General features: G+C 43.5%; 1 long non-coding RNA gene across 1 annotated transcript; it reads right to left on the bottom strand.

The window, feature by feature from the left end:
• Positions 1-49,973: 49,973 nt before the first annotated feature.
• LOC310765238 lies at positions 49,974-71,366 on the bottom strand. The gene is made up of 4 exons (XR_014549507.1): positions 71,252-71,366; positions 58,542-58,653; positions 54,677-54,812; positions 49,974-50,317 (listed from the first exon to the last, which is right to left on the bottom strand). It is a non-coding gene; the product is annotated as an uncharacterized lncRNA (long non-coding RNA).
• Positions 71,367-72,089: the final 723 nt, after the last annotated feature.

The raw sequence follows: 72,089 nt of genomic DNA, 5'->3' as shown, positions 1-72,089 counted from the left end.
TAGACTGCCCTAAATCAATTGTTCACAAAACAAATGTTGTTGTCACAGGTTTGCTTATGCCTCTATCGCTATCAGCATCCATTGCGAAAGGCAACAGGGCACCTAAAAGGGAGCAATTGTATGCATTGGTTAATTTCCAAATTTAGGATGGTATCCAACTAAATAGTTGCACAAGCAGAAGAACTTCAACTTGTGCAATGGGACTTTCCCCCACTTCTCTTGCCTGTGCATGTCCTGCACCCTCCCTGAATCTGCTTTCGATGAGGGGAAACCCCAGAACATTTAAGGGGCATGCAAGGGAATGAGAGGGGGAAAGTCTCATGGCTCAAGCAAAAATTGTTCTGCTCATGCAAGGATTTACTTGGTGCTACTTTGGAAACAACCTAGAGAGGTTACTGAGGACTTCTGTTGGATCCACCTTGCATTACCAAGTCATCCATTGATTATTCATGCACTTGGGGAAAATGCTCTAACTTCTATAGAACTATAGAAACAGGAAGCATAGAATGTGTACATTTTTTAAATAAACAAGATTTTTGTAGTGCAAGAGAATCCCATGCCAGTTCTATGGGCTGGACCCAGACTAGCAGCACAATCCTAAAATGCTGACTCGGAAAGTCCTGTTCCTAGGCAATATATTGTGTGTATGTGTGTGTATACGTCCACTCACATACTAGTGAACATAGCAATAGCTGGAAGATGTAAATTGGTATTGCTAAATGGAAAGACAAACTATATTACTCAGACTAATATCTGACTACATCGGTGTCCAGAAAAGGCTTAAAATAGTATTTATGGAGTTTAAGATACTGAAGCTGCAGATAATCTCATTATGGAACTAGCTAACTAATGGAAAGATGTATGACCCATAAACCAGTAAGTGAAAACTGCTTGGATTTTTGCTCACTAAAGTAAGCAGCAGCAAAATAGCTTAAATCCGGCTTGGAAAACTGTTTTAACAGAAATGGATTGCTTTTACAATGCAATCCTTTATGTGTCTAATACTCTGAGGTGCACGTGTATAGGACTGTAGCCACAAAGCATCTTTCAGCCTTGAAGTTCAAAGATCATTTGCATCAATCCCCACCAATTTGCTAGTCTCTAACATGAAATTCAATAATGGATCAGCACCGAACAATACCTGTAGCAACAGCTGGGGATAAGTTGTCTTCCTGTTGTTATTTCTAAGCTCCCACGCTGGAAACTGAAGCAGGTAAATTTGCCATTGTGATGCAGCTGGGAGGGAAAACGCTATTGCTTGGAAGGGTGGAAGGAAAAATTACGCGTCTCATAGTACACAAGTACACTGGAAAGAAGCAACCCACAATGGGATCTGCAAAAACAAGCCAACAAACATCTCTTCCCCTCTGAAATAATGGAAGACAATGGTGTAAACCAGAGATAGCCAAGCTTTTGACATTCAGCTTCTTATGCAAGATGTCTCGAGAGGAAACCAAGTCTGAGTTTTTCCAATGCAAATCCTCACTTTCCCATGCTACTGTTGTCAGCCTCTCAGAAGCCGCAGCAGTAGCACAGCAGATACCTGCCCACACTAATTAGTGAGGAGCTGGGCAGGCACAACAGGTGCACAGCCACTTCACCAGGCTCCTTACAGGGTTGCAAGATTGAAGGCTGCAAGTCCTGCCTGCTCCCTATCTATCCCTCCCACCCCATAGTTCTTCATTGCCTTTCCTGCTGCTTGCTGAAATGAGAAGCAGGTTTGCTGTTCACAAAACAAATGTTGTTGTCACAGGTTTGCTTATGCCTCTATCGCTATCAGCATCCATTGCGAAAGGCAACAGGGCACCTAAAAGGGAGCAATTCACTTTACCACAGGGAAGAAAAACAGGCGTCCCCCTACTTATGTGAGGGTTACATTCCAGGCCCCTGTGTGCCTAAGCAAAATGGCGTAAAGTGGGGAGCACCCTCTAAAAAGCTCCTAAATGTCCATTCTGCCCCCATCTCCAGCTCTCTTTCTGTACAACTGTCTCTGCAACTAGAGCTCTGGGGCTGGCAGAAGGTTGGCGGATGAGCAGAAAAGCGGCCGTTGCTGCTGCACTGCCCCACATGTCAGCTGCTAGGCAGGGAGGCAAAGCAGCTTAAACAAAGCTCTGCTGCACCTCAGGTTTCTTTGAGACTTCCTTCGCCCTCACTGACATCCTCTTCGGGCTCTGGGGATGTTCTCCTCACTAGCCACGAGGACTCTCCAGCTCTATCCTGACATTTCCTAGCATGATTCTATTTATTTATTTATTTATTTCCTGGTGCTACATGTATACGTGGTCACATGTGAGTAGAGGGCCGGGGATGCCTGTATGCTACCTTGAGCTCCTGAAATAAAGGTGGGATAAGATTGAAATGAACAATTAAAAGGAGCCATGCTTAGTTCAGCTTCTGCCAGGAAACAGAGGTTGCAATCTTCCAACTCTAGTTACTATACTGTCACCTACTTTTCCACAACCCACCTTCCAGTCCAACACCAGTGTCCTTTGAAATGACCTGCCTGCAGCATTTGAGGGGGAAATGCAACTTAAAAAAAAAAAAAACAAGTAGAGAGAAGACTTTTACAGTAGTTTCATTCTAAACGGATATGCAAGGTGCAATTTCCCAGTTATTGTCTTGTTCTTTGTTCTACAGCAGAAAAAGCACAGCAGAACCTCCTGCCCCTGGATATGAGGCCCGTGGAACCTTAATTACTTGGTTCTGGTAAGCAGAAAAACTGAGCTGAATGTTCTACTGACATGAAGCCCCATGGTAATAAAGTCCTCGTCTTGTTCTCTGTATGATCACATAGCAAATAGTACTGTTTAATTTGCAAGTAGCTGGTTTTGTGAGTTGCTGGTTTTGTTTTGTTTTTTTAAATCTGCAGCTCCTTTACCTAATTTCGCTATACAGTGGTTTCTTTTGCTAGAACAATGAATGACTAAAAGTAACTTTAGGCAGTTAACTTTACCAAGAGATTTTCATGTTCATTTTAACCTTAGCCAATTAGTTTCCATGGGCTGACAATCATTAATTAAAAACTGCCAAGGGATCATGTAATTGGCTCCTAATAAACACATGCTGCTAATTCAGCTACTTGATGCATTTATTTACAGCTTAATTGGGTATCAAAGTCTCCAATCCTCTGTCCCCTTACATGGAAGTAAATCAATTGACCTCAAAGGTACTTACTTTTGATCAGGCATGTAAAGGTTTTTAAAATAAGTAGGAATGGGTGAATCTATCAGTTCCAGTTTTCTCAGTTTCTTGTTTTTCCAATCTAAACAAGAAATTTCCCCACTTTTACATACTAAGTTTGCAACTTTATTCATGTTTGGTGGGAATGTCCCCATGTTAAAAACATGTGGAATAGAGCATTCTCCATTGTATCTACAATTACAAGCCAACCTCTTTCTCCAAATCTTGCCTTAGCCCTCCTATCTTTGGACATAGATTTGGGCTCACCCCTGCAGAACAGTAGCCTTCTTACTGACCACAGCATGATCAGCGATATCTCAGCAATGAAAGAACCAGACTGAAATACCCCTGAGCATATGAGAAATTAATATCTGGGATACAGCATTGTCTGTGCATCTCACCAGATGCAGATGAGCAATTGAAGGCATAATGAAAAGAAGTACCTGTCAAGAAATGGGGACCCCTTGCTTTAACTATGTTAATGATCAAATTCAAGACCTTTTTATACCAACCGCTCATCTTCTCAGTTTATGTCTGCTTTCTTTATATCCTCAGGTCAATGTCAGGCTTTCAGGATTACATTATTGTTTACAAGAGTGCCTAAGAGTCACCAACCAGAGCCAGGTCCTAAATAGTGTCTGATGAGGTAGAACCCATCCTTGCATTTAAGCACTAGCCTGGTAACTATAAGTGACATGCAGGTGAGGGAGCGAGCAGTTGTAGGAGATATGGAGGGCTCCATCCTCTATGCACCAAACATAGAAATTGGAGAAGTGCTAGAGGAACATTCTTTGCTGTTGTCCCCCCCCCCACTGCTCCCCAGCGTCCAGTGGTGATGATGATGATGTAAGCTAGTAACTTTTGTGAGGCTTAGTTACAATACTGATGGAATGAATTAATCACCATCACCCTGGGAGCCGAACAATGGAGGGGTCTAGATAAACAAGTACAAATTACAATCAGAGTTACTACAGTTGGGGGTCATAAAGCTTTGCCAATCCACTACAAATCTACTGAATCACTGATTTACTTTTTGCACAATCCCTGCATTGGAAACAGAGCATGATCTGTGTCAAAATTCAAAGCTGATTTGGTTTTATCTGGCTTGATGAGATATCTGGAGACATGATGAGTATGATAGTTCTGCTCTTCCTCCACATTACTGCAGTAATGCTTCTGAATGCCAGTTGCTGGAAACCACATGAGGAGAAAGTTCTCTTGTGCTCAGGCCCTCCTTGTGAGTTTCCTACTGGCATCTGGTTGGCCACTGTGAGAACAGGATGCTGGAATAGATGGGCCCTTGGCCTGATCCAGCAGGCTCACCATATGTTTTTATCTTGGATCACTCAGATAAAATATGGAATACAAACATTTCCCACCATGCGTTTCATTTTATTCATAAGCCCAGACAATATTGCATCCCATTCTATCAGCTGTTGCTTTATCCTCTTGCTCAAGTCACGTATTTCCCAAGTCGATTATTTCAAATGCTCAAAGTAAGCTCTAATAGGAGGTGGCAGCCAATTAGGAGCCTAAAAGAGATTTTCATCAGCTACTGGAAAATTAAATACCATAATTATTTAGCTTTAGCTGCCTACATACTCAAGGGGTTAATTATGTGCCTGTAAAGAAACAACATTTGATTTGCCCGGCTTGGGGAGTTAAAAGGGTCACACAATGGGAATATGGCCTGCAGTTGTGTTTGTTAGATTTTTAAAAAGTGAGGCAATGGAGCTTTAAGGCAAGACCAGAGTCTCGGCACTTCAAAATTTGCCTCTACGCCACTGCTGCTACACATTCATCAGAAGGGTTAACTCTTAACACAACATATGTACATACAATCCTGTGCCTATAGGCTCTATATGTAGAACTGTTGACGCACACATTTCTTGAAGGTATGAAAATGGCTAGAGCAGAAGTAAGTTCCACAGAAATTAATGGCATGTGCAAAATGCAGTGGAGATATGCACATTCCCCAAGGTCTGTTGGAGATTGTGTATATTGACCAGAGAATGTTCACAATCCCCTCTTCATTGACAGAGTATGTGCACTAACCTGGTGAAAGGCCAGTTGTTGAGCATATAGCAATGACTCAACTTACAGTACCCTAACACACACCCATATTTTATATATAATAGTATTATAGAAAATCACGCAGAATATTTTTTTTGTGTGTATATATATTATATACCAAGTGCAACAGTATGATATATATTCTTTCCTTTTGCCTGTCATTGCTATTAGTTCCCAGTGACCCAGCACCTATTCTTGCAACTTCTGTTGCAATAATTTTAGGGATAAGACACATGATGCAGAAATAAATTCTGAGGTAAAGAAAGGCATGTTTTCAATTTTATTTGGGGACCAGGTTGAGGAGTTAGCCTCTGAACCCCTACCTCATACAGTTGCTGTAAGGATGGGGGCGGGGGCGGGGAAGGACTGCACGCTCCTAAGAAAAACAAACATCATGGTTTTTCAGTGGATATAGATAATCCTGCTCATAAGACATTGTGTTCGTGTTAAGAATCAACAACTCCAGAGGATGATAAAGCAAACATGAGTGTGTGTAAGTCTGGTCTCATTCATATGAGTTCATTAATGCATGCTAAGAGTGACATATAATGCAATAAGATCCTTTTGCCGTTATATGGCAACAGCAGAGGAGCTTAACTGCTGCAGCTACTGGAGCCTATCCCTCTTTTTTATGCCTTTCACATCACAGGATATTCAAGGAAAAAACAGTGGAGTTGTTTTGCTGAACTGTTGCCACACAACTCACTGCTGGGGTTGATGAGAAAATGAACAAAGGATTACATTGGAGACCTTGCACGGTCTTGTGCAATTGTTCCAGATATAGTTTGGCAGCAGATTGGCTCAAGGGAAGATATTTTGCAAAACAATTTGAACAAAGTCATTATGATGGACGGAACAACACATACCGTAGCGGCTTTTGTCAGCATGTAAGGCTCGCAGGTATGAGAGGGGCTCAACAAGCCACAGAAGATACCACCCTTTGCTGCAGACTTCGCCTTTGCCAGGTTTGAACAGATACTAGACCTGAAACAAATGTAGAAAAACAAGATGGGATCTGAAATGGCAAATGTGATGTGAATTTTGTCACCTAACCCTAAAACCCAACTAACAGAAGAAAGTCATTTATCTGTTTGTTAGCTTCTAGTGGCTGTAAATAGTACTCTGGGCCCAGAGACATCTGAGGTGATGGGCAAGCTTTAAATCAATAAAACTATCAAATTAAATCCTAGCTTGTGGGGGCGGGACTTTGGATAGGGAGCCTTCCTTACTCGGGTGAGCAGGCCTCTGCACTGAGCACCTGGGGGCAGATGATGATGTTTTCTTGGCAAATCTCTAAGATGTGTGAAGAGCAAAGACTAGTTGTAGTTTGGGGATCTATTTTTCTTTTTTCCTTTTTAACCAGGCAGAGGGCTTTCTCGGCAGTGGTGCCCTCCCTGTAGAACACCCTCCCATCAGATCTCAGGAAGCTAAAGAATTACACTTTTAGAAAACATCTGAAGGCAAAGTTTTTAATCAGAGAAGTTTTTAATGTCTGACACCCCCCCCCCCCGGGGAAACCTAGCCAGATGGGTAGGGTATAAACAATATTATTATTATTATTATTATTATTATTATTATTATTATTATTACCTCCTTACTGGCAAAGTGGGGGCGCTTGTTTTGCATTAGTGATTGTGAACCACCAGGGCAAATCACAGTTGTACTGGAACCCACTTTTTGGAGTGCGTACCCTCCCAAGGTCAGATTTAAAAAAATCAATTAACATCATGAAAGTTCAAAATGAGAAAATATGATCTCTCAGATAAGCAGGTCCTCTGCTGTTTGGGGCTTCGTATATCAGCAGTAAAACCCAAAACTTGTCCCAGTAGTTAATTGGCAGCCAGTACACAACCCTTAACGATGGTGCTGGGAATAGGGCTGCTCCTAAGAGCAGCTTAGTTGTGGCACAATATATGTATAAACAATTTAAAGACGTTTAACATAGGAATATGCTTACACTGAGTTAGACCCATTGGTGCATCTAGCTCAGTATTACTGACTGGCAGACGCTGCCTAGCATTTTCAGATGGGGGTCTTTCTTGGTCCTACCTGGAAACGCCCAGGACTGAACCTGGGACCTTCTGTATGGAACCCTGATGCTCTGCTAATGAAATACAGCCCTTCTCCTGACCGATAGTGTAAACACAACCTGCATATCCTCACTTTGTCTTTTCCCGAAAATCTCACAGAAAAGAGGTACTGGCAGTAATGGTGATCATTGGAAAACAGATTGCCCTGCGTTCCTGAGTAGAAAGGGTCAAGCCTTCTTCAGAAGTCGGAGTGGTGGAAGCAAAGCAAATGTGCTCCCCTGTAAAAATTACCTGTGAACCATGAGGATCTCTCTGAAGGGAATACTATAACATAAGTCAGGCACACACTTGAAAATATCTCCCAAATCAGTGCTTGATTAATTGGGCATTTTATTAGCTGAACAAAGTTTTAGGCACTATTAAAACAAAAAGGGAATAGAAAAATAATTACAGGACCAAACACCAACAGAGAATACTAATGAAGGATTTAAAATGCAATTTAGGATTTAATCAATTCCTTTACAACCTGACAGATAATTAATTAAGCCTTAAAACAGATGTCCCAAAAGCATGAACCGAATCTCGGGCCCTATTTATCTGTCACATCCACTCAGTGGCGTGATAGTTTCTTGGCATTACCAGGTTCCAGTGACCTTCGAGCAGCTGAGATTTCTTAGTCAGTTGCTCCCTCCCTTGGCCTCAAAGGAAATTGCAGTCCCCGTTGGAACCTAATGTTGTTTCTCACTTGCAAGCAGCACAATTCCAGAAGGTGCATCAGATGAGACGTTGCTGTTATTTACAGAGAAGAATGTGGTGCAGCTACACTGTTCACAAAAGTGTGCAATAACTGATGCCACAGTGATGATAGTGTAGGCTTGGCAGCACACTAAAGATTCACAAGTACAGCCTGTGATTTCATGTGACTGCCAGCATCAGAAATAAAAATTCAGTTTCAGGGCAGTGTATAACAGTTGGGAGGTTAAAAAAAAGGGGGACCTCACTATTGGATTTTTGTGAGTGGTGCTGGTGGAGAGCATTTACTCCAATTTCCCCCGGTGGGCAACTGCCAAAAAAATAACACCGCCTCTACAATAATGATGCATAATGATGAGAGGAAATCTGTTTAAAAGACTGTTTTAAAACAATGCTGTTACAGCCAATGACACTGGTGCTAAACTTTGATTTAAAGGTAGTAACAATAGCATTGCTCCTGCAATTGCCTGGTTTACTAAATCATCATTTCACAAATGAAGACAGAGCCGTGCTGGTAAGTCTCGAATACCAATGCCAACTTCAGGACCTATGCTTCCTCACGCTCCTCAAGTATCCATTCCTATAGACTCTGCTTTAACTGGTGCATTTACAAATGGAAGCGGCCTTGTTTTGAGTCATTTGACTGATCCACCTAGGTCAGTATGGTTGACATTGACTGGCGATGACTCTCCAGGGTTTCAGACAGGAATCTTTTCCCAACTCAATACCCTGTGGGTGCTGGTGTGATGGCCTGGGAATCCGATTCAGAGGCTGAACCGGAGGAATCCCAGCCTGCACAGGAGTCCCCGCCTCCAGGGCCGGCTGAACTGGGGCAGGGCCTTGTTTCTGAAGTGCCTGCACCTGTGCCGGATCCTCAGGAGCAGGCACCAGGTGAATCCACTCTGGCTCTGGAGCTGGTTGAGGACACAGTGCCTACAGGTGCGCCTCTCCCAGCCCTGTCAGGGGAAGGTGAGTCTCCCCCTGGGTCCAGTAACCCTCCAGCCTCTCCTGAGCTGCAGAGGCTCAGGGCAGAGAGGCGGAGGGAACTGGTTTCTCCCAGGAGGAGTGCTCGCCTTAAGGCCAGGAGAGGCGGGTCTCCTGGGGGCCGGGACTGCCCCTGACCTCAGAGAAGATAAAGGCCAGTCAGCCCGGTCCCAGGTTGCGGGAGCAACGTCGTTGAAGAGCTGTTTCGGCCAGCATCCAGTCCTGTTTCCCAGAGTTCCTGTCCTTGCCCGGCTCCTCGCTGTGGACCCCGCTTCGCCCGTGGAGGACTGTCTGCCGACCCTCGACTCAGGTCCTGGACCTCGCCCCACGGTAGCCTCCCCCCTGGACCAGCACAGCTGGGTATTAAACATGGGAGCTTTTGCATGTGGTGCATGTGCTGTACCACTAATCTATTGCTCTTTTTTGTTTGTTTGTTTTAACTCTATAATGAATTGACCCACCGTGGTTTCAGATCCAAGAGAGTGTGCTCTTTGGGCTAAAGAGGATATACTTAGAAAAACATAATTGTACTGCAATATATTATATCGTATCAGTTCAAAATGAGGCTTCCCAACTTGTGAGATGGCAGTCTGTGCATTGCCACCCTAATGCCTTAGGGTGCATTAGGGACAAGATGCAACCAATGCTCCACTAGAAGATTTAACTTCTAAAGACCCTGGTTAAAGGGTCAGTCTCTAAAGAATGAGCAGAACCCCCCCCCCTTTCTGAATGCAGTAAGGCTGGATTACTGTTAAGTTGTGAGTGAACATATCAGATGACACAGCGATTCTTCAGACAGCTCTTGTTTATTCACAGGCCAGAACAGAACTGAGCTGTAGGGTTCAGCCAACCTGCTTATATAGAGCTCAACTACAAGGCAACAGTAACAACTTTCTGTAACTATCCTATCACTGAACGTCACTTTCAATTCCTTATTTGCATATGTGGACCTGAGTGAAAACTATCTACAGTATCCCGCTGCTGGCCCAGGGTGAGAACTTCAGTACATAACAATTACCACATTTTGAAGTAAGCTACAGTATGTAGCAGACATTACCATCTAGACCATCAACCTTTTTATGTCAATAAATGCCCACTAATGCATCTTTCTTTATGGTAAAATTTCCTTACCGCCCACCAGTGCTCGATGGAAGGAAGATTCAGCTTGTGCTGTAGAACCCCCTACCGCCCACCTAGAATCCTGAAATGCCCACTAGTGGGCAGTAGAGACTAGGTTGATGACCCCTGATCTAGAGAGTCCTCTGCCCAAAAGACCATTAAGCCTAGAGCCTAAAATTACCTGACTGCACTACTGCCTCCAGTCTGGTGTTTGGGGTATAATCAGTGGAAATTAGGATCTATTCTCTTGCCTCCCACTTATGGCTATTACTGCGGTTGCCAATAACTGTTATAGCTTTTGGGTAGCAAAACCATGCAGCAACTCTTTAAAAATGGAGGATCACACCACTGACCTTCAGCACTGGCAATTAAAAGAGATGGATCAACCCAATGGGGGCATTGCATTGAACTGCACAGAGTTCAGTACTCAGAGGTTGGCTGAGTATGGGTATCCGTTGTTCATGGCTCTTGTCCAATCAGTACACCCAACCAAACATGGGAGGGGTTTGCAATTTTGGGGGAATTGTTTCCTTCTCTCCATATATTTTCACTGTGTCCTTTAAGAATCATTCCTCTTAATAACTAAAGCATTGCTGCATTGCAGATACTCTTATTGTAACTGTCAATGCTCCTAGCACTCCTCTGCCCCCAATTCTGCGGTATTTGCTATTGACTTGAGTAGGATGTGAACTGAACCCCAAGTGCACAATTCGAACTGATGTAGGGGTTTTATTTTGTAGAAACCAAAAAGAAGAAGAAGCTAGAAATGGTTTCTTCCATTACGGTAGAATATAAATATTTAATGTGTTAAATATTAAATGTAATAAAGTAGAGGAATACCTAAAGGTGCCCCATTTCATCATTTACGTTAATGATGTTTTAATTTTAGTGATTTCTCATTGCAAAGAGAGGGTTATATTGTATAGAGAATCGTTTTCTTACTACATGTGGCTTGATTCAGGCTGCTTGCTGGCAGTTAGCATGTCTGCTTGGGTTCAATAAATATTTATCTATCTTTAAAAAGATCTTGTCATCCTGTATTTTAAAAGGCCTCCAAAAATAGAAAAAGTCTGAAAAAAACATTGAGAAGGCACCAGGCAAGCTTCAATGGAGTGAGCATTGCCTAAGGTGGGGCACCATGATTAAAAAAAAAAAGTATTTCTCTGTCTCTCTTGCGTAACCTTAAGAAGTAGAGGTAACAGGGAAGGGTTTCTGGAAATTTTCAAACGCAACGTCTTTTCTCATTAACTGCTGAGAATGGTAAAAAAAGCAACAACATACACAACTTTTAGTGTTTGATGTGTTTCCCCTCCCTCTGTATTTTGTTGGAAGCCACCAGAGTGACTGGGGTAACCCAGTCAGATGGGCGGGTTATAAGAAATTTATTATTGTTATAGGGCTGATTTTGGCGTACCACTCGTTTTAATGGCACCACCAATTTTTGTCTCAAATTCTACTTCAACACTTTAAAAAATAAGATAAAATAAACCTCCAGCACTGTTGTAATGTTATGGTCTTTCTTAAGCAAGCATTCTCCTCTTAAGAGATAACTGACATCATTATCAAAGGAGAATGAACATTTTGGGAAAGTTCTCATGGGTGGAGTATTTTTTTGGGGGGGGGAGCTTACCTTACTTTTGAGGTGGCTGGGGGGGCTGTTTTGAGTGCCTCTTCTTTCATTCTGCAAATCATCTCACCTGTCATCTGCACTCTGCAGCCTCCACAGGTGCTCATACTTCAACTGAGGACTAGGAGAAGATTGGTGCCATTGAGTCTTCCTCCCAAGTAAATGTGTTTAGAATTATTGTAACCTTTGTCATACTGAACACGGATACCATTTTTGAACCCACTGCTTTAAATCATGTATCTTGTATTTCTGGAGCTTTAATCTCCAGACATACTGTGAGCTTCAATCAATTTAACTAATCCATTAATCAACCACTAGATATAATAATACATTAACATTTGCACCTCAAAAAACCATATGACCATAAAAGTGCCTTTCTGGATGAGACTAGAGGTTAGTTTAATACAGCTTTCTGGCTATAATCCCAGCTAATTATTTTCACAGAGTAATCCTATATTCCCATTTTGGTAGGACTAGAGAGACATTGCTGCTACAATTGTGACTGTGAGTATACTTCTCCCTTGGCAGCTCTAATAAAACACTTTGTGTGTGTGCGTGCACACAGTGGCTGTCTGTTCATGCATCTGTGCTGCCATCCTGCAAGGCAAAAGTGCTTCTGAGTGTTTGGCCAGGCATGGAAATGGCTAGAGTAGGGGGCTTGGCCTTTAGCAGCAGAGAGCATGTCTCCATATGGCTTCCCTTGTGTGGAGGATGCTACTCTTTGCTATTGTGCCTTTATGTGTGAAAGTATGTGTGTTAGAGCAAGACAGTTCAACAAGATATAGTATTCACATATGGCAAAGAGGGAGACAGATGCAGCAGTTACATATTATAGTGTGTCTTCCGCCTTCCCTTGCTTACCTGTGTGGGATGCTCTGTCCTGGAAACCGCAGTTAGTGTACAGGAGCTAAATTCCTTGCTGGATGTCTGTGCCTGCAGTTTTGAGGAAGTGGTACCTGTTAGGATTCTAGGCCAAGGGATGTTAACAATTTGCACAAATTCCCCATGTGCATTGTGAAGCCAACCTGTTTGTGCAAAGTCTCCTTAATTCCCACCAGCTGAGCTCTCCTTTGTGTGCTTTACTTGACATGAAACTCAGACATAGCCACAAGTCATGCACCCTGCTTGAGTCAAACAGCAGCAGATGGTTTTGTGGGCCTGTGCCGTTGACCTGACCTCCATCTAGCTGAGTCCATTCTGCAACCCGGGATGGAGAGGTTGTGAGGTCAGCATGGTGTAAATAAACCAGCAGAGCCAATCTGATGCTACTGCTGGTGCATTTTCACCTCACCAACCTCACCATCACTGCACCCCTGCCTCTTCCGCATTCTGATATGCTTCAGTGACTGCCTTCAGGTTCAGTGCAGCCCCACCATGTTGTCTTCTTCTGGAGTTATGTTAACTGGATGGCCATAGCCTTACAGCAGCTGGGCAATCCTTCCACCGGGGTTTTGCCATCCATTTGGCAACCCATCAAGTTACCAATGTGAGAATAAATTGAATGGGTAGGACTATGCAGATAGGAGCTGGGTTAGTTGTTAATGGCTTCCATCAAATGATATGGGACAAACTGGTCTGGAACAAAGTTGCAATAATGTTCCCAAACCAGTTTATCCCTTGGGTCACCAGGACATGAGACAGACTTAGCATTAATCCAAGTAGTGTCCCTAAATCCAACCCACAATTTTCTCTCATCTAATTGAGTTACTACCCATTCATGTCTATAGGAACAATAAAGCATTGAATTTGGAGACAACTATAGAGTGGGGGAGGAGGACTTTCCAACATTATACCTGATCCTGGGTAGTTTGGTTCCCATCAACTAGGATAACCCCTTCAGGAAGTTGAGATACCTTGTACACCATCCCTTGTACATTTCTGCAATTGCAGTATATGGGTCATCCCTCCACAGATGTGCCATAATAATAATGAGCAGTTTTTCCGGGCTCAATATACACAAATATCTCTTGACTAACTGTAGAGGTGCAAATTGTTTAATATTAAAAAGTCACCTAAAAGCCTTATCACACTTAAGAGAACTGCCCAGGGGGCTCCCCCCTGTTTAAGATGGTATTTTGTAAACAACCTTGTGATTTAAATCCAGTTCATTGCAAATCCATAAACATAAGCAATCAATTAACAACAACACCTATTAATTTAATGCATTCTGCTTGGGTATTTACATTTTTTATTGCTCTGGGAAACAGCAATTTAACAGACGTAGGAGGACAATTCATACTTATTTTCCTTCACATTTATTCTAAGGGCAGTTATATGACAGGAGAAAAAAAAATGAAACAAAAAGAACACCCTGCTTAAAAACAAACAAACAACCCACTTCAGAAAATAGCAGTCGTGTACGTCTCATTTGATCATGTGTAGTACAACTGAACTCACAATACCCTTTTGTCATTATGCTGAACATTACTTGCTCCTGCCAGCCGCAGCCAGTGACACAAGACAGAGATAGGGAAACACTCACTGTAATGATATCACAACACAAGATAAGGTGTATTACATGCTCCCTGGGGAGAGATCACTACTGGCAGCACCCAGTGTTTCCCATAATGTGTAATTCTACCCTAGCTGAAGAAGTTTAGTTGGAGCTCAGATTCAAAAATGGCAGACGAGTGCTGTGTTTCCTTCCGAGCCAATTTTCAAATTTCCTATGTTTATTAGCACTTCCCTTGGGACTGACAATCAGTATATTCCACAACCATGGTGAATTATAGCATCTTTAATTTAATTTACTATTAGGAAAATAAAAACAAGAGTTAGGGCGGTTCACAGCAGTCTGTAAATCCATCTCCCAGCACCAGACTTTTCATTAGGAGGGCCTGAGTTATTGCAGGGTCTCCACATGGCAATGCCAAGTGCTATAACTTCTAAGCAGCCAAGATTTATACTGATTTATCCTTCTGAGAGCCAACCCCTTTCTCATAAAAGCCGCATATCAGCTTTGTGATGCTAGCCAGCAGACCACCTGCCTCCTCACCACCCGATTTATCATTCGAGTCATCTAATGCCACCGAATTCCACCCAGAACACAACTCATTCATTATTTAGGCACTAAAGGTCTAAACTCACTTTCAGGTGTTGGAATTCAAACATGTCACACTTCCTCCTCCTGACTTCAAGCTGTTGAGCCTTTTGCCAAGATGCAAGGTCCCCCCGAGAAAAGAAAAATGATTATCACATCTTCCTGTGATCTTTTTTCTTTCTTTCTTGATTAATATGCATGGAGGAATGAAACAATGGCAGATATGGGAAAGTCACTCATATAATCTTTAATGTGACTACCCCACATTCTTCCTGACAAAAACTCTGTGCTTTTAACATCTGACCATCGAAGAGAACTTCAACAGGGACAGTTTCCTTGGCCCTCCATCCCCATTCCATGAAAATTGTACTGGCTGAATTTCTCTCTGCTATGTAGCTATTTCATTCTAGCCAGAGGCATGAACTGATAACTTGCAGAGGTTGGTTTTTTGTTTTTGTTTTAAATAGTCCTAAGGCTGCATGCATCCATAAAGCACAGATGGCCCATGCCTGGTGAAGAGGGCATGTTTTCTTCCTCTACAACAAGCAAATGCAGCATATCTACAATGGTACCATGATGGTTAGCCACTGTCAAGTGAGTCAGGTTTGACATGGCAATTCTTGGGTTCTACCCTTTCAGCTCATTGAGTCTGTCCAGTGCTCTTTCATGTCATTTGAAACATTTTTAATCACACTTCATTGCCAAAGCAGTCCCAGAGCAGGGTATATTACATTCAAATATACACTACATTTCAAAGCAAGCTGGGGTACTATACAAGTTAAGACACCACCAGCATGTTGGCTATGCCCGAGTCTGGGCAATTAAGTAAGCCTTAAGGAGGCATCAAAAGTTGTTAAGACTTGTTGCCAGCCACATCTAGGTGCCGATGTCTGCCATGTTGCCACATACAGAATTTCAATTGACTGCAATACAGTTAAGAGCGGCTCCACTCGGTGGTGGGGTACACATATTTATTCTTATTTATTTATTATTCTTATTATTATTAATAATAATAAAGAGTGGCTCCACCATAGATCTTAATGCCTGGGCAGATCTATATGGAAGAAGAAACTTCATCAGGTATCTAGGTTCCCAGTTGCATACTACAGGTCAGTATAAACACCTTGGACTTGGTTTACAACATATAGGCTGGCAGTGGTACTCTTTCAAGACTTGTATAGACCAGAAGTAGCCTGCCTGATGCTCTCCAGATGGTGCTGGTCTACAATTCCCAGAATTTGTGACCATTGGCTATGCAGGCTGCAGTTGATGGAACTGTGAGTTCAACAACATCTGTAGAGCACCACATTGGCTACTACTGCGGTAGATGTTCTCACATAACAGCCCAGCTGTGACATTCTACACCAGCTGAAGCTTTTGAACTGATCAGCCCCTAGAGCTATGAAGCACATTGTTGTTGTTGTTTAGTTGTTTAGTTGTGTCTGACTCTTCGTAACCCCATGGACCAGAGCACGCCAGGCACTCCTGTCTTCCACTGCCTCCCGCAGTTTGGTCAAACTCATGTTAGTAGCTTTGAGAACACTATCCAACCATCTCATCTTCTTTCGTCCCCTTCTCCTTGGCCCTCCATCTTTCCCAACATCAGGGTCTTTTCCAGGGAGTCTTCTCTTCTCATGAGGTGGCCGAAGTATCAGAGCCTCAGCTTCAGGATCTGTCCTTCCAGTGAGCACTCAGGGCTGATTTCCTTAAGAATGGCTAGGTTTGATCTTCTTGCAGTCCATGGGACTCTCAAGAGTCTCCTCCAGCACCATCATTCAAAAGCATTCTTCGGTGATCAGCCTTCTTTATGGTCCAGCTCTCACTTCCATACATCACTACTGGGAAAACCATAGTTTTAACTATATGGACCTTTGTCGGCAAGGTGATGTCTTGTATAAATCAAACCCCTGCGTCCAGTCACACTTCCCTGCGTCGCTCTGCTGGAAGTTGATCTGGCAGGAGAGCAGAGTTGCAGCGGTCCCGTCCGTGTGAGATAAGGGATAAATCAAGTCCAAAGACAGCTCAGTTCTTATCTCTAGAAGCGTTTATTTACAAAGCAATAAAACCGTCCGAAACTTCAGACATTCTCTTCCGTGCTCCAGGAGCACACACGCAGCTTCTGCTGCTCACCGAGAAGTGAAACTGACTGAGGAAACAGAGGACTTTGTGCGTCACTTCTCTGCGACAAGCCCCTCCTTCTGCTCCCCCTCCTTTTCTTCTCAGACACAGGACACACCGGAGTACTGACCCTGTCAGTTCCAAACTCCACACCCCCTCTTGTCCTGCGTCTGGGGACAGTAGCCATCAAAGCTTTCCCCATACACAGACCCTCACAGAACTCCTCGTGCTTCTGGAAGGTCAATGGTTTTGTGAAACCATCAGCGAGGTTCTTTGTTGAGGGACAGTATTTCAGAGCAACTAGCCCCTCATGAACGCTCTGACACACATTTCGGAAGCGTATATCTAAATGTTTGGTCCTCGCTTTGAATTGCCCTGTTTCAGCTAATTTAAGGCACGGTTGATTGTCTTCATGCACCACAACAGGCTGACAATCCTCCTCACAGATTTCCTCGACCAAACACACATAGAACTCCAGTTCTCTGCAAACCTCTGATAGCGCACTGAACTCAGCTTCAGTAGATGAAAGCGCTATGAGACTTTGCTTCCGGGACCTCCACCCAATCACTGAGTCCCCAAACTTCACCACTAGGCCTGACACTGACTTGCGGTCCTCAAGGTTAGCCCAATCCGAATCCACCCAGGCGGTCAGCTTGACATCACCCTCAGCTGACATCTTGAGGCAAAAGTCTTTGGTATCTTGCAGGTAACGTAGCACCCGCTTAACACCATTCCAGGCCTGCACACTAGGACTTGAAGCCTCTCTACTGAGCAGATTGACAGCAAATGCTATGTCTGGTCTGCTCCACTGTGACAGATACAACAAACTACCCAGAGCTGACTGAAAGAGTTCAGTGTTTTCGAACACCACGCGTTCTACTTGCTGACACTCCTTCACGTACCCTGTCTCCATGGGTGATCTGGCACCTGCACAATCAGACATCCTGAACTTCTCAAGCAACTGCTCAATCTTACCTTTCTGGCGAAGCAAAAAGCTTCCATCACTTGCTCTTGCGAGCTCTACGCCTAGGTAGGACTTGACATCTCCAAGTTGCTTCAGCTTGAACCGCTTACCAAGCTCCTTAGCAAACTTCTCCACCTGTTCACTTGTTCTTGTCATCAGCAAGATGTCATCAACAAACACCTGTGCCACTTGCTGTTGCAAGCCTGAATCTCTAATGTAAAGACAACTGTCTGCAAGAGATCTCTTAAAACCTAGCTTTTCTAAAGCTTCATGTAGGCACATATTCCAATTCCTGGCAGATTGGCGTAACCCATAGATGGATTTGTGCAACCGCCACACAACGCCTGGTTCACTGACTTCGAACCCTGGAGGAGGACGCATGTACAACTCCTCCTGGAGATCTGAGTTCAGGTAGGCGACATCTACATCAAAATGGTTCACCTTCCAACCTCTCTGTGCTGCTATTGCCAAAAGCATTCTCAAAGTCTCCGCCCTAGAAGTTGGCGAATAGACCTCTGTGAAGTGGACCCCGCGTTTCTGCGTAAATCCACGCGCCACTAATCTCGCTTTGTACTGTGGCTCTCCTGCTTCTGTGGGTTTAAGACGGTAAACCCATCTGCAGCCTACAGCTTGCTGGTTAGCCGGCAGCTGTGTGAGTGAGAACACTCCTAGAGACTCCATTGAGTTCATCTCCTTCTGCATCGCCTCATGCCATTTGCTGGCTTCTTCCCGAGGCAACTTCTGAACATCCTCAAAGGATTCAGGTTCACATCTAGCCACACCAACCCAGACACTTGTGGCTTCATACCTTTCAGGTGGCTTCCCTTTGGTTGATCTTGCTGACCTCCTCAGCGTGAATTCTGGAACTGCGCCTGATTCACCTGGATCAACCCTCCTTTCTTCTATGTCAGCATCATCCCCCTCTGACCTGCTGCGCCGTTTAGGGCGAACAGCTGGTTCTGCTGGCGAGGATGGTTCCCTTCTTGGCTCAGACTTGACAGAGACCTGCGGAGGGGTCCTGGGACTCCCTTTTGGAGAGATACGGAGCCTCTCCCTTGGAGATCCCGGCTCTGGACTCTGTGGCTGTGGACTGTGCTCACCAGCAACAGGTTCAGCTTCACCCTCTTCCTCTTCCTCATCTGATTCTACCAGGATTTCCGGATTTCCGTGAAGCCGCTTCCACCCACTCTGCTCGCAAAACTCAGCACTGCCGCTAATAAGCAGCCTGGACTGGTTGCCAGTAGGGTATGCGAAGCGCCATGCCTTTGAACCCGGCTCATAGCCTACAAAGATCATCTTCCTGGATCTTGGCTCACCTTTTCTGCGCATGGCCTTTGGAATCAGAACCCAAGCTGTAGATCCAAAAGTGCGCAGAAAATGGACCTTCGGCTTTTTCCGATGAAGCAGAAAGTACGGTGTGTCCCCTACACTGGAATTGAACACTCTGTTCTGCAGGAAACAAGCCGTTCGGAAACTTTCGGCCCAAAAGCGCTGTGGCAGACCTGAGTCTGCCAGCATAGCATTCGCTGACTCCTGCAGCGTGCGAAACTTCCTCTCTGCAACCCCATTTTGTTGCGGAGAGTGGGGGGCCGTCAGTCGATGACTGATGCCCTTCTGCCTGAAGAACGATTGCAGCGCAGAACCTGTAAACTCCCCCCCCCGATCGGATTGAAAGGACACTACTTTGGTAGAGAACTGTAGTTCTACCGCTGTGATCCAATCCCTGATCAGTGCAGCTGCCTCTGACTTCTGTTTCAGTGCAAACAGCCAGGCATGTTTTGTAAAATCATCAACCAAAAGCAAAACCCACTTAGAACCAGCTAACGAAGGTGTCGGCATGGGTCCCGACAAATCTGAATGCACAAGTTCAAAGGGTTTACTGGTTTTCCTCTCAGACCTGGGATATGAGCATGTTACAACCTTTGATTGCTTACAGGCTTGACAATCTAGGTATTTGTCACATGCCTTGAACCTGCACCCAATGGTGTTGTCTGTGACCTTCCTCACATATGACCACCCTGCGTGTCCAAACCTGCGATGCCATAGGTGTAAGCAATCATGGTGTGGTGGGACATTGGCACACTGCCCTTGGGCATCTTCAATGGACTCTCCACTAGCCCCATTTTCCACCAGCCCCATTTTCCCACCAGCCCCATCTTCAATGGGCATCTCGATCAGAAAGAGCGTGCCTCTTCTCTGGACACTGTGGATCTTCTTCCCATTCCTGAAAAAGGAACACACATTGTTAGAAAACAAAACATCAAACCCAGCAGCCATAAGGGCTGGCACACTTAAAAGAGAGTGGGCAAGCTCTGGTACCACAAAAGCTTCTATCCAATGGTCTATGAAAGAGCAATAAAGAAGACCAGTTTCAGTCAATGGTCTTTGAGACCCATCAGCCAAAGTAACATAACGTCCAGTTTTAACTGTCTTGCAGTTCCTCAAATGCCCAGACGATGTCACTAAACAATGCGTGGCGCCTGAATCGATGACGAGAGATAAAGAGTGTCTCTGGTTGTTTTCCACAGATGCCAAGGCGTTGCTAGCACTCCCATCGGTTGCCATGGCGACAGCCTCTCCCGGGCTAAGGCTCTTGTCTTTTCTCAGAGACGCTAGCGCAGCTGTGAGGTGGTGATAAGACGCTTTGTCTTTGTTTTTCTCCCCGCCTGCAGCTTTCCCACGTCGTTGCTGGGAACCTGCCCTGGGAACCTGCTTTGTTGACATTCCACGCCGGCCAGTGTCCTTGGCAGCCTGGGCCTCTAGCGGATGCTTCCCAGCGCTGTTGGACGTTGCCTCAAAGCACAAACAACTTTCGAAGCCTTTCGCTTTCTCAGAGCTCTTGGAATGGCCTGCCTGGCCTGCCCCCCCACTGCCTTTTGGGGTGCAGCCTGCGCTCTCTTCCACAGCTCTCAGCCGCTCTCCAGCACACAGGGGTGTCGAAGCAGAGAAACAGCTTCCTGGAACAGCCCCCACTGGGCTTGGTGCTCTCTCTGGGCATCCTCTAGCCCCCTCTGATGTGGCTCCCACTCCGGCCTGGGGCTTGCTCCCTTGGCCCTCGGCTTCCTCCCGGCCCTTGGCTCCTGCTGAGCCTTCGCACAGGCTCCTCAGCACCTGCCACGCGGCCTCAGCCGATTTAAAGCCCTCCAGATGGGGCAACAGCAAAGCGTCCACACTTGCTTTCAGCAGGCAAAGCTCTCTCTGCTCTCTTTCACTCAGCAGAGCATCAGCATGCATGGGTGGGGCCGGCTCCTTCTGGGCTAAACTCCAGAGCCCTGTGGCCACAAACCACCCCCTTGCTCCTCTTGACCAGGCCTCCCAGTTGGCCCCATTCAGCCTCTCACCGGGGTAGCTCTCTTGGCTCTGCTGTTCCTGTGCAGCAGCCATTCTTCCTCCCTCCCGGGGCTTCAGCGTACTCACAAGTTTGCCAGCAAGCCGGACCTTTGAAGCAGCCGTCCCTCCTGGCTCTTGGCTCCTCTCTCCGGCATCTCCCACTGCTCTTTCCTGGCAGGATTACAGCAACACGTCGCTGGCAGCCTTCTCCCTTCTCACACTTATCAGGAAACGCGATACTTCCATAACCTCTTGTATAAATCAAACCCCTGCGTCCAGTCACACTTCCCTGCGTCGCTCTGCTGGAAGTTGATCTGGCAGGAGAGCAGAGTTGCAGCGGTCCCGTCCGTGTGAGATAAGGGATAAATCAAGTCCAAAGACAGCTCAGTTCTTATCTCTAGAAGCGTTTATTTACAAAGCAATAAAACCGTCCGAAACTTCAGACATTCTCTTCCGTGCTCCAGGAGCACACACGCAGCTTCTGCTGCTCACCGAGAAGTGAAACTGACTGAGGAAACAGAGGACTTTGTGCGTCACTTCTCTGCGACAAGCCCCTCCTTCTGCTCCCCCTCCTTTTCTTCTCAGACACAGGACACACCGGAGTACTGACCCTGTCAGTTCCAAACTCCACAGTCTCTGCTTTTTAAGATGCTGTCTAGGTTTGTCATTGCTCTTCTCCCAAGAAGCAGGTGTTTTTTAATTTCATGACTGCTGTCACCATCTGCAGTCATCATGGAGTCCAAGAAAGTAAAATCTCTCACTGCCTTCATTTCTTCCCCTTCTATTTGCCAGGAGGCAATCTAATTTTGAGGCTACCAGCACCTCAGATTAGATCACTGTGACATTCCTATGTAGGAATGGCTGGAGCTGGCATGCCAACTAAAGCTGGCAATAGGTGCTCCTCGCTGGGAAGGCCACTTCTGCCTCCAGTGGCAGTGTTGAATCTAGGCAGTGGCAAACCTTGGCATCTCAAATTTCAGAGGTGCCCTGTGCAACACCAAAATCTGATGCCCCCTGCCTCTATGGATGTCATAGTTGCAGTACCTGCTGTGGCACCCCAGAATCTCCCCTAGATCCATCTTTGATTTGGGAACCCTCAGATTACATACTTGTGCTACATATCGTCCAGGTAAGTGCTGGAAATTCTAGCTCCCAACGGAGTACTAAATAAAAATCCTCTATTATTAATTACATATTACTTTCCTAATCTTCCTAGGACTAGGATTGGACAAGGCATTATTCATGCTTAAGTTACAAATGTGGAGTAGATGTATCACTTATACAGAAGCATATTACCTCCTACCTATATATATGATTAAATGACTTTACTAGAAGTGTATATCAAGCCATAAAAAAATCTTATGGACATGAAAGATGACTTTTAATATGCTCTTGTTACTGTTGCGGCAATGACACCTGAAATGGCATCTCACTAATCAAAGTGTTCTAATGGGACGGAATCTGATCTGCCAGTGCTCTAGAGAGAGCTAAAGGAAATGGAGTGCCAGTTTGCTTTGTGGTTTTTATTGCAGCATTATAATACTTTGCCAAATGGGACAGCTCCTGTTGAGTTTCATATCGATGTGCTCTCATTTGACTTAAATAAACTGTATGACCCTATGCCAGGCTGTGCAAGAAGGGCCAGTGAGATCAGTACTGTGACAGGTGACCTTTTATCAATCAAATACATTTATTCATTTTTGTTTTCCTAGGTGATGGTATTTGTCCTTGCAGTGCATTGTTGTGAAGTGTTTGAAGTTCTTGTAGCCAGAATCATGTTCCCACCAACCCAACTCCCAGTCTTTCCAGGGGAATGAAGAAAGCACAATTTCCGAGAAGCTCAGAAAAAGAGAAGAGAGGAAATCACTTCTCATGCAAAAGGGAAGTAAGAGGTGACATAAATTTTCAGGCCCATTTCACTGAGGTTGTTGTCAGGAACTGGAACCACAAGCCCTAAAGGGATACAGTGGAACTTTGGTTTTCGAATGTAATCTGTTCCAGAAGATCGTTCAACTTCTGAAACATTCGACTTCCGAGGATCAATGGGCGGTCGGCAAAATCCATTGAAAAAAATGGAGAAACGTGCCTCAGAAGCCATTGGACTTCTGAGGCACATTCGAAAACTTCCGGGTTTTTGGTATTCGGGTTCCGAATCGTTCGGCTTCTGAGACGCTCGAAAACAGAGGTTCCACTGTATGACCAAGGATGCCCAGGAAGATGGAGCCATGCAGCGTTGCATCAGCCAGTGGTAATGTAAATTAACACTAATTTTTGAGAGGGAAAATGAAAAATAGGTTTTTTAAATTTTTTAAAGAAAAGCCTACATGAGATTGAAATCCAGATGCTGTGACCTCAGCTCAGTTCAGTGTTTTCTGTTCAGCTAGATTACAGACATTTTACACAGACACACTTGTGAGTATCTCAATGTTTCCAAATATAATATTTTCCAGGAAACTCACAGCGGTCTGAACAGATTCTTCCCACTGCTTGCAATTTATCAATACATAATTCAAACATCTGCTGTTTCTGTATGTTTGGCTGAAGCAAGCTCTCAAATGAGACTAGTAGAAGGTTTGCGTCCTCACATATTATCTGGGCAAGTAGTTTGGCTCTTAACTGCTTCTTCTGATAGAAAGCAGGAGCAGCAGGAGCTCCTGGTATGTCATACAAATGTGATTTAGACATGTCACCAGTGATGGCCCTTGATGAATTTCATCCGCAGATGCTGCCTACTAGCTTGACTTCCCTTGTATTCTCACCACATGTTTGTCTACATTTTGCATTCTGAAAATGGAACAGAGTTTATCAGCTGCAGTTCATTTGTAAATGTAACCTTTCAAGATTCAATATTTGTTCATTTCCTAACTGCTTTCTTTCCACTCTCCATTCCTTTTTCATTTGGGGTACCATGGTAAGGAAGTGAAAGCTAGAAAATCAAACCTTATTACTACACATACTGAGTTGGTCCTTTTAAGGTGTGCACAGTAGCTTCTTATAGTTATGAAGATTGAATTTCTTTCTAGGCAGTGGAGAGCACCAGTGACTTAGGTTTTTATTTATTTATTTATCAGAAAGTTATATTTGCTGCCTTTTGTTCTAGATGAACTGCAATGTAATGTTCTTTGTTCAGTCCTGTAAGTGTCAGTGTGCACACAACCCATGTCTCTCCTGACGATTGATTTTGCGGCAGGCAGGTATCCAATCTACCCTACAACTTCTTCCAGCAGAAATGAAATTGTCTCATTGTCCATTGTGGCAAAAGGGTATAAAATATTTAAGGAGAAATTTGCTCAAGGCTGAACATTTAGATCTTATACAAACAAAATACCACAGTGCCAAAACAGAGGTTTGCAGGCAGAAAAGTCACAGGTTCAATATGTAACATCTCATCCCCACCCCCCTCTTCAAGGAGCTTCAAGTAGCAGATGATGAGGAAACATACCATTGCCTATGACCCTGGAGAGCCACTGTCAGAAAAAGCAGACAGTGATATGGATTAAAAGAATCTGATCCAATAAAAGGCAGCTTCCCAGGTTCCTAATATTCCTGGTGAGAAATGTTCAGGTACATTTTATTTTTTATTTTTATTTTTTTAAATGTTAATTGGAATGTTGCTAGGCAAAACAATTGAAACCTCCCCCACACTGTGAAAAACATCAAAAGCAAAAATGCAGAAATAGATGTTTTTGATCTGTGTAATGCAGTGCCCAGAGACAATTGGCACTGCAAATCCTGGGACATATGGGTATTTCAAAGCCAATACTCACAACTGCGGCATTCACAGTGGCCCCTTTCCCCCACTGCGGCGGCTCCTTGCTTGTGGCAAACGACTTGTCTGGTTAATTTGCCTGAAGCAAAAACTGCCTGCTTTGCCTTCCATATGTGCTTAGCAAATTAATTAAACCAATGAATGAATCATAACAGAAGCTTGCAGGCTAAGATGCCAACGTTCGATCTACGATGCGTGGCCTTTTGAGGATTTCCCCCTTGTAAGTTCTGAACACTGCTGAAATAAAACTTTTAAAAACTGGATGAATTTATAATGCAATATTTTCTCTCTCCCCCGCCACCTGACCCGCCTTTGGCCTGTGACAATTCTTTCTCGGTTTTTGCTAACAATGCATTCCAGAGAGCATGAGACGTACAACAGGAACTCAGCTGTCGAAAGGCACAGAGCTGCCTTTCTAACAAGCCTCGGTTTTCTGCCTGCCCCTCTCCGATTATATTTTTGTGCTCTCATGATTAGCTCCCGGTAGGAGCCAAGCTATGAATCTCTCCCCAGCCCTGGCTTTTTATTAGTATGGCCCATGCAGGTTTGGTGAGATGGAACAGCTATAACTCTGAGATGCTGAATAGGAAACCTTCATTTGCATGAAAATGAGGACGCCCTGCTGGCCGCCGTGCACGGATCAACTAATAAATATTTGCAGCATTTTGTTCTCATTAAATATATGCAGACACGAGAAGCACAAACAATGTCTCCTTCTGGCACGCAGCCTCGGCGGAAGGCCTGGGGAAGGACACTGTGCAACCAAGGAGAGGCTCTTCAGGAATAATTAGAAGAAACAAAAATCCATTAGCTGGGCTGAGAGGAGTCAACCCACACAAATGTTTTTCAGCATGCAGTGGTGGCAGAAACAGCTTTGCCTAGTTTGGCTTTCAACCCCATCAGTCAGTGACAGCCCCACGTGCATTTGCTAGAACATGCCTACAAGATGTGGCTTTTGATATGCCATTGCAGACATGGCTCTCGGATAAATTTATGGTGTCTCGCTGAGTGCCAAAGTGGTTATGCAAACAGACTTTGCCTTCCTTGAAAATGCAGGGCAGTGACCTCAGATCTGAAAGGCTTCTGGCTCACACAGTAAGATCAGATGCTTGTAGCTGGATCTCTTTCTCCCTTTGTGCTCTGCTCTCTCGCTGTGGTCTCCTGTGGCTTGATCCTGTGAGCTGCTGCACTGAAGTTGATCTGACTCATGAGAGCTTGAGCTGTGATCCTGTTGTGGTTTGTGCTGTATTGTGGTCAAATAAAAATGCCAGGGTTCAGCCTTACTTGGATAGCACATTCATTTCCCCCTGCCACGATAATAGAAATGGAAGATTATGGAAAATAGATTATGGAAAAAGATATGTTATCCTGTTGGTTAAAATTAATACTAGCAAACACATTCTCTGAGTACCTATGCTTATGCAGGCAACATGGCCCCTTCCACATACAAGAGGGAGGTGTCATCAGGCATAGAGAACTCCCCAATATTTGTAGAAGCGCATATCATGTTTAGGGGGAAATAATGTGGGGAGTGGGCAGCCCGAAACAGCCCAATGCAGACTGAGTGTGCTCTGTGGCCGTGGAGTGCTGACTGACTGTTGGAAGGGGAATAGAAAACCGGGAGGTGGGGGATATAACAGAACATCCTGGAATTGGACATGGCTAGCTGGCTGAAACCCTGAGCAGGAGTACTCTATACTGCAGCACTCTGTTGCAGATCCCATTTATATTTCATAAACTACCAATAAAGTGCCATATTATGATGTCCACTAAAGACTCCAGGAAGTCTGAAAATGCTACAGAGACAGATCTGGTTGGTAGTACTTTTTCTACTCTGCGCTCCAGTAATTACTTGTCGGTTTTCAGATTTGAATAGACACTTGTCATATTCATTCTTCCTCCTTAGCGGCTTGGCTCTTCACAATGACTAATCATTGATGAGCAATCAAGGTTATGTAGAAATGCAGCTTACACCTACGTCCTAGGATGGATGTTGAGACAAGTATTCTGCCTGTGTGGATGTGTGGAATAAGAGGTGGGGGGGGAGTGAATTTTGAGTTTGGCAGCCAAGGGGCAAGAAATTTGAGATTTTGCAGCTGGCTAGGGAAAAAAGCAACCTGGGAAGGCTGCTGTTACTTACAAGGACAAATGCTGTTTCATTGTAAGTGCTTCCTTTCTGTGTGCCAGCCTGCTCCTTGGTTTCATTGCTAGATTAATCAATTAAAATTTTACTTGATCAATCCATGGAAGCCATTTTTAGTCAGTGAGGTCACATTTTAATCAATAAGGTCATTTCCTGCACTGGCTCAAAAAGTCACATCCAAATGTTTTATTAATATTCAATGTTTCCCTCAATTATGAAATAGTTAAATGACAAATTATTATGCAACTAATATTCTTTAATAAGTTGACAGTCCTACAAAAGTGGGAAATGGATTAAAACGTACTCATCCCTATGCAGAATCTGGGAATGCCATGATGAATGTCTATCTGTGGCTGCTTATCTTTACATGAGTGTCTCATAATGTTGCACATATCCCTTAAGAGGGCCCAAGTAAATGTTGCAGACAGGCAAAAGGTCAACAGGGGCGGAATATAGTGAACAGTATTCTTTACACTCAAGCCAATCTCAGTGTGGTAGCTGTCATCTAGGTTGATGCATCTATAAGCTATGAGTGCATGAGTGTTTAAAAATGGATGTGGAAAGTCTGGCTCTGTTGCTGGGCAGTAAGAGATTCATATGCATCCTCGCAAACACTTTGCATGGTGCAGCCCATTCTTCATGTGAGCTTTACCTAGAAGGCACTGCACTGTTCACATTTCTTTCGGTGACAGACTGTGCTTTGGGGATATGGACACACATAGCTTTTCAAGGCACATCCGTCAGCACACACACACATGCACACACACACACACTTTCTTTTCTTTAATAGCTTTTAATAATTAAGTCTAGCTGAGAAGCTTTGATTGCATTATACACTTAGTGGGTTAATTAGAAACCTCTAAATAAGTTGCAAACTGGTTCCTCCAGACTCGGCCCCTTGGTCATTCCCCCAGCTAAAATGCTTGATTCTCTGGAGGGCTCGGGTTTGAGAATTGAATGGAAGTAATTGCTCCCAATAAGTAAGACTACAAAGTTAAGTAATTTAATTTTGCCCCCTCCCTCTTCCCTAAACCCCCAGGAACCAGGAACAGCTGTGTAACACTATCAATAAAAATCCCTTTAAAAGGTTAAGTGGGTGTTCTATTGGAAATGCTTAGAATCAGGGGAAATCCAGTAAAGACGTTTAGCAGAGTGATAAGGTTCTCAGTGAATGAATGTTCTCCCTCCCCCATCAAAGTCTTCTTTGTGATTGCTTGCATGACTTCCATGTATACCCATGCAGCTAACTTTTCCTTCTTGGAGGGCTCTGCTTCCTCCCAAGAATGCTCCTCTCCCCTATTTGTATTATTGGCAGCACAAGAAGAGATATTTGCAAAGCAATGGGAGGTGGCTGGCTTTGGAGCCTTTCCTACTCATTGCTTATGATGATTAGCTAGTCAACTGAGATCTCACAAGGTTCTGCAGCATTTGTGAGATCTTGGCAGCTCAAATCTTGGGAGACCTGGGATTCTGGGTTTCCCTGGAGTCAGGGCATTCAAATGGGAGCAACAGCACCAGGTGGGAAGTTGTGTCATGGAAAGCCAGGACAAACCACCAAGCGGAGCAAGGAGCTAGGTAGCAATCACAACTCTCTCCTCCCCTGTTATTGCTCCCATTTTAACCGACATTATAGCAGTCAATTTGGGGGGGCGGGGGGCAGGGAATCAAAGTTGTGGTCATTTAGCTCCAGCACTCCTTAGCTGCCACATAGAAGATGCACATGAGAAAAAACTCCTCAACTCACTTCTCCACCTTGAAACCAGCAATGCTTTTGGCTTAATCTCCTTATCAATGAAGCATGCTCAAAGATTGGCTTTTATTAACTGACTCCTTGCTAGAGCTTTCTGCAAGTCCTGCTGAGCTGCAGGCAGTTTAAAGTTCCTTTAACTGTCAAGCTTATTGCGCCTACCTGTATGATCACAACTGCCTGCCAAGTTGCATCTTTTAAATTGGCCACCTGTAATGAAGCCTGGGAGTTTAGTTGCCTTTCGTGCTGGGGATGTTTTCTTTTAAAAGGTAATCAGTTGTTGTTTTTACATGTGTATCTTTTGCTTCCTTCATAGAGCTCAGAGTGGTGTTTTAGCTTCACAGCACCCCCTGAGATAGACAAGCTGAGAGATAGAGAGCTGCATAGCAAGAAGTCCTAGTAAGATTAATAACTTGACAGGGGTTGCATCTGGGTCTCCCAATCTATGCTCAACATCTTAGCAGAATTCAAGTCAGTCCACTATCCATCCAGGTAACTGAACCTTTTTTTTTTTTTTTGCCAATTGTGTCAGGGTATTTTGCAGTTGATGGGCATTGATGTCCTAGCCTCAGCTCCCCCAGTGAATTGTATTATTGATAATACCTCATGAAGCCAATGCAGAGTACAGAGCAGGAATCATCACTCTTGCTCTGGATGGTTTAACACGTTCACCTTTCTCCATGCTCCCCACACTTCTGTTGGCACCTTGTGAAAGCTTTCACAAAAAGCTTTTCACTTTTCCATTCTATATTGGCTCTCTCTTAAGTCCCAAACTACCTACCATTCCATAATCACTCTACAATGCATCCAACTGCTCTCTCTCTCTCTCTGCTATCAATAACATCTGCTCTTGCTTAATTGTATCAGAACACCTGACAAATAGTCCATTTCCCCAATCTCTCCTAATATTCCATTCCTAAGCCATGCTTGAACTCTCCTTATTACATAGTAGGGACTGTTCCTTCCAGGCACTGCAGGAGATAATAAAAAAAATGAAGCGCTTGTAGTACTTTCATGCTGTTAAGCCCAACATGTTATTTTAGGCCAGGGTTTCTTAAAATTGGACGGCAGGTCCCCAAACTGCAACAATGAAAACAACAGCAATTGTTGTCCTATATCTGCTGCATACAAAGATCCAGCAGATGGCAGCATGGAATGTTTTTGTGTGTTATATATTCCATTTTGTAAATAGATTTGATGCAGTGTTCGAAAGCATTTTCCTGAAATACAGCATTTTTTTCCAGAAGAAAGCTGAAAGTAAGCACAGATATCCTGTTATCTTATAAAGTAACTCAGTTAAACATAAGGTGATATAGTCCCACTGGAGTAAACTCCAATAGTTTTTGGCAAACACTGGGGTTTCCTTGCAATGGAAATTAGCTTTATGTCCTTATAATTATATATGGATTACTATCTATGGGTTGGGGATGAGATAGATGGGTGGATGTGCTGCAGTTGTTGGACATCTGGTCCATAGGTCTTTTAAAGGATATTGCCCCCTTTGTTGTTTGGATTCAATGTCTGTGATACCAAACCTATCCCTATGCCATGTGATTTCTTTTTGTAGAAGCTGTAATATCACTACTTTTCTGATAAGGTTAGGGATATGGCTGGTATTTTGCTGGGATCTAGACAAGGGGAAACTAGCATTTCCACGAGAAGGCAGTTGGGGTCCCTGTGCATCGGCCCTCATTGAAATCTTGCCACTTGCTATTCTTCATCACACAGAAAACACTAATAGTATTGCCGTGTCTCCACTTGCTCTTGCTTGTGAGATATTAATGTGAAAGATAATATATTGGCCAGAATCAATACTTTTCCTGACTTAGTAAAGATCACCATCCATCAGTCCCTGCTTTCATTTGATAAAATCCTCTTATGTCACTTTTACTTAGACTGATGAGATCACAGTGGCCCTTTTGTTTCATGATCAATGGAGCCAAGATGAAATATTGTCCTATAAATTAGCACCTCTGGATCAAGACTGTGAGATTCCCCCAATGGCTGCCAAGAGGACTCACCAAACATCATAATAAAGCACAGCACAGTCTAATGAGTTAATTAATTTAGAGCTGGAATTTGCTGCACTAACACATGCTGGGAAGCAGCAATATAATATCCAAACAGCGGAGTACCATGAACTCTATTTGGTGGTTCCTCAAGAATCTTGAGTCAAGATGTACAGACTTTAGTCCAAATTATTCCTACACACAGAGGTCAACTAAATATGATGATGATGAAACACAGGTTACCAAATCAGTTTGTTTTCTCTCTCTTATAATATGAAGGTGAAACCTGGAAGGCATTTGTGTGGATGGGCGGAGTCCCCCAGACCCTGGGTGGCCCCCATGTGGAATAACGACTCAAGGCAACCTGCTACAGGATTAAAATTGGCCACAACTTTATTATGTTTCAGATGTGGGTAGATCTTGGCTCAGGCATTGGACATTTATCCCTCCCAGTCCCCCGCTGGGGACCTGGGGAACATCCAGTTTGTGTGGGGGATGGGCTGGCTCTGGAGAACATATGTTCAAGCAGAGAGAGCCCGCCCCCGTGACACCATCGTCACAGGGGAGAGCAATGACAACCTCTAGGTGTACGGCCAAAGCCTCCCCTCAAACAACCCCTTTAACAGGGAACCCTGGTATCGCCGCCGCAAAGAGGAGGGGGCGTGGGTCACCGCTACATGCCCACCCCCATTTAGGGAAGATAGACTAAAAGATTCTGCCCAAGGCCTGATACCACCAAAGTTGTGACGTTTTGCTGTGGGAAAGGCAAACCTGCCAATGCAGGAGAATTCCTTTCCGGCCCTTCAACAGCGACCTTGATGTAGCAGCGCCTGCGTACCTGTGGAAAAAAGGTTAACTTGCAAAAGAAGTCTTAACTGAGGGTGGGTAGGGTGGGAGAAGCTCTGGAGCCAACTGACGATTCCCAGGTAAGATCCTCCCCCTATTGTGTGGGCAGGTAGTCCTTCCCCCTACCTGGCCTGATCACCTTGGCAATGCCTCCCCAGGCAGGATAGGGCAACTGGCTGAGGTAGGCGGAGACCTCCAGATATCCCACCTGGGGCAGGCGAAGCCAAGTCTGTGCTAATGGTGCCTCATAGGGTCCAGGGGGCTGTGCGTGACCATGCAAAGGGCGCCCCCCATTTAATGTGGGGGGTGGTCATTGTAGCAGATATCTGTGGGGGATATTTCCGTTCCACCTTAAAAGGGAGCAGGATGTTTGTGTCACAGCCTGCGTATTTCCTGTTCACAGGATGTTTATGTCTTCTGTTGCTGTGTGAATTCTGCTGTTAGAGTGTGCACTAAGCCAGAGGCTTAGTGTCGCTAAATTGCTGATACTGCGTGACTACGGGAGGTCGATGGATCGTCCGGCACCGAGCTTGGGGGCTCAGATGGACTCTATCTCCCTGGCAGTATCCCAACAACAGGTTTCGGGCCCAGATTCACGGCACTTACAGGAGAGTAAGACTGCGACAGACTGCTGAGGTATGTGTTGGAAAAGCGAAAGCAGAGGCTTTTCTGTTGCCGCGGCAGCCTCTTTGATGTCCGGCTGGCCTAATTGTTTTTTTTTTTTTTATTAAATATTTATTGGTATTTTCGAAAAACACACAACAAACAAAAACAAAAAATAAACAAAATAAAAACAACACAAAAAAGCATATTCGAAACTAAACAGAAAAATAGAGAAAACACATACAGTTTCTGATACTTATTTTCCTCAACCTTGTTTCTCAGACCTCCTCACACCTCCCCTTCTTGTATTCCAATTTAAATTGTCAATTCAGCAAGTCCTTAACTTATTTCTTCACCTTAACTTAAACATTTATTCTAACATACTGTTATTTTACTTTACTTCTTTTTTCCATTTCCTCCATTTATTTTTAACAGCCTTATTTTCACTTAATTTAAAAAAAAGAAAAAAAAACCAATTTCACCTTATTAAAATTACACATCAATACTTATACCTCATTAATTTATTCTTAAACCTTTTTCCTAAGGTCGACCAAAATTTCCCTTCCACGGTTTACCCAATTTCCTTACCACTAACAAAATATAAAACAAACAAAGCAATGCAAATTATCCTTATGTACCCTTTGGATTCCCAACCTCCACCCACCCTTCTCCCGGTTCCAGTCCCCAACCAATATCCATCAGTCTTTATATTATTTATTTAGCCTGGAGATCTCAGGTCCGAGGCCCTTATGTCTCTCTCAGTTCCTTTCTGCCGGTCTCTTTGATAGACCTTGATGTTAAGCCCCAGGTCTCGGAGGGGCTCCGGCCCAACAGAATCGGTGTTGCTTCTAGCCAGTCCTCCATACTTAAAAGCAAAAGCAAAGCCTATGGGGTATTCCAACTCTTGTTTCAAATTTCTTTCAAATCCAAATGTCCCCACAGCTCCAGCTTCCACCTTCAACAAATTTATAATCCTCAGGTCTTCAGATCTCCTCAAAAGAGGATCTCTCCATTTTCCAAACTCCCAATCAAACCAGGCTTTCCGCATCCAGTTTTTATTGTCCTTTTTTATCATCATGTCAGGCCTCATATTGTAGCTCTCCTTTAACTCCTGCAAACCTCCATCTCCTCCTTCATTTTCTTCAAAAAGAACATATTGCTCCATCGTGTCTACGCTTTCGGTTTCATTTATTTGTTCAGTTGAATAGGCTTCCTGTTTCAAATCCTTATCAGACTCCAAGCTGTTGTTTACTGTCCAGTGTAATAGCGATACCTCTGTAGACAAAGCATCGTACTCATCTTGTAAGTTTCCCAAGAGAACAAGTGCTCTGTCCAATTCTGCTTGGAATTTAGACACTCCAGCCATTTTTGTAATGTAGTATCCTTGTTACCCCTCTAGGGGGATTTAATTCCTTGATCTTCCTTTCAGCTCAAAAACCAAAAGTCCAGTTATTTTGTATCAACCTTATTTTCAACAAGTTATCCCGAATAAACCAGCAAAAACAGCAGAAACAATGTTCTCTTTTTCCAGCTGACAACTAGCTGACTAGCAGCTCACTTGACAGCTGTCAAAATCTTCCATGCAACAGGCTTTCTCATCGGACGTTCCCGGGTCTAGGGGGGGGTGTAGTTTCAGCTCCCAAAATTCTTTTTATCCTCCAGAATATCTTCTTATAATGTCCAGACCGTGAGGTCAGGATCTTTTGTTAAAAAAAGCAAGAAACAGATTCTCTCGACCTTAGCTGCCCAGTCCTTTGCTTTAAGTTGTTTACAAAGAGGGGGGGGTGGACTTCCTTTTTAGCCCCTTCCCGCTCGTTCCAAATCCAAGATAAGAAATTTTTTAAAGTTCCAATCTCCGTATTACTCACGGGTTGATGTTTTAGAATCCAATCAATCTTAGAAGAAGTTGGCGCTCTCTGTCAATGGCTTGCGGCTTCACTCCGTAGACGAGGGAGTACTCTCAGCACCACGCCTTACCCTGCCTCCGTTCCGAAGCCTTTAAAAAGGCTCCGTCGCGGATTGGGGGGGCGCAAATGGTGCCCGCCGAGTCTCTGTGTTCACAGGCATCCGCGCCTGTGATTTTAAGGGTCCCCGCTTCGCCGCAGCGGCCAGACCCAGACGCTACGGAGCCGATTCCCTCCGGAGCTCGGAGGGAATCCGCCATTAAACAATGGCACCAACCCGGAAGTCCTCCGGGCTGGCCTAATTGGCCTGGGAGCCGAGCCAAGCAGGCCTCAAGATTTATGAGGAGCCAAGATAAGGAGTCTCTGAAGTGAAGAAGACTCTCGGCTCAAGCAAATAGCTGAGATGGATCTTTTACAATCCTCTGAAGCTGCTCCGTGTCCACTAAAGCTAAATGGCCACAACTATCAGACCTGGGCAAGGTACTGTGAGGGCCAGATGAGAAGGCTTGGTGTGTGGAATACTATTTCTGAGGACCCCCCAGCCCCTGTGACAGATGAATGGAGGGCACAGGACTCGAGAGCCATGGGGATACTTTTGCTCTCAGTAGCTCCTGAAGAGTTAATCACCCTGGCTGGCAAGGCCAGTGCCCGTGCGATGTGGGACGGGCTTAGAGCCTGTCATCTCCGACAAGAGGCTGGGTCTGTGTTGCTTTATTTCAGAAAGCTGCACAGGAAGCATTTGGAGCCAGGGGAAGACCTTAGAGCCCACGTTTTACATTTGCAGCATCTCCGACAGGAATTGACTCAGAGAGGTTTCAATATGCCTGAGTCACTGTTTGCAATTCTCATCCTGGACTCCCTGGATGAAAGCTATCATGCCGTGTCAAGTCAGCTGGCGACCCTCCCTGCGCAAGACCTCACTGCTACAAAGGTCTTGGCGACTTTGCAAAACGAATACGACAGGAGAAATGCAGCTGAATCGGCTTGTGCGCTTCAGGGGGAGCAATGTGGGACAGCATTCCAGCCTCCAGGGGGAGCCAAAGCGTTGGCAGCTGTGAAGTGCTGGAACTGTGGGAACCAAGGTCATACTCAGAAGTTTTGTCGAAAGACTGGAAATAAACAAAGGAAAAAGCCTGCAGATGGCCCGAAGCAGAAGGGGAGTGGAAGGCCAGGGAAAAACAAGGCTATGTTTGCTGGCACAGCTCCACCAAAGGCTAAAGGCACGTCTGATGGCCAGGAGCAGGGGGGCAAGCAGCAAAAGCCCACGCCGGTGGAAAACAAGGTTTTGCTTGCTGCAAAGGCTGCTCCGAAGGCCAAGGCGAGGTTTATTGTGGATTCAGGATGCACACGCCATCTCACCAAAGACGCCATCTGTTCATCTCCTTCACACCTCAAGATGGAGAGATCCACCTGGCTGATGGAAGGACTTTGCAAGCTGCAGGAGTTGGGACTGTGAAACTTGCAAGTCTGCATACTACCATCAGAGATGTACTTTTTGTTCCAGGAGCTGCGGACAATTTGCTTAGTGTCCCACAGCTGAATGGGCGTGGTTTTGAGATTTCCTTCAAGAGGAATGTCTGTGTCATCAGAAAAGGCAAAGAGGACATTTTGCATGCAAAGTTGATGGATGGTTTGTTCTGTCTAACTTATGAGGACAATGCTGTTATATCTAATGCTGATTCTTGTTGTGTTGCACAAACTAACAAGGTTCTTCATGCAGGATGCATTCACGATGCACATAGAAGATTTTGTCACCTCTCTTGGCAAGCGCTAGCCAAGATGCCTGAGTTGGTTGAAGGTTTGGACATCAAACCTTGTAAATTTCACATGAAATGTGTATCTTGTGCAGAGAACAAGGTGAAGGTTGCTCCAAAAGGCAAGGAGTCTAGCAGGCAGGCTTCCAAACCCTACCAGCTAGTTCACGCAGACCTGGTTGGGCCTCTAGCGCCCTCTTTGGGAGGAGCAAGGTACTTCATGGTTCTAATTGATTCTTTTTCCAGGTACATTCATGTGTTTATGCTCGAGCAGAAATCGCAAGCATTTCCTAGGTTCAAGGCATTCTGTGCTTGGTTGGAGAATGCTCATGGTAAACGTATTGGCTGTCTGTTTACTGATCGGGGCGGGGAGTTCACTTCTCAGCAGTTTGAAGCTTTCCTGACTGAGAAGGGAATCCAGCATGACTTGTCAACGCCTAGATCGCCATGGATGAATGGGCTTGCGGAGAGAGCAAATCAAACGTTGCTGCAAGGAATAAAAACCTTGTTGCATGATGCCAACCTCCCTGAGAAGTTTTGGGGGGAGGCTCTCTCGAATTTTGTTTATACTTTTAATCGCAGGCTGTCATCACCTATCGGCTGCACTCCCTATGAGAAAATGTTTGGTAAGAAACCTAACACCAAGGACTTGAGAATCTTTGGTTCTGACATGTGGGTACACACCCCACAAAGTAACAAGCTTGGGAAGCGTGGGGCACATGGTTTGTTCATGGGGTACGATAAAGGTGCATACAGAGTATGGATGACTAACTCTAAATCCATAAAGTTCACAAGGAGTGTTGAGTACAATCCCAAGTGGGGGGAAAATGTGGGAATTTTCCAGAGTTACCCAGAGGAGGATGAAGGTGATGTGAAGAAAGCAGATCATGCTGAGAAAGCTGAGGAAACTGATGATGATGATGATGATGATGATGATGATGATGATCAGAGTTCGGATTCCAGTTCAGTGGGCGGCGCTGCTGCTGCTGTCAGTGACAGTGATGACACAGCAGACTACAAGAGCGCAAAGGCCTCAGTCAGACCATCTGATGCGTCTGACAATGAACTGGAAGAACCACTGTTCACCATTGGTCACTTTTCTCCTAAGAAGGAGGAGATGAGTCCAGAAGACTTGCGTTTAGTTCACAGGTCTGAAAGGGCGACCAAAGGCAGACCTCCAAAGAGATTTGCTGATGAGTGTGGGAACCTTCAAGCTTCAAAGAGGTCCAGGAGTTAACCTCTAAAGATGCTGAGCCTTGGCTTAATGCCATGAAGGCTGAAGTTGATTCCTTGAACAGGAACCAGACTTGGGAGCTGGTACCGGTAGTCCCAGGGATGAGACTGGTTGGCAGCAAATGGGTCTTCAAGGCCAAGACAGACCAGAATGGCAAGGTTGTCAGACACAAAGCCAGATTGGTTGTCAGAGGTTTTTCACAGGTACCAGGGCAGGATTACCACGAGACTTACTCACCCACGGTCAAATATGAGAGCATTCGGCTGATGCTCAAGATCGCTGCGGAGGAAAAACTGCATGTTTCCCATCATGACATAAATACAGCTTTTTTGTACGGGATTTTGGGGGAGGAGCTGTACATGCTTCCACCTGACGGGATGCAGATACAGAAGGGAATGGTCTGTAAACTGCGGAAATCCTTATATGGTCTCAAGCAGAGTGCCAGGTGTTGGAACACAAAACTCACTGAAACGTTGCTTTCTCTAGGTTTTCACCAGGGCAAAGCTGATCCGTGTGTGTTTGTCAAGGAGGAGGGGCAAAACAAACTGTATTGTTTATGTTTTGTTGATGATCTTCTGATGTTTTGGAAGAATCAGGCTTTCTACCAAAGCACCCTAGCTCAGCTGAAGGAGCACTTTGACATGAAGGATCTTGGTGAGGTATCCAACTATCTTTCTCTGCAGGTGGAGAGGGACCAAGCAGGTAATTTTCTGGTACACCAAACACAGAAAATTGCTGATGTATTAACCAGGTTGAATTTGGTTGATGCAAACCCAGCAGACACACCGATGGTGACAGGTTACCAGGTAGACAGTACTGCTGAAGCGTTTTCTGACACAACGCTGTACAGATGCATCCTAGGCAAGTTGAATTTCATTGCTAGATGTTCAAGACCTGACATTGCTGTAAGCACTAACCTGCTTAGCAGACATGCTAACAATCCTACTGTTCAGGATTGGAAAGCTCTGAAGTGCATAGCCCGGTATTTGAAAGGGACTATGCACTACAGGCTGAGGTTCACCAGTCAGAAGACTGGAGGTCTTGAAATCTTTGCAGATGCAAGTTTTGGAAGTGACACCACGGATGGTACGAGCACTTCTGGAGTATGCTACATGTACAACCACTGCCTGTTTGACTGGTTGTGCAAAAAGCAGACGACAGTTAGCCTAAGTTCCTGTGAAGCAGAACTCAATGCTCTGTCATTTTCACTCATGGATTGTGAATAGTTGATGCAACTGTTTAAGGACATTAGGGTTTCTGTGAAATGTCCTATACAAGTGTATCAAGACAATAGATCTTGTTTGGCTTTGCTGAACTCGGAGAGTTGCAAGCAAAGGACCAAGTACATCGTGCAAGAGAGTGTATTCAGAAAGGACTCATTCAGGTGTCCTACATGCCAGGAAATGAAATTCCTGCTGATCTGTTGTCTAAGGTTGTTAACAGAGAACAACTTAAGGTTTACGTACAAAGGTTGCAATTGGGTTGAACCACAGGTACTACAGGTTACACGGAAAGGGGGAGGATGTTAGGATATTTCCGTTCCACCTTAAAAGGGAGCAGGATGTTTGTGTCACAGCCTGCGTATTTCCTGTTCACAGGATGTTTATGTCTTCTGTTGCTTTCGTTTTCTGCTGTTTTTGCCTGAGCAGTCGGAGCAGATGGTCATGTTTTCTTTGTTCTGACCAACGCCAAATAAACTGTAAATATGCTCTCATGCTTGTGCAACTTTTGCTGTGTGAATTCTGCTGTTAGAGTGTGCACTAAGCCAGAGGCTTAGTGTCGCTAAATTGCTGATACTGCGTGACTACGGGAGGTCGATGGATCGTCCGGCACCGAGCTTGGGGGCTCAGATGGACTCTATCTCCCTGGCAGTATCCCAACAGAATAACACCCTTAATCCACTAATTATTTCTTGCAAAACTCACCCCAAATTTATTTGCACTGATTATCCCTCAGTCAGACTCTGAAACTAGAAGTGAGTTCAGTTAGGGGGGAAATTATATTGGAGAGCAGATGGGGAGAAAATAATTGCAAGAAATAATTGACAGATCTGGAGGAGTTGAGTCACTGCCATCCACTCAGGAGTGCTCTTGCCCAATCAACGTGCAGTTAAGACTACGGTTTTGTTGAGCAAATGTCTAATTTAAGTTTCAGTGCATTCCATAGCACATCCCACTAAAGGATATACTGGAAGCCAAAGAAGAGAAAGATGCTGCCTCACAGCAGTGAATCGGGTGGGGGGGTAGTGTTGCAGACACATGAAGTTTCCACATACCAGCCCCAGCACTGTCCCTTCCTGTCCCTCTTGCTCAGTCCCTTAAGAACCCACCCTCCTGCCCTGGGATGGCAGTAGAGGTAAGAGGGGGAGGTGAATAGGACTTTTTGTCTGTAGCCTTGTTGGCCATGGGAAACTTGGGGTCCCCTTCCCACACTCTGTTCTTTATATGGGGTAAGGCAGAGTAGTATGAGAGTGGTGAGCACCCTGAGACACCTTTAAGATGCTAGGATTTCTTAGACTGGTCCCTTTGAGCTGTGGGGTCCAGGGGGCAGGAAAGGGACCTCCTCTGAGGCTTGCACTAAAGCCATGGGACTTTGAGGGAATGTTAGGTTGAAGGACATCCTTCAAGACCTAAAGGTATGACCTGCTGGGCAGGAGACAAGTAATAAAGTGCTCCCAGTCTAGGGCAGGCTCAGGCTAACCCCCACAGCTTAGTTCTTGATGGGGAGGCTGCTAGCTGCCTCCCACCTCTGCCAGTACCTGCACAGTTAGAACTGGCTGCAGATCTAATTTAATAAAATGGTGGCCCTAGTTATTCATTATCCATCTCTCTCCTCTTTCTTCTGGATATGGGAACAGCAGGGATACTTCCAGAATCTGATTGGATATTTCCACCTGATATTACCTGCTCTTGATTCTCAGACTTGTGAAGGCTTCTCGCCAAAATTATGCTAAAGCAAATCTTTCCGGGTAAATATGATCTGAACAGTTTCTATAGCAGTGTGGCTGAATCCACATCCTTTGATGACTTCTCTAGAACAACTCTGGTTCATAGTGGGATTGTGTGTGTGTGTGTGTTATGGAAAACTGGAATTTGAACAAACTGCAGAATCAAAACCCAGGATTTAAATTTGGACTGCATTAGCACAACCAGCTGTAATCAAATGATTTTATATACAGTTACAACTGTAGTCACATATGTTTGGTCTGATTTTCAGAATCTTTTTCTGTGCAAAAATGCTAGCAATGAGCTAGTCTGGTATTTTCTAAAGTTTCCTAAAGTTCTGTACAAGTTTCATACTTTTAAAGTTACAGATAATTTCAGTGCAGCTAGCAGACACACACTTACACACCCACGTTGTGAGCTATTTGGTGAGAAGTAGTTATTGTGCATACAACAAATGCCAGAGGAAATTACAGAGCTCCTTCTTTTAAACATAGAAAATAACCTCAATCTCTTGAAGTGAGAAAGCAATAAATACAATGTGGCCCAAAAAGTTGTACACCATAGGGTAAAGTACATCCTGAGAATAGATACCAATGGATGGATGCTGCTGTTTTCTAGCTAATATGCCCCTGTTGCATCATTTGCTGTTCAGTGACATTGAAGTATCTTGAAACAACCAGCCTGGATTGAATGATGAATGATGCAGCGCAGCTCGAAGGTTCAGCTCTTTCTTTTTTTAGCCTGGCAATTTGGCAGGGATTTGTTCCAAACAAGTTTACCGCTGTTCCCAAAGTGCACCAGGCAGGGTTCAAGGTAAAGAAAACTTTGCTGTTGATTCTTTTTGTACATAAACCACAGGACTTCGCCTTCTTTCTGGCTACATAGCTGCCACTATGTTTCTGTGGTAGCGGAGGGCTAAGAGTTACAGAAACTTTGGTACCAAGAACTTTGATCATAAGAACATAAAGAGGAGTCTGCTGCGCCAGGCCAATGGCCCATCTAGTCCAGTGGAGGCTGGGGTGGCTCAGCACAGTCATTTTTTGGGGGGGCATCCTCCCAATATTTTGGGGGGACCAGAAGGGGTCTGGGCCCTTTGGAGTTGGTGCCTATGGTGGACATCACTGCCTTCTGTGCAAGCAAGTTCCAAAGCTATGTGCTTCCAACATTCAGCTACGTTGGATGTTCATAAATTCCAGTGTTACAAACAGAAGAAGACGCCTTACCCCGGTATGGCTCCCCTTTATCACATACACAGCCCAACAAGACAATGACAATAATCCACCAACAGCATACAAATCAATATGGCTAACCTGATCCAAAACACCCACCCACCCCACTCACACATGAAAACAAAGATCACCACAGCCAATCACAAACAAACAACCACACCCTAGGCCAACCCCAACCTCTCTCACTACCAAAGGAACACAAGTGAACAGCACAAGCAACGCTGACACCAAACCCTACATACATTAAGCATAATAGAAACATCGCCACCCGACCCCATCCCCACCTATCTCCCCCTCCCCCTTTTTTTCTCCCCTTAATGTCTCAACAAATGAAACGGATTTGTAAAAATGTTACATTGAAAAAATACAAGAGACATTACACATACTTCTGTAAAACAAGAAAATCTTTAATAAAAAGAAAAGAAAAAAGAAAAGATGAATTCCAGTGTTATGAGAGAGGGAGAAGAACTTGCCTCTATCCACTTTGTCGATACTATGCATGCTTTTATGAACTTCTATAATTTCACCTCTTACTTGCCTTTCCTCTAAACGAAAAAGTCCAAAGTGCTGCAACCTTTCTTCACAGGGGAGTCGCTCCCTCCCCTTAATCAAGGAATTTGCCTTTTTCACAGGTGTTGGGTTGACATCTTCATTGAGTTCTCCATTACAAGGTCTTGTTCAGTCACCACCAGTTCAGACCCCATGAGCATATATGAGTATATATGTGAAATTAAGTTTTGTGATCCAACATTATCATTGTTGTTCTTACTACTACTACTATAATTACTACTACTACTACTACTATCTTGCCCAGGCCGGGACTCAATGTGGCTCAATATAAATTAAAATAATGTAGCTAAAATACAAAAAACCCTTAAAAAGTATAAAAGATGATCCTGAAAAAGTGATTAAACTCATGTCCTGTGCATCATGGGGATAGGGATGGGTGGGGAACCAGGTACATTTCACTGCAAGAGGGTTGGGGGAAGGGGTCACCAGATTTCAGCCTTGTGCAGGGTGTCATAGTACCCAAGTCCACCATTGCTTCTTCCCCCAAGTGAAGAGAGGAAGAGGAGGAAGCCTGGAAGGGCATGAGATGCAAGAAGGTATCTTTTAGTTTTCTTTACAGAAATTTGAGCAAGGGTGCCCATGTAGCCAGGCATCCCAGCATGGAATGTTTACCCCATCCCTGTCACTGCCCACACTGTGCCCTCCCTATCTGAGCTGCTGCTGCCGCCACAGATTGTGTGCACAAATAAATCTAGGGACCCTATTCTTCAAGCATTACCAGAGCCCGTCACAGGGAAATATGCAACTGCTCCACTTCCATAATCAGGACTTGGTGTTCCTCGGCTGACAGCAAAGGAGGAGGTAAATAGCTGCTTATTGCTTTGCTTCTCATTCTTCTGAAAAAGAGATAGCAGTGAAGTGATGAGTTACACACCTGTCTTATTGAAGGTGAGAGCTTGTAGTGTGATTCTAACATTTTCTCCCTTTCTTATTCTGAAGGTTATTCTTGCAACTTTAATTGAGATGATATATTAATAGATGAAATATCTTTCACATTTTTCAGTGGATTTTCCAGAGCCTATCATTATTAACATGTCAACAGGTCTTCTCTTTCTCTTCAGCTCCAGATGGTGGCCTGAGGTATTTTTATTTTTTTTACTTTAAAATTAGGTTGTTCATAAAATAATAATTATTAATAATAATGTTGACTCTTCTGTTAACACCACTGCTTCAAATAAACTCAGCACCTTTCTTCCAGTGTTGTTAATAAGGTAGCAACGAAACAATAAGAATGGGGGGGGGGTCTGTGTTGGTCTGCCTTGGTCTGTGTTGTCAGAATAAAGAAGGGGGTATCATACCCCCCCAACTTTTTTATCCAAACTATTCTGGACTCATTTCCTCTTTACCCATACACAAATAAGTCAGGTTTAGATTAGGGATGTGTGATGGATTCCATTTCTGTGAATTCTGATGCAAAATACCATGATCCACGCCTACCAGACTGATGTGCAGATTATAATTTGGATTTTGAACGTCTCCAAATTTTGTGGTGCAATGCTTGGCTAAAGAATATATGTGCCAAAATGCATGCTTTAGGATGCAACCTGTTTTAAAAGGTTTACACTGAGATAATATGTACATTCCTTTAGTAGTGCATCTGGTGCCATTCTAGTACAGGCAACTCCCCATTTAAGTGGGGGTTACATTCCAGGCCTCCACACGCATAAATGAAACTCACATAAGTGGAGAGCTTGCTGCAGTACATATAGCTTCCTGCCCAACAGCTGTTAAGTGGGGTAGTACAGCAGTAGCAAGAGCTTCCACATGCCATTTTGGAGCATTTGTTGTTTTGGCTCACTGCTGTCCCCTTCGGGCTCTGGGGAGGGTCTCCTTGTGAGCCACAAGACTTTCCAGCTCTCTCCCAGCATTTCAGGTTAGAACTGAATTATTTATTTATTCCCCAGTGCCACACATATACATGGTCACCTGCGAGTCAATAGCACATAAATTGTGGGTGCCTTCTAGGAAATTATGAGTGTCTTTAAGGGATGGATGAATCTGTCAACTTTGGACAAATTAGAAGCAGGGAGAAATACCAATCTTAAATTCAGTTTATCACATTTCTACATCACCTTGTGATTTTTTTTTAAAAAAAATCATCAGCATTTTTAATTCATCAGCATTGTAGTGCATATTCTAACATACTCAATTTAAATGTAACTTTGCCTATTGTATACATTTTTGCAAGCAGCATTTTTATGTATTTTTAACGAATTGACACAGTTTTATGCACTGTTTCTCCCAACGTTCCCATTTTTGGAAAGCTGTTCTGCAAAATTTGGAGAAGTGTGAATTTTCAGCCAGGCCATAACACCAAGTGCCTTTCTGGTCTCAGGTCTTGATCTTGGTGAGTAAATGAATGAATAGGTCAAAATGCTGCTTATTTTGAATTTTCTCCAGCCATAACAAGAAGCTACATCATGGACTACCATGTCCTCTAGGATTTGAGATCTCACCTAGATCAGATGTGGGGAACCTGTGGCCCTCCTGATGTTTCTGGACTCCCACTCTCATCAGCTCCAGCCAGCCAGCCAGCCAGCTCAATAGTCAGGGATAATGGGAGTTGTAGTCCAATAATATCTGAAAGGCCATAAATTCCCTAGTCCTGATCCAGAAGCTTGATAAGGAGCTGGAGTGCAGTGGCTCTCACTCAAGTAATGTCAGGAAGAACAGGTGTGTTGTGCCTGTGTTGCTACAATAGACTAACAGAGAATACTTATTTAGTTTTAAATAAGTTTACCATTGCTGCTGGCCTCCGTAAGTCCCTCAAGGCCACCATACAATTTACTGTAGATGGAAAACTTGGTCATAGCTTGGGATAACCTGGTGGCAACTTATTTTGAGTGCAATATTTCTGTTTTGGACAGAAATATAACTGCACAGGGCAGCAAATGAACCACACTGCTGTATTGTCATAGCATTAGCTCAACAGCAAGCCAAGAGATATGTGTCATTATGTTAATGCACTTGTCTGCCTCAGAACAGTGTCCCCAGCACTCCTATCCATCATGTAAATGCCTTGCAGAAACAGTCTTCTGGATTCTCTTTGTGTACTTGCTGTCACTGCTATGGGAAGTAATGGCCTGAAATCATTCACACCATTAGTTTTAATGGATTAGAACTGTGTCATTTAAGGTAAGGTACAGGTGTGAGTGGGCTTGCAGAGTGCATCTCTACCCACGTGCCATTGGCTAGTGTTACTCTGAGGGTTAAAAAGAAAATGAAAAGAAGAAGAAGAAGACATTTTCCTCATCACCTTGGGAATGAAAGTGATGCATTTTCCAACTGTCCCCACTGGAGGTCAGTGGAACATTGTTTACCATTGTTTGCTAGAACAAAGAAACTGCAAAACAGTGACATTTCAAGGGTGAATGTATATCTTTTTCAGTGTCTTTGTTATTGTACATCTACAGATAATTCTGTAAATTGTCCATAATTCCTAGTTTTAATGGTCACCATTCCATGCTTTATGGGACATTAAATCAGTGTTTGTTTTATTGGCATAATTGCTTATTTAGATGCACAGAAACTGCCAGAAAAGGTGCCCCCTTGTGCTCTCTAGGTGCTTGGGATATAACGTAATAATATGCAAAGCATACTGGTGTGTTTTAAAATAATTCTTTAAAGTCAGAAAATGCCTGGGCTCCTGCCCCCTTTAATCGGTACTGTCCTCCCAACTAAGCCTGGTGCTCTAGAAAGAATGTCTCTCATGGCTGCATCAACTGTGTATCAGCAGTGCACTTGAAAATGGTGCTAATCATTGATGCAATAGCATTGCAATACTTAATGACTGGAGCCAGGCAGTTCAGGGAGCAATCCTGTGAAGAGCATCTGAAATACAAATAAAAATAAATTTGCTGAAGGAGGCAACATCAGGCATTGTAGGTGGGGGTGCCAGGCATCATAAAAAAAAAACAAAGTAATGAAATAAAACTATAAAACATGAGGTGTAGGGTACATTCAGAGATGGGGAATATTGCATTTTCCTTGTTATCATGCTAGCACTTCTGTACCTGTTGTGTTCTGGAGATGTGGCTTTTGGACTGATATAAAAGCATGTTTTGCTAAATTCCATTCAGACCAGTGGGTGTGGTGTGGCACAACAGTGACTATCATTGGATGTCATTATTCCTCCATCGTCTCCACACATGCGCGCTTCTGTTCCTCCATCATTCAGCCAGGAAAATGGCAGGAAAGAACTGTGCGAACTCTCATGATTTTCCAGGTTAATGGGCTTGCAAATGGATTTATTTATAGAGTCAAATAACATGAATATCAGCACCAATGGAGGTCATTTTTACATCACATGAAAGCTCAAATATAATGTGGAAATTAACACTTAGGGAAACGTCGTGAAAATGGAATAAACTGCCATTTATTCCTAATTCAGTGGTAGTGCTTTGCAATTCCTGGCACCTCCAGATAGAACTGGGAATCTCTTCTATCTGAAATGCAGGAGAGCCCCCGCTGATCAAAGTCTGAGCTAGATGGTTGAGTGGTAGGACTTGTAGAAATAAGGCAGTTTCCTATGTTCCTCTTAGGAACTATTTGTGTAACTGAGGGGTGACAGATGCCGTTTCTTTTTTCTGGCTAAGTAACCATCAAGATGATTTCTCCTTGCACAACAGGACTCTTTCCTGCCCTGTACATGCACATACTCACACACACACATATTGTTCTCTCCTCATCTGCTCTGGGGGCTTGGGGGGGGTAACCTCAGAACAGATTTAGGGGATGTTCAGATGGAGAAGAGGGGTGAATCCTGTGGCACATGTGGAATTCCTTTCAATGGTAGAACTGTTACTTAGGGCTGTGTTAAATACAGTCCTCAGTAAATAATGTCTGATATCAGTGGTGTGGGACCATGCCATGGTAAAGCAGCTTCTATATTCCTGTAGCAAGGCATGAACTGAACCTCAGTAATAAAACACTTCTCCATACCTTCTAAGTCAAGATGTCAACATGGGGAGTAGGAGAATTGAACTGTCTTGTTTCAGCTCATGATGACTAGCTTATGAAACAGTAAAGGTTTAAGGATGAAGAAGCTTGAATCAAAGCTTTAGAACAGGGACTAGCGATAACATTAAGCAAATATCCCATTTGAATACGCTAGCTGAAAAAATGTGAATTTAGGATATAGTGTGTTTGTATACTAAATGTATTTAAAACATAGCAAGCATTTTGTTCCTTTTCTGTGTGGTTCGCAAGTAGAAATTAATTAACTCCATTGATGATAATGAGGTTACTTCAGGTTTACGTCAACATTATGGCGAACAGAAGGTAGAACTGTTCGGCAAATGGTTTGAAAGTCTTTCTTGTACATGAATAAGCATTGAATGCACATTAGAAAGGAATGAAAGCCATTGTTATTGCTATTATTTAACACAGCTGTCTCTTATTTCCACTACATAATTCTTGTCTAAATGTACACGTCGTCTCCTGCTTGCGAGCTGATAGAGCTCAGGTGACTGACTATGACTCACCAAGCAAAACAAGATTGCTGACATGAGAGGAAAGAACAGTGGGTTGGATCCATACCATTAGTTGCACTTAGTTCCCATTGAAATCAATGGACAAATTCATGGAAGGTAAGACTACCAATGACTAATAGTCATTATAGCTATACATTACCTTCAGAACCAGAGGCAGTATGCTTCTGAATACCAATAGAAGGGGACACACATGTCCTACTTTTGTGCTTCTCATAAGCATCCATTCCCATAGGTGGTTGGGAACAGAATGCTGGACTACATGGGCTTTTGATCTGCTCCATCAAACCACTTCTCATGACATTTGTTCCATCGTTGCTGATGGGAACTAAGTGTGCCCAACTTAATTTGGATCCAAACCAGTTATTTATAGGAGGCTCTAATATAAGGTAATGTCCTCTGATATAATGGTAAAATATATCTGATCCAATGGGTTAGTGCTCATACCCAGCCTTCAGGGAGAAGAAATCCATAGTCCTAAGCTAACATATAAGGCTGTGCACAAATGATCCCTTGAAAGTCACCATCCTGTTGTGGACAGAAAAATGGAGCAGAGACAACTATTTCACCAAATTTATCCAATGGATGGGCCCCACTATTAGCCATGACAGTAGCATAGCTTCTCCCCCCCACCCTGAGTTTTTGTTGTTGCTGCTACAGCAGACAACTGTGTTGTTTTGCATTCTCCACAATGCCCTGGACCTGCAGCATTTTGCTGCCACAAAAAAATAGTGGAAAATATTCAAAGCTATCACTGCAGATCCATTTTCATGTGAGTGGTGGTGAGAAAAAGAAAAATCACACCATTTTTTCCAGAAATACATCATCTGGGAAATTTTAGTTCAACTTTCGGTTATCCTTCCCAGACACTATGACTGCTTCTAAAATCATTCTGAGTGCACACTTAATCACTGTGCATAAATAAAAGCATATTAGGGAGCAACATTGACATGTGCCGGCTAAAATAAAATAATGAAGCCTCTTTTTTTTTTCAATTGTCTAAGCTGTTATAGTTACCTGGCTTCTTAAATCTAGATAGAATGTGTCTAATAGCTCTAAGAAGGTCTTCCCAGAGAGTGGACAGGTTCGCTGTCCTTGAAAAATAACACTTAGTAGTGTCTGGGAAAAGATATACTAAATCAGAGAAGGGAGTTGTTGGAAGATTCTTCTCCTTTAGTAGAATTCATGTCTCACTTTCCATCATCTGGGGCTGAAAATTCTTCCCCAACTTCAGTCATGCTCAAATTGAGCCATTGTTAAGGTGGTTCTACCTAGGTGACAAAATATTAGTGTAAGTACGGTGCTATAGATGTGAAAAAAGATGGCTTGGGACACTGAAGATGTAGGTTTGTAAGCATGTTGAATATTTGCAGCTGGGCACATATTTTGCAGTTTCCATATTAATACCCATATTCTGAATGTTTTTTGCTCATTCCCTCTCCTTGCAGTAGTCAACAAAATGGCAGAAAACTATGAAGCTAGGGAAACATCACCTACATTTCGAATCTAATCTGGGGATGACATAAGTAAACACCCTGTCCTGATCTGATATGCAGACACTTAGAAAATGTATTGCACCCAGCTTCCTTGGAAAAGCTGCTCTTTGGGAATTGGATGGACAATATAGGAAATGTAGAATCTTTTCATTTGTATGCCTGATTTTCTTTATTGGCATGACTCGAGGTAAATTAAGAAATAGTGCAGTAGCCAAGTGGGCAATTTGCCAACTGCTTTCACATGGGGAAAATAATACACAGGATCATAAGCAAAACAACTCTTCATTATGATTCATGGATAATTTTGGGACACTTTAGCAACCAATTCATCCTGATTAGCCAATTAAATGCAGGAACCTATGTGCAACCCTGAACCATGGAGTTTAGATCAATGCATTGAAATAATGAAAGACTGTCCTGGAAGAGAGATTGCTTGTTCTTGAGAGTCATCTGCAATATGCTAGGACTCAAGAAACACTCACATAATCACTGTGAATGTGCAGCTTCTTTAACGACCTTGGCACCTGCTTAAATGTCTCCCAGTGAAATAAATGGAACTGATATACACACTTCTCTGAATATTCGTGTTATTTCAGAGTTGTTCAGCAATGGCACCATTTTTATTCCCATACTGCTGCATCTTTCCAGCACTTCTTTTCTGAACTTCATATTCTTAGCCTCATTTGACCTCACTTCTTTTTAGGCTGTGGGGTTGATGCATGCGGCTTTTCTTCACATTTGTCTTTGGGGTCATCACATCAGTTGTAGCACGCTGTTGTCATTGATGAAATAATGTCACCAATCGTATTAAAGGGCCAGTGAGGCTAAATGAGTCTAAGGACAGTGTGGTCAAAGATGCAGAAGAAGAGCACATGGAAGAAGCATGATGTAAGCCTGTTTGGCTCACTGTGCCTCTGTTGTACCAGCAGTTCTTCAAATCATGCTGGCAAAACCAACACTGCCCTGCATACAGAAGTTGTTATAAAGTCTCCAGAAGCATCACCAATAGGGGGAAAGTATTATTTGTTTAATAACACAGCTCAGCTTGCCGCTTTGTCAATGGAATCGTGCACATGAAATTCTCCCTCCAAATGCTCAAGAACACAGCAGAGTTCTTCCTTTTTGGCTATAGTTTTAAGAGCATTCAGAGCACATTTCTGCCAGCACACCAGCAGGTTTCAGCGAGAGAACACACAATTGTAGTTAATTGATCATTTCCACAGAGAAGAAATTTAGAAGGACTTTCTAATTCGTGTCTTTTTTTGACCGCTTTTAAACATCTAACAAAAGGCGTTCCTTTTCTTTTCGCTTGGGTTCTTCTTATTTCTATTTAAAATGATCTTCCCTGTCTGCAGTTACTTCTATTCAAGAGAAAAAGAAGAAGATACAAAGTACGTTCTGATTTGGTATGCTTAATCTTCAACATTGTGAAACCATTCACAGTTTTGCAATTATATGCTAAATGGGCACCAAGGTCATTTTGTACTCATCTGTGACTTTCTAATGAAAGGCACAGATGTCATTAAAAGCACAGTTCATTCTTTTTTAAAAAGCACGTCTTTGAACACACATTTATTCATGGGCTTCAGGAAATGTATATATAACACATTTGGTTGCCACTTTGCTTGAGCCAAATTACTTGTGCTCAGTGGTGTTTCTCTCTTTATATATTTGTTAGTTACAAAACCAAACCAAGATCCATATAAACCCAATAAAATCCAAGGGGTTAGAAGGTGAGCCACTGCAACAGCTGATGAACACTGTGAGAGCCAGGAATTGGCTCCATGGATAGTTCAAGAGCATTGTCATACACTAGCAGTTGTCTCCAGTTTTTGCTATAACTAGCATGCTGTTGAGTGGCACATGTCACCCTGGAGTAGGAGCAGTGAGTAATGATGACCTTTCGCAACCCCATAGCATAGCGCAAAGACACTGGCAAATGTCTCTCTGTGTGTGACTTTCTAACGGGACAGCAGAGTTGATAACAAAGGTTGTCTGTCCACAGAATTTCCCATTCAGTTAAATGGGAGTGTAAACCGAGCTGAGCCCACCACTGAAATGAGTGGAAAAATCTACTTACATAGGCCTTAAGTGAGCACATCAGGATATTACATTTCAGGAATTCAGAACAATGAACTCACATCCCATTGGTTCCAAGAGCATTTTAGTGACTGTGTCTTTATTATAGAGCAAAAAGATCTCTCTCTCTCTCTCTCTCTCTCTCTCTCTCTCCTTTAGGTATTTCTATACTGCCTTTTACCAAATAGTCACAGGACATTCTTTTAAAAAAGCCATAAATACATAATATAAAATACTAAAGCAGCAAGGTCAAACAACACTAATATTAGTGAACCATAAGCAAACGGGATGTGGAAGAAAGGGATGTGGTGGTGTGAAGAGAGAACACTTAGCTATGGCAAAGGGCAAGCTTTCTTTGTGGGGGATTTTGGGGGGTGATTTAAAGGTTGGCTTGTGGGGTGCACTTTTTTTTTTGCTAACTCTGTTCTATTGAAAGGAGGCCTGCTGTTATGTCATTTGACTGACTGGTTCATTCATCTGGTCACACTTAAGAGTGAGACCAGTGACAACCCTGAGGTAACTCAACTATCTGTCCACCAGCCAACTCAAAGGGATGGGGGGAAGGGAGCTGCCCTTTGGCCCTCGATGCTGTAGTCCACTGAATGCTAGCCAGTGGGTCTAGGGTAGGGAAGCCAGGTGACCTTGTAGTTCACCTGCTTGTAGGCTTCCCACAGACATCTGGTTGGCCACCGTGAGAGGTAAAGATAAAGGAAAAGGACCCCTGGATGGTTAAGTCCTGGAGAAAAAGGATGCTGGTCTAGATGGGACTTGATCCAACAGGCTCTTCTTATGTTCTCACTATTAGGTGAGCAGGCAATGATCCAGTGATCCAGGATCATTGATCCAGTGCATGGAGCTGGGGTGGGTGGATATTGTCCAAAGGAAGGTGGATCCATCTCCATTGTTCATTAGATTGTATCATTCTAACCACACGTATGTGGGCAATGTTATTGCTCATTGCAGATCCTTCTAGTCAATAAAGAGTGACCCTTAACCCCCATCTGGTCTCTTGCCTCAATTTGTGTGGGCATGTTGCTATCTAATCTATCCATCCATCCATCTTATTTTTGCAAAGTTCCCACAGGACCCACTACATGCCTAGTTTCCCAATCCCGTAAGTCAGGGGTGTTGATGAGCTTCAGTTCCCATCAGCCCCAGCCAGCATGACCAGCAATCGGGGATTATGGGAGTTGTAGTCCGGCAACATCTGGAGGGCCACAAGTTCACCAACCCTGCTTAAATACTGAGATTTTTTTAAAGCCACTTGCAATGTGGGTCAGGGGATGCTGTGTGTGATTCAGAAATGACAGAAAGCTCCACACTGTACATCACACCTCCATGGATAATCCTCTGGACTGTGTTCCTGGTCTTAATATTAGATTCTTTTAAGGCAACTATCAGCATTCTCTGGGGAGGAAAAGCATTTAAATAATCACTTTCGTTTGTGAAATTCTGGTGATGATTTCCCCACAAATAACTATATTATGAACTCCTTCCAGTCCCTCCCCCCACAATGTGTTTGACCTCCTCCAGCTGCTCTCTTCACAACCCCCACTCCCACTTTAAAACCTTCCCTTTAATTGCTTGCATTAATGCCCCGAGGTTCTGTGAGAGAAGCTACAGAAACCTTGATTTTATTTTCCCAAGGAAGCAATTACAAATCTGGGTTAATATGAAATCAAGTTGTTTGTAAATGCAACTGTTAAGTTTGCCTCCAGGGAAATCATGCAAAAATAGGGCATTTTCTACCATTTGGATCTGTGCCAGTCAGCCAGCTCCACCTATGCTATAAATCAGATCATCAATTACAAGCTATCTGAGGAACATGGCATATGCATTTAAAGAAACATGTTTAGCCAGAAAGTTTTTAATAATAGGATGAGTCTTTCTTTCATGGGAAACAATCCTGTAGTTTACCTGCACCTTGATAAAGCAAGATGCAGCAGGTTGTGACTACCTGACATTTCTGAAGCAGCCACACTTTTAAGGCAAAACAAAGCCATACAGAAGAAACTGAATAAATTGATGGTTGGCCCTTAGTTTGGTAGGTTTTTAGGTATTTGTAGCCTCTTTCTGCATGCCTTTTATTTTTCATAGGCAAAGGCAATTTAGAGCAAGGGCAATTTTTTCTGTATTGTATTGACCTCACACCGAATTACCATAATTTCTCCTCAGCTCCATGATCACATAGCCAGTTCTTATGGACTACTAAGCATTGTGATGCCACCATATTCATTACATGACCCCTGATTGAGTGAGATCACCTAGTGAAGAAAAGTTGTTAAAGCTGGTAGTGAAGCTGTAGCAGAACTGGAGAACAGTGTCTGTGAACTGCTATGAAAAGAAAGGAGGAAAAGGCACATTTAAGCATGGGGGGAGAGCTGTTAATTCACACACATCTGCAAAAGTCCTGCTTTCACTTATTCGTGAGTGAATATTCAGCTCAGGTCTAACTTAGAATAAAAGGAGATAAGAACATGAGCGCATTTTCTTCTCAATGCTAAACATTTTTTTTTGCATTGATTTCCCCACACATTCAGGAAAGTTTTATATTATAGGCCTCTTGATGATGGCAGGAACAGGAGAGACCTTGAAACCTTTGAATTAAATATGATCCAAATTTACAGCTGAGTGAAGGATGAAAGATTAATAGGGTTTTCTTTCAGTGTGCTGTAAATCTGAAACTCTGGCGCTGGTTGCAGTGGTAAATTTCAAGCACCCAACTCCTATTCATGAGCAAGCAGAGTGCACCAGGTTGCCATTATAAGCCTGTAGCACAGAATTATTCCAGTAGCAGTTTATATGGGGAAGAAACTGAAGGATAAATCATCCTCGGGTATAAGCCTTGCCCTATCCCTTGAGTCCTTGATATTATAATCTTTGACATCCCATCCTCCATCTATCTGGCCCCGCTCAGAGCCCTTGACCTAATCTTTCCTGTAGTCCTTGATTCAACAAAATTCTCTACATTTATTGCAACTCAGCCTGTGCCGTTGCATTTTGCAGCCAATCAAAACATTTGTTTCAATCTGGAAATACTATGAGCCAAACCTTTTCCATTTTCTGTAGCTTGAATGTCAAGCTGAGCCTCAAGCCATTTCTTCTGAGCTCAAATTCTAAGGAATCTCGCTTTTATTTTTTTAACACTGTACTTGCAAAGTTCTTGCTGATTAGTCATTAGTAAATTTGTTATTGTGAACCAAATAGGCAAATTAGTGAGCAGTGGGTTTCCCTAAGAAGCACTCAAGGCATGTGTTATGTTAGGATGGTGGGGATATTCTCATAATGCTAATATTGGAGCATCCATTTGTTTAATCCCAACATTAATCATGCAAGCTCACATAGTAATGCTTGGTAGCTCTGCCATAAGTGTGGGATACTTTCCACTCTGCAGCCCATACCCCACAGACCTAGTATGAGTGGTTGGCTAGGTCAGGCACTGGACTGGCAAAGGGCCCCAAGGCTCAGAAGGGACCAGCCTACCACCGACTTGAACTCAGCCCCTCAGGCTGGAAGGATGCCATCTTCATTCTCTGTGGCAGTCCCTAACTTGTGGAACTGCATCCCCACAGATGTGCATCTGGTGCCTTCATTATACAGCTGAAGACGCACCTCGTTACCCTGACTTTTTTTGGACCCACCTTATTTTTTAGGGTTGTCAATTGTTGTAAAATTGCTTTTAATACTGTTTTAAATGCTGCAACCCACTCTGGGACCTCAGGGTGAAGGAAGAGAAGTCAAATCACCATCATCACCATCATCATGAAGCTCAGGCACCTGGGGAGGCAGTAGAAAGTAAACCATAAGAGAGATGTGGGGAAGGAAGGGAGGAAGGAATTACACAAACGCCCCTTGGCCATGCTGGAAGTAGTTGAAATGAAGGAAGAGCCTTCCACCCCAAGCATGAGAATTGTACCAAATTTCTCTCTCCTCTTATATAAATTTTCAAATGCAATTTCTTGACAGCGTTGCCAGTGTGCATCATTGAGGGGGCAGAATTAGCTCTGTGCGTTCCTACAGGCTCCTTCACATATCCAACAGTGAATAACTGAAGAGGGCTAATATATTTGAATTTACTATAATAATTCTTTAAAGTCTCTTTTAACTTCTCTCATCTACATACTGTTCATTGAGGATTCTCCTTTGCTGTTCCTTTATGTACTCTGGCAACACTTTCGACCAATCAGTGTTCCTTCATCACACAGTAAGAAAATCGCCTTATAATAAATTCCTGGCAATAAGCCTAACTAGAGCCGACATGCTATCAAGGCTCCATATACAGTTTTTACCTGCTGAGTGTATGACTGAGGACTTCGGGTGTTCAGTGAGACTGAACTGATTACTACTAAAAATGTTATTTGCTTGAGCGAGGCCTGGATTTGTCCAGTTTCTGATTGTAGACTTTCAGTTTCAATATGCTTTAGGGAACATTCTCTTGTAACAGGTCACTCCAAATCCTTGTCTGTCACAGATTTGAATTAAACATGCCAAGTTGACTGCTACGAATGTAATGAATTTGCACAACCTAATGCACAACACGAAAATCCTCTGTCATTTTAAAGATTGTAATTCTGTTCTATTAAAATCAATATAAGCGTTGTATGGATTTCTATTGGAGTAGGTTTGCAGCCTTAATTTTTGGTTTTCAATGATATCTGAAAGGCTGCTTAAAAAAGAATAGAACAGTTTTTGCCTGTAAACGGGAGGATTAGAGATAATGGGTTTAAGCTGAAACGGTACAAATGCAGGTTGGGTGTTGGGGAAAATGATTATAAGAACAGCTGGACAATACATTAAGATACAGAGGGAGTTTAGGGTATCTTGATCTGTAGAAAAATTTCAAGACCTTACGTAAGTGCCTATCTTACTTAGGTGGTAGATTTCAGATTTTATTTGTTTTGCTTTAGGGTATGATGTTGGAAGAGTAGATTCTTTTTCTTTGATTCTGTGAATTCCCCACCTTTCTGTATCAGGCACCAGCCTTGGGCATGCTTGGGGGGAAAAAGAGAGTTGTATATAATTGTTTGATGCCAAGCAACTGGGATAATATGGTGGAGTTAATCCAGATTAATCCCTTTCCATACCTCATGCTGGCTAGAGGGGGAAATGCAGACAAGGTAATTATCACAACATTTTTTTGTTAAAGCTTCCAGCCTCTCTCCTGGTGGGAATTAAAGCAGTTGGTTGAATGTGAGAGATGCAGAAGCAAACAGATGCAAGGTGACTGAGCCAAACTCAGGACATTCCAACAAAAGTGAATTTTGAAAACACCTGCTAAGGGGATGAGGAACCTGGACTTTCTCCTGTGAACTTTGACTTCTTCTCAGAACACACTCAAGAGGAAGTGCCAAGAGTGCTCTTCTCCCATTTGCCCTTGACCTGGAAATGATGAGACCATGCAGCAATATTGATTGCCATATTTCATCGGAGAAGACACTGTCCAGATGTGCCTCTTCACCTGTCTGCCCCTTGGTCTTAAAATGTCCTGAGCTTTCTAATTAGAGCAGAAAACAAGACTTGAGAAGGAACAGATGGCAGCGAGGTGTGAGCAAGGATTTGAAAGAGTCGCAGGCAGTTTGCTAACAGCCTCTCTCAGGTCCCAGAGGGAAAGTCCTACTGCTTCCCCTCATCTATTAGGAGAGAGAAGGTTGTGACAAGAACTTGGAAGAGGAGAGTAACAAGGGTTTGCCTTATGCAACCTGTGTGATATGAACATCACATTTGGATTTATTTCCAATCACAACTCATTCTACAGCCCATGCCTGAATGTTCACAATCCACTATAGGGGGGAAATCACCATTATGCTAAATACACTTCAGAATACCTACTGGCCATATCCAGGTAAATAAATGTTCACATTCTAGGAACAGGCAACGATGGCTAGGTGTGATATTGTGTTCACACTGTTTCATGCCATCTGAGCAGAAGCATAAACATTGAGTTTTCCTTACAGACTGTTTTAGAAAGTGTGTACAAAGTTAGGGGAGGACTAAAAGCCTGCTCCTGCTCCCCAGTCATTGTACAATTCCCTTACACACACAAAATGCATGTACTATATAGGGCTATAGTGAACAGGAAAATGTCAAAACATTATACAGCCAATGAGATTTGGCTGTATGTTTATGTCACTGAGAGCAAGAGAAGATAATTTAAATGTGTAAGCAAACATTTTCGTAAGGAATGAAAAAAATCCCCCCAAAATAGTACTCACCGCACCACCCACATTGGCAAAAAAAAAAATTAACAAAGGATGCATTCAGACATGGGCAATATCGCATTGGTTTTCCTGATTATAATGCTAGTGCTTCTTTCCCATTTTCTAATGTTCCTTTCACACTGTTGCATTACAGAACTGTGGCTTTTTGACTGTATGCCACTATGTTGTGCTATATTTCATTCACACCACTGGGCACGGTCACACAACAATGAGTGTAAAATGTTGCTACTCCCCTCCCTTTCCGTACATGTGTGCTTCTGTTCCTTCATTAACCCCCCCACAAAAACAGCAGGAATGTGCCAGTATACTACCCCAAATTTTGCCACTTTATTCTCACAATTTCCCAGGTTAAGGTGGCTGCAAATGGATATTTGTTGGAATCAAATAACATGAAAATGAGCACTAAATTTGTGCTATATTCTATTAGTTTACCAGAAGTGGCTTTTATGTTGTGTGGAAGCTCAAATATTATGCAGAAATTAAGAGTTAGGGAAATGTTGGGCAAGTCCATGTGAATGCAGCCAAAGAATGGTGAGTCGTTTTGGCTCAGCCTGATATTTTTATTTCAGGTAAAGATTCTAGACAAAGAGGGCTGCTGTTCAAGTTCCAGTCAGACAACTCTTTCCCACATGACATTATCATTATTATAGGCTGTGTAAGCTTGTTCCTCTCCCACAGTACTTCTTATAAACTGAACATAAATTTTGTGACACTTTTGGGATGGAAGAGGTAGAAGTAGAACACTATGAACTTTAAGTTTCAATCTTAAGTTGTTGGAACGAGGAAGGGGATTTGTACAGAGAGTGGTTAATGACGCTATCTCCTTCACATTTTATTCTAACAAGCAACTCAGAGTTCTACCATGTTATTTGCTTTTCCAACAAGAGATATTTCCCAAAGGAGTTTGAGTGTGTGTAGCTACATTTCATTTCTTAGTTAATTCTTACAACACAGATGCCAAGAGGCTGGGCATTAGAAAGCACGTGGGGCTGCATTCAAGAAATCAAGCTTTGTGATCCATCCCTGTTATCAGTTCTGTGCAATAGCATTTAATCATCTTAAACTTCACCAACTGGAATAATTAAACTGTCTCTGTTATTTCAATATTCATTGAACAACCCACGTTTTGCTTTCTTCGTCGATTCATCCAGTGGTTCTCGTTAATCTACAGCAGGGAAGAAGTGTTCTCCAGTGGTTTGATTGCTTTGAAAAACACTATAATTTGTAAGCAAATTGGGAAGCTTTGAAATGAAATGAAAGCATCAGTGACTAGACAGGCAAAGCTCACCTTTCTCCTTTCCAGTGAAATGTTTCAGACCAGTGCTCATCATTGCCATGAATTACACCATAACGTCAATGGGCCCTTCCAGCTTTTGATTAAAATGTAGCTATTAAGGTTCCTGGGGGGAAAGAAAACAAAACAGGTAATATCTTGCTTGTAATATCTTTGTTGGGAAATTCACTTCCAGCAGCTCAAGCAGTGTCAATAAAGGTGATTTGCCATCATAAAGCAGAAAATAAGATGGGAAATACAGATGAAGCCATTGACTTGACTGTTGTGCTCTTGTTATGGGGAGAGATTATTTCACTTTAGAGAAAAACAATATGCTTCATACAACAGGGGTGAGGGAAAAAATCTCCTCTTGTTCACAGTCCCTTCACTTTTCCTAATCTTGAAGGGGAGAGGAATTTGGTGGTGCCGACTTCCTTTTCATCTCTTGAACACAGCAATAATAAATATGTGATCATGAATCCATTGGATTTCTTTTCTAGAAAGAAAAGAAGAGTCACAATCCAATTGAGTTTGATGCTTTAAAAATATCTATGCACATTTTACTTCCTAATTGCATTTGGAGAATCTAGGAATTAATGTAAACAATGCTCACTTCTGTTAAATTATTTCTCTGTGAGTTAGCTTTACTGTGCTTTCCACTCTGTCTTTCAGTTTTGTATGTCAAATTGCTTTGAGAACAGGAGCTTATGCAATTTGCCTATATTTCTTCGTGTGTTTTTTTCAAACCACTAAGTCATCTATATGTATTAATTGTTGCGCATATTGAAATGTTATGATTCTTATTTTCTTTTAGTTTGTTATGGAAAACGTGAGTGCAGATTCCCATCAACAAGATTATGGGCTATGGTGGGAAGAGGATATACATTCCTAGGCAAATCAACAGGCCCAACCCAAAGAACATTGCAATGTAGATGGGAATGTTCATTCTTTGTTGCTGTTGAACTTTTACTCTGGCTCCAGTACACTCCCACTGCTAGTGTTTGAAGCCAAGTACACATGCCATTAGCCACAATTCATATGTATCCTGTATTTTCTTGAGAATTACTCCTGTTCGAGGCATTTTCCCCCAAGCCAGTTTCCATCCATTTTGAAGCTGCAAGCTGTGGTTAAGCTGAGATGTGTACAGGTCAGATAATCAGTGCACATGTGCAGATGACAGTTTCATTGAACAGGATTTCAGGGGTTGCAGGCATGAGGAAACAGATCAGGTAATACACATAAGCTGCCAATGCACTCCTATCTTTCTTTCTCTCTTCCCACCCAAGGGGCTGCCAGGTGAGAGACAAAATGCTGTTGCCAGGGGTGTGAAGTGATCATCCCCATTTTCCTTTCATCACTCTACCCATTTCATCTCCCCCACATTTCCCCTGTCTTGCACTCGTCTCTGTCCAAGCCCCACCCCCACCCTGCTGCCCATCACTTGATATTAGGGCAAGGGCTACAGGTTCCCTATCCCGACTTAGATACACAGGAGCTAAAGTATCATTAACAAATCTCCAGTCTCCCAATCCATTTAAGCATGTCTACTATGTTATATATAGAATTGCCCAGGAAGTATTCAGTTAGGTGAGCTCCTCTTTCTGTTTGATATTTGATGTCATGAGAATCAGAGAATCTGTTTTAAAATATGTTATGCAGGTTTTTATTTTTTTTTTAACATTTGATTTGTTGTCTGTAATCCACCTTTTGCTTTAGAAGGAAGAGGAAGGACATGCAACTAGCTGCAATTCCTATTTCAATGCAAATCTGTTGTTGGTAATTGTAGTTTAGCAATTGTCTCAGCCTTCAGCTCAGCAATGATGAAAGATTCATGGGTGTGAATTATTAGCTGTGCCATTTACCTTGGAAATGCTCTCAACACTGTTGTGAGTATTTATTTTTGGAAGTTTTCTTTTGTTCTGTTCTGAATCTCATTATTCTGTAATTGTTGAGAACATTATTGTTAACAGGAGATGGTATAAAATATCTACCTTTCAAGAAGAGGACAGTTTAATAAATCTGGAGGCTGGATTCTATCCTGCTCCCCCCCCCCTTCCAGACTTGTAGCGTTGTCTACAGTGCTGACTGTAATGGGATTGTTCTAACTTATAGGAGAATGCTGATTCCAACAGCCTTTTGCTGTGAGAACCACATTCTCATGCACTCTGATGGACTTTTGATGTGTAGTCTAGTGTAGGGCTTTATATCCATATCACTAGAGGTATTTCAGCAGGTGAGAAAGCCCCATTGTGCTAGCTGGAGTCCTTGCGTTGGCTTCCACTAGCAGAATGAATTAGTTGAACCCAGCCTTACGGCTGCAAACACCCACCCATTTTCATTGTCTCTATGATTATACTGTCACTGAAATTAAGGGAGGTTTTGCAGCAGAGGGAGGATGGAACTCTTAGTTTATAGCTTTAGGAAGCTACATTTCAGAGTTAGTTTTAAGATTTGGTCCTTGTGAAGCATCTCATGTGGCACGTGGCATACGGACCCTGTAACTGAAGGCTGTGTCTCTCTGCTGCAAGAAAGGCACAGCAAATCATGATGGATACATTTCCACCCATCCGAACAGACAATTTAGCACCACAACTCCTAATGGATCAGGCGTCTGCTAAAAGCGAATAATTGCTCAGATGTGAAGCTTGGCTTTCCTGATGAGAGGGATTTATGACATGTCAGGCTCCAGACATAAACGATAGCATCATATTATGCTAATTCTCATCATGCTCATGTGTGTGATGTGACACACTATAACACAAAATGACTGCCTAACATTTATAAGAAATACGAAGGGATGCCCCCACTACTAATTTGTAGTGGAAATATCAAACACATCACTAAAGGTTAACAACACCATCCTGGTGACTGGAAATGCTGGCCTGCTTGCAGATATAAGCAATAAATGCATTTTTGTGCCAACTAAACTATCCATGGTGCAATGAAATATCCTTATTTCCTTGAGTGGTTTCTTCTTCCTGCACTGCCCAGTGGTAAATAAAGCATATTATTCTGTGGCCTAAAATCCCTTGGGACTCCCATTATATTTTTTCCCTTCTTCCAAGATTTCCATACTGGTGCTTTCCTGCTTGCACAATCTCCCAATGTAGACAGCAGAGTTATCTACTGGTGTAATTATCTACTGAAAACTAATATAGTATAGCTGTGACTAGGAGACTGATGAGCTATGAATCGGGAAATCATGAGTTTATATCTCACTTGTGTGATAATGCCTGCCATTTTTTATACTGACCCAGCATTATGGGCTCCAATTGTGGCAATTTTGTTTGCAACATGTACCGTATTTTTCGCACAATTGGACGCACCGGACGATAGGACGCACCTAGTTTTCAGGGGGGGAAATCAAGGAAAAAATATGATTTCCCCCCAGCTCTGGGAGCAGTGGACAGGCTGCACGCAGCCTGTGCGCTACTCCAAGACCTTCTCCCTGCTTTTGCGGGAGGTGGCGGAATTCCCCCACCTCCCGCAAAATCCCACAGGAGCCCCGCGTGACTCCTGTGGGCTTTTCGACCAGGAGGGAGAAGGGACTGAAACGGCCCGTCAGTCCCTTCTCCCTCCTTGGGGAAAAGCCCCCAAGAACCGCTCGCTCTTTAAAGGCTGCGTGGCTCCTGCGGGCTTTTCTAGGAGGTGGGGGAATTCCTAGAAAAGCCAGCAAAGCCGTGCAGCCCTTTTAAAGAGCGCACGGCTTTTGCCTGCTTTTGCGGGAGGTGGGGGAATTCCCCCCATCTCCCGCAAAAGCCCGCAGGAGGGAGAAGGGACTGACTCAGCCAGTCAGTCCCTTCTCCCTCCTTGGGGAAAAGCCCCCAAGAGCCGCTCGCTCTTTAAAGGCTGCGCGGCTTCTGCGGGCTTTTCTAGGAGGTGGGGGAATTCCCCCACCTCCTAGAAAAGCCAGCAGAAGCCACGGAGCCCCTTTAAAGAGCGCGCGGCTTTTGCCTGCTTTTGCGGGAGGTGGGGGAATTCCCCCATCTCCCGCAAAAGCCCACAGGAGGGTTGGAGAGTAGCGGGAAGGCATCGCACGCCTTCCCGCTGCCCCCCAATCTCTGGGGCTGGCGATGGGGGAAGCGCTGCTTTCCCCACCGCCAGCCTCAAACCCGGGTTGGAGAGTAGCGGGAAGGCGTTGCGCGCCTTCCTGCTGCCCCCCATCCTCTGGGGCTGGCGATGGGGGAAGCGCTGCTTTCCCCACCGCCAGCCTCAAACCCGGGTTGGAGAGTAGCGGGAAGGCATCGCTCGCCTTCCCGCTGCCCCCCAATCTCTGGGGCTGGCGATGGGGGAAGCGCTGCTTTCCCCACCGCCAGCCTCGCAGCCGGGTTGGAGAGTAGCGGGAAGGCGTTGCGCGCCTTCCTGCTGCCCCCCATCCTCTGGGGCTGGCGATGGGGGAAGTGCTGCTTTCCCCACCGCCAGCCTCGAAGCTGGGTTGGAGAGTAGCGGGAAGGCGTTGCGCGCCTTCCTGCTGCCCCCCATCCTCTGGGGCTGGCGATGGGGGAAGTGCTGCTTTCCCCACCGCCAGCCTCAAACCCGGGTTGGAGAGTAGCGGGAAGGCGTTGCGCGCCTTCCTGCTGCCCCCCATCCTCTGGGGCTGGCGATGGGGGAAGCGCTGCTTTCCCCACCGCCAGCCTCAAACCCGGGTTGGAGAGTAGCGGGAAGGCGTTGCGCGCCTTCCCACTGCCCCCCAATCTCTGGGGCTGGCAATGGGGGAAGCGCTGCTTTCCCCACCGCCAGCCTCAAAGAGCAGACTCTCCTGGCTTCAGTGGAAGCAACGCAAAGCCTCCGGAGCGCAGGCTTCGGAGGCTTTGCCTTGCTATCGCTGAAGCCAGGGAGCCTGCATTCGCTCCATAGGACGCACACACATTTCCCCTTCATTTTTGGAGGGGAAAAAGTGCGTCCTATAGAGCGAAAAATACGGTAATTCATCTGGAATAGTATATCCCAACTGCTGCCTTCCAGATGTATAATCCAGGAGTAGATAATGTAACAACCATTAGATGTTGTGGGCTGCAACTCCCATCAACCCAATCTAGCATCCCTCAGAGATTATGATAGTCGTAGCCTCACAACACCTGGAAGGAACCAAGTTGAGGAAACCCAAACTGCAGTACTGCTGTCCTGTTTGGTATGTAGTATTTTAGTCCTGATCTTTAAGAAAGGCAGTTGGGGTGACCCTCAAAACTATCACCCAGTCAGTCTTCTAATGGTTTCTGCCAGAATACATGCCCCCTCTTTAAAAAAGGTTAGAATGGTTAGAAGAGTGGGCTGAAGTAAATAAGTTCCTCTCTCCTACATAGATGGTTTTCCCAAGGGGCATAGTATAATGGAGCAGACTCTCTTTTTAATTATCTTATTCAAGCATATGTTATAATTGCACACCCCAAAAAGCTGTGGATAGTGTTCAATGACTATGTGCCACCAGTGCAAGAATTTCTGCTTACACAACAGGACAACCCCCCTCCCTGTATGTGCCTTTCACTCTCCCCAAGTATTCTGTAGAGGGTCAGGGGAACCCCCTATAACAGATTTAAGGGGTGCAGTGGGGGAGCACATGCTAGAAATCCTTGCATGAATGGAACATTCACACAGCAGTGTTTCATTCAACCCTATATGTTGCATTTATTCATCTCTCATCTGCCTCTGACTTCATTGACCAACAGAGTCCATGAGAAAAAACTAACTGTTGCTTCATTAGATAAGTGGCTGCTGTTTCTTATATAACAGCTCTGCTGTTGTACTCAAGTTAAAACTCAAACTTAATTCATGGGCTCTCGTTCTGATCTGGTATTTACACCAGGGTTGCAGTCTTGCCCCTCTGTAATTTAATCTTTAGAGAAATGATGTAGTTCAGGAGCTCCCTTCGCCTTCCCCTCCCACTCAACTGGTAATCACAAAATTCCAGTGCTTCTTTATGCAGATTATATGGCTCTTATTTCATTATCCCAAGTAGGTATGAAAAGATTACTTTCTAATTTCAGAACTTATTGCAAGCAGGAAGGTTTATCTATTAATTATATTAAGGCTAAATTGGGGGGTGTTTGCCAAAAGGCATAAACAGCATAAATGGGTCCTGAATCATCATTCAAAGTGTGTAGTTAGCTTTAGCTATTTAGGGCTTAATTTTTGTGGAAATGCTCTGTGGCACATTCATTTTGAGGCAATTAAAATTTCATCTGACCATTCATTGGGGGCTATAATGAAACTTTATTAAACTGAGGGTCACTGTTAGAACCGTTGTTCAAAATTTGCTTAGCGAAAACTGCATCTGGCTTGTTATAGAGTGCAGCAATCTGAGGTGGCTCTAATACAGGTGAACCTGATATAATTCAAAGTAAGTTTTTTTGTACTATTTGCAGTTCCACACACTACTTAGTATCTTATTTTACTTAACACATTCCCATACTACTACACATTTCTGAGTGGTGTGTGAAAAAAATCCACGGAAAATAAGACAAGAAAACAATAAAATATTATAATAAATCCCAAACACATTTAAATGTTACAAAGTTACAATGTTACAAAGCTAGACTGGATTCTGCGGCAGATGTATGCCAAGCTTCAGGCTTCCCCCACATGTGACCAAGTTGCACTGGGTACACAATGCATGGCACAAAAGCCGCCAGAAATGTATTGTGAGAGAGCTGGTTGGTTTGCGTCACTTGAAAAGAAATGACATGTACAATAGGTTGGCCCATGTGTAAATATCTTAAGAGGATCAGAAGAAAGGACATATCTTGTATTTGAATGTGAGGAATAGTACAATTCCATTCTATATCAGCTGGGGGTCCCCTGAGGCTCCCTTCATATATAAACCACAACCTCCCTTGAGGTAGCCTATACATAGCCTATTTCCCTTTATCAATAGGGCACAGATGCCTTTGGGATACATTGTTTGCTTCTCAGACAAAGAAACCATCCACGCTCAAGAAAGAGGCACTGGGCAGGTTTTCAGGTGTGAAAACAAGCCACAGATGAGAACAAGATATTATTCTTCACGGGAGACGCTTATGAGAAGTACATCAAAGCCCCCTAATGACAAGCTGGGAGTGATACGACAGCAAGGAATAATCATAACAAGCAGATGAAGGGGAGTTAACCATTACTAGAGTAGCTCTCACAGCTTGCTAGCCTTGCGAGAGGCGCCTGATCTCCATCAACGATGTAGGACCACAGACTGTTAGTGCGTATGAAATAAAATGAATTATTAACTGAAAGGCTGGGGGAATCATCTCCAAACTTGGAGCTTAACATTCTATGCATTTGTTAATAACATCCTCTCCCCTTGCCCGCCCCCCCCCCGCCCCGGCCACACAGAATGTACAAATTAGAGAAAGCAAACTGGGGTTTATACTAGAACAACCATCACATGTCTCCTGTCTACCAGCATCGGCATATATTATCTCCATTAGATGAGCGTGTATTTAATTGAGCTGAAGGACAAACACGCAAATGTTGAGGGTTTGATTATTTTTCTCAGCTGGGGGAGCAGTGCCAGGCCATCCTCTTCGACACTGTGCATCAATTAGGTCTTGAGAGGCGACAGTAACCTAAACCGAACCTGGAGATGCTCCACTGGGTCCCTGGGAGAGTTCAGGAGCTCCGTTTGGGTTGAAAGCATGATGTTTTCCCACAAGGGAACCACCAGTCACAATAATTACATTGCTGTCTACTCGTAATATGATTTATTTAGATGTTGCCTTATGAATTAATTCCCTCTAATTGCCGCTCCTCTCGCTGTAAATCAAGGTTTCCTGCTTTCTGTGGAGCAGCGAACATGATCCTACACTGCCATAATTAGTCCAATTAGAAAGGAAGGCAGATGTGGGGAGCCAATTACTTGCCGGAATATGTCTGCTCCAATGTATTCTGAGTGCCATTCGATTGAAATTTAATAGCAACTTAATAAAACATTGTTTTATTCATAAACCAAACTCCCTTTGGGCTATTAGTTTTCCTGAGGAGACAGTTCCAATGAGTTTTATGGCTGGTGAGTTAAGGGGCTTCTTAAAGAGGTAAATCGGGAGCAGATCCATTGAAATGTATGGATGCAGGCTGGGTGAGCGAAATGAGAATTGACTCCCTTTTCTGCAGTAACATTTCTTACCCTTCCCACGGAGAGAATGAAATTAATGACTTTGCCTCCCGAATCAGTGCAAACGTCAGAAGCTGTTCAAACTGTTTGTCACAGCCAGGTCTTTACTCCATGTGGTGGAACTCTTGTTACTGAAAGCCTTGCCTTAGGCAACACCCTCAATCAAATAGACCAAATCAGAGTAAACATCCACACACATCTGACCCATTTGGTAAGCATTCCCTGAAGCTTCATGTCACCGCGCTTGATGTTGCTGTGCCCCCAAAGAGCAAACTCATCAAAAGTGAGATGTGCGTTATACAGGAGAAAACAACTCAAAATCTGTCTGAGCCCAAGAACTGGGAGAAACGATACATGATAAATAAAACAGAAGAGAAATAGGGGGCAAGCATGGTTATTGTGCAGCTTAAAAGAGGGCTGAAAAAACCCCTGACCTGTACACTGGGTGATATTGGCCGGTTTGCTGCTTTGCACTGATTGAGTTCAAACTGCTGAGACGCGCAGTCGTCCCTGTGAAATTTGAGCAAGCAAAGAGGCGACTCATTCCAAATGGGCATTAAGCAGAAAATGGGTTGTTTCACAGGGTGCAAGGCACAAAACATTTACAATCTTTTTTGGCAAGTGCCCTTACGGAGCTTGTTGTGGCTAGGGTTGCTATACAGAAGGAAGAAGCTTGGTTTTTTTAATGTTAAATATATGGTAGTCAGATTGCTCCATTAGCTAGAAATCGCTGTTTGCAACTTCCCCACACCAAGTAGGAAGAGCAGCAAGCTTGTGATGGATGTAACTTGATATTACATCTCAGCATAGCATCAGCAAGGCTCTTAATTTGTTGTCCCTCCTGTTCTGTAAAGCAAGACAGGGGGCAAATTTGGCTGTCGTGCTGGTTTCAGTCTGCAGTGCCTTTCATGAACCATCGCTCCCAAGTCCCAGTGAGCAGAATTTACCATTTTTAAAGCAAAACGCTTCAGTTATTTGCTGTGTATCTGGCACTGCAGCTATCAGGGCTACTGGATGTCTTGACCCATGATTATACGATAGCATGAGGGATGGCTGAAATGTTCGCAAGCTATGTAGAATGGCATTGGGGTTGTATTTAGACTGCACATTTTTTCAGCAGCTAATTCTCTTTAGGTTTAAAAGCATTATAGCCTTTAGTCCCAGCCAGAGAATTACGTGGTTCAGGTCCCTGTGGCCTACCTAACCTTGAGTTCTGGACCTGAGGGGCATGGAGATCTTAAGAACGTAGGGTTGTATTCACTTATGTCCCACCAACGATGGAAGGTCCAGTGGGGGCTTCTGAATCATTGGAATGAGAAAGGGAGTTAATTTTCACATATTCCTCCATTGCAGCCTTCATTCCCCTTCCCCAAGATGCTCTAGAGGATTGGGAAAAATTGCATGAGAGAGGGTGGTGGTGGAGTATCTATGTGAAGGGGAACTGGTGAAAATAGCCTCCTTTCCTTTCCCATAGATGGGAATCTACACTGGACCAATAAGCTTTGGGAGCGGGCGGGGTGTAGCTATAACCATGGATACAACCCACAGAAACTTTCCCAGACAAAATATTTAGCAACTTAAAGATTCAATGACCACAAAGATAGCATAAACAGCAGTTACTAAACTATGTTGCCTTTAGTTATGAGCTATCGAAGATTACATAACTATAATATTTTATATAAATATTATATTGTTAATTATTATTTTATTAAAATAGAACTATTTATATAAATATATTAATAATAAATATGAAAACAACTCTTGTGTTTACCTCTTCTGACGATCCAGAGGGGGGGTGTGTGCATTGCCTTAACAATATTAGAAACGGCACTGACCTAACTTTGTTCATCTTTATGCATGGTTTCTGGAATCTCTCTAGGTTATATGAGTTTTGTATATGTACGTTTGAATTTAATAGGATGTACTGAACTTACAAATTAATTAACTCTCACATTCAAACAAAATTAAATGTCTAAACCCCTAATTTTGGTAAATTGATGTTTCAGTGAGCTAAAGGTAGCTTACATAAGATCAATAAAAACAAGACAATCCCTTTCATCAAGGTTACAGTCTTAAGGATGTGAAACAAAAGGGAAAGGGGGATCAGATTAGAAAAGGAAAACAAGCAAAGTTAGGCACTAGTTTCTAAATTTACATAAGCCTTTTTCAGGTATTCTACCCTACAGAATTCCAACTGAAAGAGGAGGGCAGAGAGGGGATGTGTTATTAAGCCCAACACCTCCAGTACATTACCCTTGTTATTCTGATGGCACATTGTGGCACCATTGCAGGCATGGCAATTTGATGTGTGAGAAGGGGTGGGGCCAAGGACATCACCCCTGCTCTCCCTCTCAGGTAGGTATAATCATGTATTGATAGTGATGCCTGAGGAGAGCTTGACTAGTTGGAATACAAAAGTTCAGGGATAGAAGGAGCCGAATGGAGCTGATGGAGTGGTCCTGCTACCCATTGATCCATCTCCTGCAGTCTGAAAAAAACAGCTGCTTCCAGTGGTTAGAAAGCGAAACCTGATGGAGCCACACGTAAGCATAGCCAGTGGAGTAGTCCTGCTTCCCACTCCTCCTTTGCTTCTGCCTGAAGGAATGAATGCTGTCAGGTGACAAGGGAGAGAAGGAGAAATCCAGAAGAACCAGCTTCAGCAAAGCTGATGGAGTGGTTCAAATATTTGAATTTGACTATGTTTTGAATACTTCTTTCAGCTGTTATAAAATGTTTATAACTCAGGAATTTATAGAATATTTATAATTCAGTCAGAATAAACTACCCAGGGCTAGGCGGAGCAATGATCTAACTCATTATAAAGCAGATTTTTTAATGTTCATTTATGTGTGCATTTTACAGATGCACAGATTCCCTGCCTCCCAGTCTTCCAGGGCTTCAAGGTTGGTTGTCAAAACAAATTCAAAGGGAAACAAGGAGTGAGGTGGGGGAGAGTGGTGGGCAGAACAGGCTGATGCCGCAAGGGACAAACGGAATTGGTACATAATTGATATGGCATTGATTTACCAAAGCTGAACACATTTCAAACAGTAGGACTTCCATATCTGTGTAACATTATGACATGAGTTATAGACAATCCAAGCAGTTTTCTGGTTGAATTAGCCAGCTAGGGGATTAAGAAAGATAAAAGAGAAGAACTGAGATCACAGCCCGTGCCCAGACTAACATAAATTTAGAGCTAGCTTCAGATCTAGTGAAACAATGCTCTGTTTCTTGTCCATCCCATGAGGGCAGTGTCGGTAGTAAAATCTGTGGTGAAGTGATGAGGACAGCAGACCACAGCTCAGAAACTCAGGGACCATAGCCAGCATGTAATAAATATCCTGAGGGTAACATGATCAGACAGACAGATACATGCCTGAGAAAGATCAGGTGTTCACCAAAAAGAAATCACAGTATGATAATATGCAATTTTGTCTTATGTGCTGTGGACAAGGCCATCGTATGATGACTTTTATGAACTTGGACCGATTTACAGCAGTAGGATATATGGCTCATTGACTCAAAGTGAGGTACCATTGATTTCTCCATACTGGGATTAAAGCCCATTGATTTTGTTAGAGAAATTGTTGAAAAATCTGGCGGCATTGTTTTTCAAGGCTCAGAAGCCAGAAGGAAAATATTTATGACATTTTAAAATGTCATTAGTGTAAAAATTGGATTCATTTTTTTTTGGGGGGGGTGTATCTGACTATATGGTTGAACATTTGGGGTTGGTCATACCAGATCAACTACAAATGTCACAGAGTTGCTTTTACTCCCATGTATCTTGACGCCTATCCTGGGCCAAATTTAGTTTTAATTTCAAGTCATTTCCTGGAGTTAGCAGTGATCATCACGAATTCATACTTTGTGTGTAAATTATTCTGGATTTTGGAGAAACTTTCACCAGCTTTAAACAAACATGTCTGAATATTCTGAATTTGTTAAAAACATAGACTGACATTTTCTTAGGAGGGGGGAAAACTGGATAAATGTAGTTTGTAAATTTCTGCAATACTGTATGCACATTCTTACTTGGAATAGACATGGTACAGGATTGCATTGTAACCTCCTGAACTTTCCCTGGGATTGAACAATCACAGAAGCATTGTTGGCCAAGCAAAGACAAACCTTTGTTCTACTGTTTGGCATTTAGTTTGTTTATAACATGATCCCTTGTTTGAAGATGGAGATTATCAGCAATTAAATTTGGTTCGCAGGTTCAGAACACAACTAGATTTTATCTCAGATTTAAATGGAAGCTCAGTCTCTTACGCCTGTTTTCAAAGGAGAAATACAATACCTGCTGTGAATGACATTATTATTTACGATAATCAATTACATGTATATCCTGTATTTCCTCCAAGGATCTTAAGATGGCATACACAAGCCTTGCCCCCCATTTATCTTCACAACCACACAGTGAGGTAGGTTAGACTGAGGAAGTATGCTAGACCAAGGACTGCATGATATACAGTGTGGGCCATGTGCATCCTAGGGCTGCAAGTTCCCCACTCTGGTCTAGATGTGCAAAAACTGCTATTCAAGCTGAGAAAAATAATAGACATGGTGTCTTTCTCCCAAGCATTTTGAATGGACACAATAGAGGCACTGCCTCACCAACCTCAACCTGCCTTCAGCCAGCAGTTGCCTGCCTTTCTTCCTAGTTACAACCAGTCCTGGGATGGCACTACCTGTCAGCTTCTTCCTCCTTCGATTCGGTGTTGTCCTTGTAGAACTCAGCAGGGAGGAGAACTAGAATGTATAGAACTAGAATTAATTGGCTCTGTGTTCCATTGGCTGTCTTTGCAATAGTCATTGGCTCTGGCTCCACCTACTGTTGACCTTCTGCCTTATGCCCTGCTAGTGTCAATGGACACCAGCCACCACAGCTTCGTTTGAATCCTTCCACCAACCACACACTTAACTGAATAACTGCGACCCAGTATCAACCTCATGTTTGGTGAATTCTAACTTCTGTTTTGGGCCATAGTGAAGTGCTGTTGATCGAACACTCAGCATCCGGTGGCAATGCTCATTACGCCTTGTGATTGCAAAGTAATCACTCTTCTTCAAAGATTGCCACAGTGGAGTGAAATATGCAACATAAGTTTAGGACACCGTTCAGCCGCCTCTTAACCACAAAATTCAACCACCTCTTACCTTGATTGGGAAATATGTGTTTTTCTTCCTTTGTAAACATTCCTATTAGACAGTCACTGGCTTGCCCATGCTCAAGAAATGGTCAGTTTCCTCCCTTTGTAACCCCCCCTCCCCAGCCTGGAGAAGGGATTTATTTGACATCACATTGTTTGTTTACTTTGCAAAGTGATCGATAAAACATTAAGTGGAGAGAAGCAAAGACTCAGCACTTTCACTAGTAATTAATTGAACAATGAAGCATTCTCAACATAGGTTTCTGCAGTGAGAAAGGCATATCCATGGGAAGAAACAAACTGAGT

This window comes from Podarcis filfolensis (genome assembly GCF_964270895.1).
Source record: "Podarcis filfolensis genome assembly, chromosome: 6".
Taxonomy (NCBI): Eukaryota; Metazoa; Chordata; class Lepidosauria; order Squamata; family Lacertidae; genus Podarcis; species Podarcis filfolensis.
This window is presented reverse-complemented; position numbering and strand designations above follow the sequence as displayed.